Source organism: Erigeron canadensis, chromosome 1, assembly GCF_010389155.1.
Source record: "Erigeron canadensis isolate Cc75 chromosome 1, C_canadensis_v1, whole genome shotgun sequence".
Taxonomy (NCBI): domain Eukaryota; kingdom Viridiplantae; phylum Streptophyta; class Magnoliopsida; order Asterales; family Asteraceae; genus Erigeron; species Erigeron canadensis.
The window spans coordinates 22,025,825-22,097,913 of record NC_057761.1 but is presented as its reverse complement, the minus strand read 5'-3'; the positions used below and the strand labels follow the sequence as shown (position 1 = coordinate 22,097,913).

The following is a 72,089-nucleotide window of genomic DNA, read 5'->3' as shown; positions in this document are numbered from 1 at the left end:
CCTAAGCCTTTTCCATGTATCAACTAGTGATTCTCCTTCATTTTGCTTGCAAGCCTTGATGTTTTGAAGCATTTTCTTAGCTAAACTCAGGGGAAAGAATCGCGAAACAAACTCCTCGCGAAGTTGATTCCATGTAGTGACCTTCATCGAGCTCATCGAACCAAGCACGCGCCTCTCTGGTGAGAGACGACGGGAATAAGCTAAGTTGCACGTTGTCATCGGTGACATCTTCTCCGTATTTGAACATTTTGCACAAACTTGTGAATTTGCTTACAAGCTTTGGGGGGTCGGATTTGGCTCGGCTGTGAAACTGGTTATCCTGAATTAACTTAAGGTGGTGTCCTTTGACTAAAAACAAATCTCCTAAGTTGGGTAAGACTATGGCATTCCTGGCATTGGTGCTATGGCCTTTGTTCTTTCCATGATCGGTCGGTCGAAATCGTTTACTACACCTCTAGGGGAATTGGGTTCAAACATAGTTTCAGTTGATCCTATGGGGTCTTCTAAGTTGAAAAGGTGTTCTAAATTACCTACGGGGGTCGAGTTGGATTTGTTGAGCCTTCTCCTTCGTCTGAGTCTACTTAAGCTTGTCGAAATGCGTCTTAAAACTGTTCCAGATCTCAAACGCATCAACTACCAAAATATCCTGCAAAACTCAAGAAAAAGATCAACGCACCAATATAAAGCTAAAAATGAAAAACTAAATTAAACTACTTAAACTAAAAATGAAAAAGAAAATATTTTTGGATTTTTTAATTTTAAAGAAAATGAAAATACGAACTAATTAAGCTAAACCTAATTTTAACCTAATTTACTACTTAACCTAATTAACCAACTAAGTACTGAAAAGTAACTACTTTGTGCCGAAACACAAAGTAGGGTCGAACTACACTACTAAACTAAGAATGCGTCGCGTCCCCGGCAACGGCACCAAAAGACTTGATGTGCGTTTTATTTCTTGTCCTTAAATTTATATGTTGTACAAGTAACTATCTAACCTAAACACACGTAACGAGCAGAGAACCAAGTCAGTATAATATAGCCTAATGGTAAGTTACAGGATGGTTCGCAGGGACGTGTTGCTTTACATAATCTATTAGTATGTGTAATTCTAGTTTTTTGGGGGTTTGTCACTAACTCCTAATAAACTAATACTTTTAACAGTAAATTAAAATTCTAGCCGCAACCGCTTATTTAGTGAGAGGCTAATTTGAAAATATTGAAGCAAAGCTAATAACAGTAATTAAATTAAAATACTTGTTTGGCATCTCCTATCTTATGGTATGACCAAATACTATCCTACTGGTTTATTAGTCTGTTGGAAACTTCATCATGACTCAGGTTCTCGTTAGATTCACTTTGCCTAATTATTAGTGCTCTCGCTAGACTCACAGTACCCTATAAACAAATTCTCGCTAGATTCATTGTTTAAGCATTAATGACCTAAATTTTGTGTTACTAGTTCATCTTTTAGTTACCCGACTCTTAAGCCATGACGAGATATAATTCCCTCCATTGACCACAGTGCTCGGTTACAAGTAAAAGAATTGCGTCTGACATTGTTAATCTTCATGTTCAATCCATCCTTGTTAATATGGTTCTGGATCCCTCGGTTACAAGTGAATCACTTTTTATTTCTAGTTATATAGACCGACTAGTTGTTTTCTGTCCTAGCATATTAGTCCTAGTGTATCATCATAGACAAACATCAGAATTAAACTAATATGTTTAGATATAAAACCAATAGCAACATGAATTACTAATAAACATGGATCTACGATAAATTGTAAAATACATTCCAACAGAATCTAAACAAACACAGTAAAACAATAAACGTCTACATGATCATATCGATCCAAACAAGTATTCATCCTACTGGCCTAGCATTATTAAAAGAATAACAAAGTCTAAAAAGATGAAAGACATTGTTTGATAATAAAAGTAAATAAAAGATGAAGGATCTAGACCAAGAATGAAGATCGGAAGGTGCTAGAAGCTCCAAAACCTCCTTGGAATCTGCAAAGTTGAACTAGGGTTGTTGCTGGGTGGCTAGGGCTAATGAATCGGCTCTCTCTTAGGGTTTTGAGGGTTAGTTCGACTAAAATGGATGCAAAAGTCGGTTTCTGATCTAAGCCGACCAGCGGTGTTGGTCCTCGGCTCTTCTGGTGTAACATCCGAAATTATTTTCTTATAAGAAATAATTATCAGCTAAAATAAAACTAATTGTCATGTTTATAATGATATATGTTGTGAGGTTAATCATTTACAAGAAAATATAGTATGGTCAAGAATACACATAAAATTAATTAGTTTTAATATGATATCATATTTTAATGTCAAAGGGCTAACTATTGTAAAAGAACGAAGTTGAGGTATGTGTATTGTACGTAGACTCAAATTTAAGATTTATGAGCCTACATTTATATTACCAGATTGTAGAATATATATATAAACCATAAACTGTATTAAAACTTGTTAGGGTTAATTAAATAATCATATAAGATCTCCTGATGGTGCTGTATACTTCTCATCATAAAATCTAGAGGGATAACGTAACCCCAAACACATAGTTACGATTATTCTTATGCAAAGATAAACGATAGCTTGAGGAAACACTAATATAAATCCCAAAATCGAGTAGGTTGTCGATGATCCGTGACTGACGCTCTCGAAAATAAATACGTTTATGTGTGTGATTAGAGTTAGCCTGATTGTCTGAGTTTGGTTGAGAAACGTGCTTTAATTCGAGTTAAAGTTACGATCGCTTTTAAGGTAATTCTCTCATATGTATGTAAATGTAGTATCTTGTACGACATCTATTTGATATGATGCGAGTATAGTAACAGTGGTTAGATGTTGGTTACGTTTCGAATATGATTAACGAGTTTCATGTGTCAACTTTGATTTGGATTAGGTTCAATATAGCTTAACATCATAACCAAGAGTTATACTAAGTAGATCCCTTAATGACATTAACAGTCAAAATTATCTTTAAAAGTAAGCTAGTCACATGAGGCCATGCACTCAAAACGGTTGAAAGTGCAAGTTAAAATTCAAATTCATGGTGGTTACCTGAAGTCCAATTTAAACACTATAAGGTGACACACTAATAATTAGATAATGAGGTTATTATTTGTTTAACCAATTAATAATAGAAAGGTTAATTTTGAGGTAATGGGGCGGTGGGAAATTATTTGCAAGAGTTCATGACAATGATTAAATTATAAAGAGTGTTCTTTTTATTTTTAATTACAGTAAGAGTTTATATCATGTCTAGCATGTAAATAGTTATACATAAACTTTGATATAAACCTATAAATTTATGTATTCGATCAGTAGGCGTAATAGTCATGACCCGTAATATGATCTTGCTAGTGTATTTATGTAATGGACACCATAGTAATGTGGTGATCTAGCTTAACGTGCTATAACGAATATATGATAATAACAATATGAAATGTTTTTGTTAATATATAATGAATTGACAATGTTTTCATAAGAACTTTGCTACCCCGTTTGAGATTTGATAGATACAATTAGATCGAGAGTTTGTTGTTGATATTTTGGTGTTCACATCGAAATTCTGAATAAAGGTATACTATCTAATCGTCCAATAGTTAACCATGCAACAAGAAAATCAAGAAAAAGGGTTTCAAAAATTTCGAATTATGATTCCAAATTTTCTTCGATTTTGATGTTTTCTGGGTAAAACTAAGGGTTGCGGTATTTTTATCGTTCGAATACGAATGTATAGATAGAATTTTTACAAGTTTTGGTTGGGTAAATCGTGTTTTCGAGTTGGGGAAGATGAACAGTGCGACGACCTCGTATTTAGGGGTTTGCTAGCCCGGAAATACGACCTCGCATTTGTCAATTGATTTTGACTTATGTTGACTCCAGAATACGATGCCGATTTACGACCTGGACCAAATACGTGGCCAAATTGGAAAATACGACCTCCTATTTTAGAGTTTGGTTGACCATATTTTGACCATTAAATACGACCTCGTACAAGAGATACGACCTAGTATTTTGACTTAACAGAATTTCAAAAGTTTTATTTTTATAAATATTTGAAAATTGGTTAATTATTATTTTAACTTAATTACAGGGGTAATTTAAATTAAATTAACATATTTTCAAAAGTTTATATTAATAAAGATTTGAAAATGAGTTAATTTGTTTTAATCATAAATTACCGAGATAATTTATGATTGTTTAACTTAATTACAGAGATAATTAAAGTTAATGATGTTAACTGGTTAATGATGTTAATTAAATTACAGAGATAATTTATGTTAATTGTATTTAATATAAATTACAGGGATAATTTATATGTTGTTGACTAGATTACAGAGTTAATGCTAGTTGTGTATATTATGCGTGTGAATTTTTATGTCGATTTAGATGATTAGTTGTTTGTTGTTGATTACAGAAATGGCAAGAAATTCCATTGCAGCGCGTAATTATGTGATGAACTTCGATGATAATCAGGAAGGGACCGAATATTATCACGATATATTCGCTTTATTCAGAAAATCTCGAGTTCACCATGCGCTTACTCAGTCGTCCGTTATCTATCTCGATTATTTAAGAGATTTTTGGGCGAATGCTAATGTTGTTCGTGCTGGAGACGAACTTATTTTTCATACCATTGTTGTCAGACAGCAGATACAGTTCACCGCTGCTAATCTCATTGATATATTACGTCTGGGTACAGTTGAACAAGAAGGTGGTGCGACAGGTCTCACCAAATTCAGACACGAAGTTATTCAAGGTGCTTTCAGACAGATGGGGTTTGCAGGAGACCTGGCCAGTAGAACTTATTTAAGAAAGGTTTTTATGGCAGGTGGAGGTATTTGGCTCATGTGCTTAATGATGGGTTGAGCAAAAAGGCTGGTTTCGATACATGAACCAGGAAGCACATGCACAGATGGTTGGATTGGTGTTTAACAAGCCGTATAGTTTCTCGAAGTTCTTCTTCGACGAGATGAGACAACAGATCACAACCGCGAGCAAGAGGAGGTTTTTGTTGTTTCCTCAACTTGTGATGATGATTATCAATGCTCGACTTCCAAATTTACCTACTGGGAGGGAAGTGAAGCAAGTGAGTACGATCATCTGCAGTGGCTATGATGAGTTTTTGTCTCGATATCCGAATGATCCAAATGCACAAGATGTTGCATTCTTTGGTGCTATTATCAATGCCAACTACATTGCACCTGCTGATGAGGTCATATCAACGTATGACGGGCTTCAGCGAGAGGATGTTGAAGCGGCAGGGAATGTTGTGCTTCCTGAACAGCTTCATGATGTTGTAGTTCAGGTAAATGCACCAGAAGAGCCTGAAATTATTGTACAGGTTGCAGATGATGTGATAAACCAACCTGGTGCCAATCCTGAAATTGTTGATGATATTTTGGAGGAGATGGCTGATCCAAAGGGTGATATTGCACAATTACAGGGATACAATCCCAATGATGATGATCTAGTGGATGTAGACCTGAACCGAGATATAGATGATTATGTAGCTGGAGCTGCAGTTGGTTCTGAAGCAGCTAGAGCTAGTGGGTCAGGTGTTGGTGAAGCTAGTGGGTCAGGCATTGGTTAGGCTAGTGGGTCAGGTGGTGAACTGGAGATAGGGAAAGGCTGATGTTGATGTTGAAGCAGATAGAGAGCCTTCAGTGCATTCATATGATGATTCCAGTAGTGACAGAGATGATGATCCTTACAGATCAGATGTGTTCGTCAGAGTTGGTTCCAAGATGGTTCCTAAATCTCCAGTAATCGCCCAGGAAAGAAGAAGAAGAAGAAGAGAAGATGATGAAGATTGGGAACTAGAGCAGCCAATGCTGAAGAAAAGAACAAGACTTGTCAGGGAACAAAAAACTTCTGCTGCTGTTGGTGTCTCACAAAGTTTACCTGTTGTTGTACAAGAGACAAGACAACCACAAACAATGGAAGAAGCTACTCAAGATATTGCTGGTTTGCAGAGACAGCTGTCTGAGCAGAAAGAGCAACATGACAGAGACATGTCTGAGATGAGAAGCTTGATTAGTTTGTCTGAAAATTTAAAGAATGAAGCTGCTAAGAATGTAGAGCTTATTGACAAGCTGAACAAGGCAGAGGTTATTGTGTCTAATATGTACAAAAGGTATTTGGCTCTAGATGAGAAGGCTGTTAGGATGGTAGATGCATTGAAGAAAGGAGTCAAGATCTCCGAAGAAAAACTGCATGAGCTTATCAACAACTATCTCAAGAGTAGAGCTGAGAGAGACAATTTAGGTTGCGGAGGTGATGAGCTGGCTAAGGCAAGGCATGATGATGATCATAATGAAGATCCATATGCTTCTAGAGCTACTCAAGAGCTAGGAGGGAGTTCTGTATTCAGAACAGAGACTCAAGGTGAGTCTAGCCAGGTTGGTGTTGCTGGCAAGGCAACCTCAGAAGCTCCACAGACTCAAGAACTGGTTATCATAGAGGTGAATATGTTAGTTGAGTCTGAGGCACCTCAAACCAAATCCTTTACAGAAGATGTTGATGTTGATCGATTAGGTAAGGGTTTGGTAGGGCAATCTGAAGTTGTTGCTCTTGATACTGAAGATACTAGTGCTCAGGATAGTGAGTCAACCAAGACCGATTCTACTACCAATACTTCTATAGAGTCGGATTTGCATCCATTGATCGTGCATAGACTAGAGAAGAGATCAGGTTATCATCCACAGGCTTATATGAGAGCTAGGACAGAGATCGCTGATTATCATTATGATCCAGGATCTTTGAGGGATCAAATGAAGGAAAGGTTAGGGTTAACTCATACTCCTTCAGATTTAAAGTCAGATTTGGATTTTGAGAATGAGACTAAGACTGAGGGGGAGCAGAGCAAGAGCAAGAAGAAGAAGCAGAAGAAGTAGATTGATGACAAAGACAAGACGAATACATTTATTTTAACGTCTAGAAGCTATTGTCAACGGGGAGTCTGTAAGTGCACATCTATGTCAATATTAGTCTAGATTGTTTGGGCTTATTTGTAATATGTCTTTGTAAAGTGATTGTCATTAATCAACTTTGGATTATGCATAAAATACTAGATTAAGTTTAAGTATTGAACGTGTAATAATAATCTGCTAAGGAAATACGACCTCGTAATTGCAGGGTCAATTACGAGGCAATCATATGGGAATATGACCCCGTATTTCCAGAGACAAATACGAGGCTAGAGTGCAATTACGACCTCGTAATTGAGTCGAGTTGGGCTCTGAAATACGAGGTCAATGTGCTGAAGCCTTTTGGGTGTTTCCTATAAATACCAAAACCCTAACAGAGATTAGGGTTGAACATTTGTTGAATTATCAAGTTAATATAGCAGGTTAATAGGTGAAAGGATTGTTCTGCTAGCCCGAAGAAGATCTGCGAGGCAACAGATAATCTAGGGGCTTCGTTGTGAATCACCAAGTTATAGAGAGGTGTTGGTGCATATTAGGCATGATGAAGTGAATAAAGACGTCTCTCACGTTTTAATGATGATTAACAATACACGAAACGATTGTTAAAGGATATAAATATTGAGTTATGCATGTATACGCTATTTCCAAGCTAAAAACCGCAAACTTCATGTTTGAGCAAATGTGTAGCACTATAGCTGAGTACTGTTGCAAGCGCGGCCTGCCGTGCTTGTGGCCGCAGTAGGTCTGTCCAAATTTGTTCAAATGTGTAAGGCCCGTTTGATTTTTTCGTGACTTGTAACCTTCAGAATATGCTTATTCTAACATATCTAGGAGTTCCAATTTGTTAGAATTTGCATATGTTCACTTTATGTTTTTCACACATTTTGGCCTAAAAATTTCACTAAGTGTTGGAGGGTCAATGAAAGTCAAATGGGTTGGGTCTAATATATTAACACTTATAAAGTGTTTTATCTCAGATTTTTGGAAATAAAATTACCCATTTGAAAAAGCAAAATCTTATCCCTTCTTCCTCAAACAAAACAAAGTGACTTTACTCATTTTCAAAACCCTCATGTGATCTTCCCCTCTTCAAGATATCTCCATTAGAAGTAAGCATCTAATGTTCTTTCTAAATAGTATTTATATGCTCTTATGGCAATGGAAAGATGCTTGGGTTTGATTTTGACATTGCTTGAACGGATTGAAACTTTTGCCAAGAACCAAGTGATAAAGTGAATCTGCAGGAAGCATGGCCACTGAGCACGGCTGCTCATGCGTCTGTCTGTTCTAACAGGCTGAATTTTTCTCTTCCTATATATTCCAATATTGGCTTCAAGTATTCTCACCTCTTGCATACACAAAACCTCCTGAGATTCGAAGTGATCATTTTCAGATACATATCTGCTTTCAATTTGACAAATTAGCAAGAGTGAAAAATTGTAGTAAGTGAAAATTTGTATAATTGTCAATTCACTACAAGTTGTAATATCACACTAGTGAGTGTGAGTAGTGATAGAAGAGCTTGGTGAATAGGTCTTCTTGAGTGTTTATCAACTCTAGTGGTTAGAGTGGTGATAATTCTTGAAGTGTCGAGAATTGATATTTCCTAGTGGTTAGGAATTAGTAAGTCTTGAAGTGTCAAGATTGTACCCGCGGACTCTTCACCGGTTTTGGAGGATTTACTGCTACTAACTCTTGATTTGTGAATCAAGGAGTGGATTACGGTGAATTCGTTAACATTCACCCAAACCACTATACATCGTGGTGTTCATATGTGTGGTGATATATTTCTTACTCTATCTCTTTACTTATTTTAAGTTTATTACAAACATACGTATATATATTGTTTGATAGAGTGAAGCTAAGCACAAACAAGTTTCAAATAAATTTTTCAAACATAAGTAATCAAAAAGAAGTAAAAGTTGGTGTCATCTATTCACCCCCCCTCTAGATTACACTTACAAGAGGGATTCCGCACCTCTGGATAACTGGAGCAAACTATTAACGATCCGATTCAAGGGGACTTACACGACACATATTTCGGTTTTTTTAGCTTATGCAGCGCATATCTGAAACGCATGAAATCCCCTAACTTTGAAAAACCTGAAATATGTGGCGTTAATTCATCCATGCGGTGCATATTTTGGTTTGTTTGAAATTTACGAATTGATTAGCTTTAGTTCCAGTACGTACGAGGGGAAGCTTCCTTGGATTATACGAAGGTGTGAAGAACTGGTACGAGAATCTTTCTAGTAGTTCTATTTCCCATTGCTTTCGCTAGTGTGACATAATTTTGATGTCGATATCCTATGTTCTAACTAATTTTATGAATGATCGACCCTATAGATAAAGAGGTTTCCCTTAAGAAGAGTTAAGAGGTAAAACGATCAAGTCATTTTCTAGTTAAAAAATATGAGGAGAAATGATAAGCTATACTTTGAATAGGTTCGTGTCTAGCTGTAAATTAACAAGAATTTAGCTTTGTAGGTCAATCTAACAGACAACAGAAACAACAAAAATAAAAAAGAAAAGGAAAAACAATTGAGAAAATTGGATTTGTATATGTGGTTTCATAAATCTATTTGAAGCAGTAAATGTAATACACACACTTAAAGTATACGTAGAGCTAGGTAATTACTGACTTAGTGATAGCTTCAAGATTGTGATGAGCCGTACGTTAACTCTGAACTAAGGTAAACTAGGTACTCCTCAATTTGATAGTTATATTACTAGTCTTACTCATTTTAACGGTGGGTGCAATATATTTATGTTAAGTAAAACATTTATGTATCATGAGTTTAGCTGGAGTATGCAGTGGGGTTGTAAGTATGTTTATTGAAATTTTATGGAAGTAATGTTATTAGATTTAGTATATAATTCTCATTATTGGCAATTGCTAGACCAATAGGGCTATTAAAGATATTAAAGTCTTCATTGACTGATAGCTTTAATTACAATTTACTAGTACGTTGTCAATTAGATACTAATAATAGGTGTGAACATGCATGCAATATATGTGGGGAATAAGCATGTAGATTCATATAATGAGATGTTAAAGAAAACATGATAGAAAAAAGGATTATGGTGCAGTGGAGTTTGTCGTTGTAGACCCCTGATTGGCTAAATATATAGAAGCAAAGGAATTAACAAAGTTGAAAGCGATTTTGCTATGAATTTAAGAAATAAAAAAAGGGCAGTGATGGTTAATAATCGAAACATCATGGTAGTAAAGTAGTAATTAGTCCTACTCGATGGAAAGGAAGCATAGTTACTTATGCTTATTTATTGTTGAGTAGAAGAATTTATGCTAGTCCGATGCAATATAATTTCAAATAAGTTATTTAGCTATCATCGGCTCATAGAATAGTACATATATATGCACGTGACTTGTGAATAATATATTCTATTTTATTTGTTACATAGATACTTACATCAATATGGTTTTATTAGGTAGTTGGCAAGTGTCATTAGTTTGATTAAATATGTTTACATGAATATGTGAGAAGGCTAATAATAAAATGCTTATAATTTAATTAAATAATCGTATAAGATCTCCTGGTGGTGCCGTATGCAAGTGGGAGACTTCTCATCATAAAATCTTGAGGGATAACGTAACCCCAAACACATAGTTACGATTATTCTTATGCATAGATAAACAATAGCTTGAGGAAACAGTAATATAAATCCCATAATCGAGTAGGTTGTCGATGATCCGCGACTGACGCTCTCGAAAATAAATACATTTATGTGTGTGATTAGAGTTAGCCTAATTGTCTGAGTTTGGTGGAGGAACGTGCTTTAATTCGAGTTAAAGTTACGTTCGCTAGCTTTTAAGGTAATTCTCTCATATGTATGTAAATGTAGTATCTTGTACGACATCTATGTGATGCGAGTATAGTAACAGTGGTTAGATGTTGGTTACGTTTTGAATATGATTAACGAGTTTCACGTGTCAACGTTGATTTGGATTAGGTTCAATATAGCTTAACATCATAACCAAGAGTTATACTAAGTAATGATGTAGCATATTACGGCTATAACTAGGATGCAGAAAAAGAATATATTGAAGCAGCGTAAGAGTCGGTTTTATGGGTTGGGGTTTCGCTTGTTGATCCCTTAATGACATTAACAGTCAAAATCATCTTTAAAAGTAAGCTAGTCACATGAGGCCATGCACCCAAAACGGTTGAACCGGCAAGTTAAAATTCAAATTCATGGTGGTTACCTGAAGTCCAATTTATACACTATAAGGTGACACACTAATAATTAGATAATGAGGTTATTATTTTTTTAACCAATTAATAATAAAAGGTTAATTTTGAGGTAATGGGGCGGTGGGAAATTATTTGCAAGAGTTCATGACAATGATTAAATTATAAAGAGTGTTCTTTTTTATTTTTAATTACAACAAGAGTTTATATCATGTCTAGCATGTAAATAGTTATACATAAACTTTGATATAAACCTATAAATTTATGTATTCGATCGGTAGGTGTAATAGTCACGACCTGTAAGGATTTCAGGTGGATTCTAGACCATAATTATTAATCAATTATTTATTAGTTGTGTAAGTCCCCTGGAATCGGATCGTTAATAGTTTGCTCCAGTTATCCAGAGGTGCTGAATTTCACTCTATAACTTGGTGATTCACAACAAAGCCCCTAGATCGCCTGCTGCTTCGCAGATCTTCTTCTGGCTAGCAGAACAATCCTTTGACCTATTAACCTGCAATATATGCTTGATAATTTGACAAATGTTCAACCCTAATCTCTGTTAGGGTTCGGAATTTATTGGAAAACTCCCGAATGGTTTTCAGCGAGTCGGCCTCGCAAATCCAAGCCCAGCCCGTCACTAATACGAGGTCGTATTCCTTTAGCTTGCCTTGTAATTGACCTTGTAATTACGAGGTTGTATTTCTTACTTAGCAGAATAATTAGCATTCAACACCTAAATTTAATCTAGTATTCTATGCGTAATCCAAAGTTCATTAATGACAATCACATGACAAAGACATATTATAATTAAGCTCAAACAATCTAGACTGCTATTGACATAGATGTGCACTTACAGACTCCCCCTTGGCTAAGTATTTGCATATTTGTGACATCATTTTAAAGCGCTTATGGAAACCCGTGACTTTCTATGAGACCCGTGTAGCGAGCTTTCTGACAACCTATCTCAAGTTGGAAGCTTTAGGTAGGCTAGGTATATAAAGACACCCCAAGGACTTACTTGTCCGAATCTCAAAGGCCACATTAGCTCCATAATTTTCAAAAGATTGATTAGAAATTTACATATCTTGTCACAAGTATACATCCGAAAAAGCAATAAATCATACGCATGTATGTACTCGAGACCTTCTATATAACGACCAAATGTACATAATTACAATGCAAGATCTTTCGTAAGATTTAAGGACCATACTCTAAAGACAGAGCTGGCATTCTCAACCATAAATCTTAATATGTTTCCCAAAAGAACATTGTATAAAATCCTAAACCCTCTAAAAAACACACTTTTTCTCTGGTTTGTAAGGGCGATTTTCACCCTCCTTGGTGCCGTCGCCGTTTTTGGCCAATTCCGGCCAATTTTGGCCGGATTTTCAAGCAATTGTTCCACCCATTTGATTCCTTTTTCAATTATCTACAAATCCATGTAAAATACAATGTCCAATTCACGAAAAAAGAAAGGAAAAAGAGATAAGGGAAGTGAAGAAGAAATCTTGGAAGAACTAAAAAAGAATGATCAATCATATATTCAAGATTTTGAAACCAATAAAAGTTATGTACAATCGTTATACAACCTTAGATCATCATCAAAATCACTTAATTCATTAGGTTCCGTTTCAATTTCCGATTTGAATGCTTCATCCACCTTGCCGCCGCCGTCCACCTCTCAACCGTCGTCGACCACCGCCTTGCCGCCTCCTATTCCAACCATTACTGGACAATTGAAGGCCGGTGGGGTCGAATTCGGGGCTGGGGCTGCTTCTTCTTCAATTTCTGCTGCTCAGTCGATCGATCCATAAGAGGGGGCGGCCGAAACCCTAAATCATTCAACAACTGCCGCCGCCCAACCATCCTCAACCACCATTGATCCTCCATCCGCCGCCGATATCCAAAAAATTGATGCATTGATGATTAATGAGGGCTTGAAATCGTTGGATGATGGTGAGAAATTAATCTCAAAAGACAAGGTAGTCGAAATGAATAGGCTTTTGGTTGAACAATTAATCAAAAACCCTAATTTCGACTCACCCACCGCAAAACCACCATCGCCGGCCACTATTCTGGCCACCTCAAACCATGAGGGCCCACATGAAGTACATGAGGGCTTGGTTTCTTGCACACAACCGCGGGCTACACTCTTGGAAGATGTGGATAGTCATTTCGTTAATACACTTGTAAACGACAAACCATGTGATAATATTGAAACAACTTCAGTCGCGGCCACCATTGAAAAAGTGGCTGACTCATGGGATAAAAATGTCGCTACAAGTGTTGATGAGGGTAGGGACTTGAATGATTTGACTGGGGATGGTCTACACTCGACTGCCGAACCAACATTGCATGGTTTGCATGCAAATGTTGATGATTCTACTGTGCCCCTATGCCAGACCCGCCACAGCTCCCTCCTGATGCTGCTTACTTTCAGTCGGCTGCATGTCATGCAAATGATATCCATCCTGCTACAGATGAGGCCCATCTTGGTGGACACCCTGACAACCCTAAGGTTCAGCAGCCGCGTACTTATGCTTCTATCTTTCAGGAAATGGCTAACATCAGCAAGAAAGGTAAATTGAGATTCATCCCTCCGGTTGTTACTGATGCAGGTATATCTAGAGCTGTTATTCCACGTGATCTTTTAATGCAACAAAGTGAATGTTGGAATAATACTCTAGTTGGTCATTTCATTGGTAAACGTCCTGCATTCCCTTTTGTGCAATTTCATGCAAATTGTTTATGGAAAAAGTTTGGTTTGGAGGATGTGATATTGAATGACCAGGATTTCTTTTTGTTTAAGTTCAAATCTGATCAGGGTCAGTTGCATGTGTTTGAGAATGGGCCGTGGTTATTTAATGACATTCCTATAATGCTAAGGAAATGGGAACCTGAAATTTGGTTTGATAAACCAGTTCTCAATAAGGTTTCCCTCTGGGTTAACATTTATGATTTTCCAGCTATTATGTGGAATTATGATATTCTCAGCCATTTGGTTAGTTCTATTGGTGTCCCTATTGCTGTTGACAGATATACTGCTGAAATGTGTGAAAATAAGAAAGACAGGGCAGTATTTGCTAGAGTTTTGGTTAAGTTTGACTCATTGAGAGATATTCCTATGTTTGTTGAGGCTGAGATTCTAAATTCTGTGAGACGGTGCAGACTTGAGTATCATTGGCTACCTCCCAGGTGCTCACATTGTAAGATTTTCGGGCATAAATTTGATGATTGCAGAGTGAGACTAAGGACACAGAAAGAGATGGAAGCCCGGATGGCTTCTGCAGCTCCAACATCACAGGTAGGTCCATCAGGGATCAAGGTAGGCCCAACAGGCCACTCCAGCAGAGGCCCAGGATCAGGATGGGTTTCAAAAGCCCAAAAGACTAAAGAGGAGGCCCAAGAAAGCCCCATCTTTCTCTATGCCTAAGCCCAAGCTCATTTATGTCCCTAAAAAGACAAATGACCCTAAGGGTAAGGCCCAGTTGCAACTACTACCACTCCTGCCACTACAGATTCTTCAGCTCCAGTCATGTTTCCTGCTGCTCCAGTTCCACAGAGACCACTCAGGATTCATAAAGATACAATTCTAGACACTCATTCAGGTACACAGGCTCAGACAGATCATGATTCTATACTTACTCCACCTGGTCGTGCTGTTGAGACTAGGAACCAATATGATGTACTATGCCAGATTAACACTGATGATGTTAGTATTCCCTCAGTTGAGCCTTATTTTCATGCTACACATGCTGCTGGGGATGATGATGATTTGTATGCTGAACAAGATGTTGAGTCAGATGATGGATTTGGTCGTTTCATGAAGATGGACGACTAGCACTGATAGTTATACTAGCACTGTTTTATACTCTTATTGTTTAGATTGCTAGTTTGATTATTTATTGGGTTCCTGGGCCTGTCCAATTACTCAGTTGGTTCATTTCCTGTACCACGGGTCCCCTTTATCTTATTCTGGGGGCCCGTGGGGGCATTACTTTGTAAATGTTTATTGCATTTATAATACGTTTACCTTTATCCAAAAAAAGAACATTGTATTCATTTAAGTTCAGATTATAACGAAACTTTGGTACTTTGTGCCTATCGATACATCATATAATGGAGTCACTGAACAATACAATTTTAAAGTACAATTAAGTAGGCTTAAAAGCTAAAGTATCGTCACATCTAATCGTCTTGACACAATGACCTTACTCTATTTATTATTTTCTTTTTCTTTTCTGGTTTTTCTCATTTTTATTTTGTTTTTATGACTCTTTATGACTCGCACACATTACGACACAAACATAAACACATTTTACAAAGTTCCTGTTGAGAGACACTGTCACTATAGATTTCTCATTCCAATCAATTGGACTAGCAACTCGAAACGAGTTCGGTCGAAAGCGTTAGTGAACAGATCAGCTAAATTAAAGTCAGGTGACGAGTGACTTTTAATTACTTTTCAACACACTCACATATAAACAGAAACCTAATGTCTATGTGCTTAACAGGATTAGATATGGTGGATATAAAGTCCTTTTTTATGAGAGTATAAAGAAATTTCTAACCGTAATCTTCTGAGTCTGTGAACAAGATTTCACTTGCTATAATGTACTCCAAGATCTCTCCTAAGATCGACATCCACTTATGTCTCTTTCCTCAGGAACACCAATTTCTCCATCCCTTTGATTAAACTAGTTCACTTTTGGAACAGACATAAAACATATCCAATAATACAACACAAAAACATAACAGAGATCAGAACACATGCTATAGATCATCGTCTAGTCATTATCTTCTATAGTAATCTGTCTATCATAAAATTTTGAAAACATAACAAATAATAAAAATAATTAGAGCATGTTTTCTTGGAGTAATGATCATCAGTTTCACGGAGTTTCTTTTTCCTTCCATTTAACCGATCTTCAAAGTCCTTTACAGTCTGTTCATGAGATCCGCATATCTCTTCTTGTTCAGGAGTCAACACAAGGGGCACAACCCCTGGATGAACACGAGTGCGATCCTCCTGGCTAACTTCAACACTCCACACTTTGCCAATCAAAATCCAAGGAAAACAATCTTTTGAAAATTCTCTCTCGGTAAAAACTCGATCACTATCCTTCAATGTATAATGTGTAAGATAGACTTTTTCTTTTTCTAAGTCCTTCTTAGACATATGTACACCTGGTAAATAGTCTTGATACTGTTTTTCAACAAAATTAACACGGTCAATTAAAATACTTCCATTTACAACTCTTCCAATACTGGAAATTTTTCCGCCTTTGGAATCTACAAAACAGACATACGATCCTTTGACAGGAGTAAACTCTGTCACTGGACCCTTGTCTTCCATAATATGCCTGGAGCTTCCACTATTGACAATCCATAAACCTGCGGTCTTCTTTAGCAGCTCCTGCACATTCACAAACATATCAGTAGGGAACCATGCCTTCACGATCTTAGGCTTATCATTTTCTTCCAAAACAAGATCAGTCCAATAGCCTTTCCTATAACTAAATTGTTGACATGATGAATCATAATTAAATAAGGGTATCCTTTCAAGTTTCTTAAAAGCTTCTTTTCTACTATATATTCGCTTAAAAGATATGGCATATCTCTACTTATCAGGAAGTTGTTCATCTACAAACCAAATCTTATCGATCCTGGACTTAGGCAAGAAACCTGTTCTAGCTACATCAAGTTCTGAAAAGATTGTGTCACTACGAAAAAAGGTAAAATAAATAACTTGAGTAGGATCTGGTTGAGATTGAGCCTTAAAGTCCAACTTCCTTTTAAGTGTAGTATTTTCACTGGACAGACTTGTATTGTGCTTACAAATGGAAATAAAAGAATACAAAGATAGACTTACCTGTTGTTCTGCAACTTCCAGATCCGCTACGAAATTCACAAGCTCTTTTGTACTCAGATTATCAGGTATCTCAATCTTTTCATCTTTATCTCCTTTTTCCATCTTCCTTTAGTGGATAATCTTTATTTGATATATCTACGAAACTAACATTGTCTACTTTGATCTTCTAATTGATGACTTTCCCAATTCCAGAAATGTTTCCACCCTTGGGACCAGCAAAACTGACATAGGAACCTTTAACAGGATTGAATTCTGTTAACTGTCTCTTATCGCCTGTCACATGTCGTGAAAATCCACTATTGACAAACCACATCCCAGTAGTTTTCCTTAGTGGTTCCTTTTGTTCAATAACTTCTAGATGTGCCATGAAGCTTGTCTCGACTTCACTGTAATTTGCTCTTACTGCTTATGATGGTTCAGGTTCATCTTCTGCCTTCTGATGAAAACTATCATTATCATCTGTGGTGGCATACAATGTATAGTCGAATGAATTATCAACAAGACCGCTCATCCCTCCATCAAAGTCTTGAATTTCTACCATGAATGCATGATTCTGATCATCGGCACTAGTAGAACCCCAATTATACGTACCGTCAGTTTGAACAACCAATGCTCTTGAGTTGTCAACTTCTCCTGAGCTACGGTTCCCAGTATTAGCATATTGACGCCCTGAATTCTGAACAGCAATAGGACCACCTTGATTGAAGTTCTAACAACCTGTAGCTGAATTGTTAGCCCGTCTTGGCCTCTAACACTCATGTGTAAAATGTCCAAAGCCATCACAGTTGAAACACTTCACCTTGGTTTTATCAAACCCTACTTTGCCATCTATGACCTTCCTTCCAGTTCTATCAGTGAACCGCTGAACTCTCAATGTTAACATAGCCAATTTCCAGTTCAGCTCCATTTCGTCCAGATCATCTGGATGAACTTGCTTGTAATCCTCCCTAACCAGTTCTGGATCAGTCAGTTTTCCTCCAATTAGCTTTTCATGAGCCGACACAAAAGAAGCGAGCATGCCCAGATCTCCCTCTGCAGATCTTATGCTCATCGGCATACCTGTTAAAACTGATCTTGGAGAACTACTATTTTGATTACCATTATGAACAATAATCGCTGATTCCGGAGAGCTTACATACAACAAGTTGTTGTCAGAATCCATCGTCCTTTTCATTTTCTCATCATCTCCACTGTAGAAGGCTGTGATCCCTCCACTTAAAGATCTTGAGGAAGGAATGCTTGTCTTACTAAGATAGAGTTCAAGACGTTGAACAAAACGTTTCTACTCTTCTTGAGATCATCGTCACCTTCACAATGCTCTTTGAGTGCATCCCATAAGCCTTTCACTGTATCATACTTTTCAAATAGATGCAGAACTTCCCCTTGGAGAGCCATTCGAAGAGATCCTAGTACCTTGCTTTCAGCTTCATAATCTTTCTTTTTATCGACGTCCATCTACTCATACGAAGCTAGCCTAGCACTGCTCGAACCTGGAGTTTCACCTGGTACTGTAGGAGGAGTATAACCATTTGTAATGCATATCCACATCCTCACATCCATCAATCTATAGTACGACTCAAATTTGCCCTTCCAATTGAAATATCTGTCTAGGCTTATCAACTTTGGTGGTGAATTGGCCTTTCCGGTGTCATGATCCATCAGAATCATTTGATTCACCAAAGCCTGATAGTTTGGGGGTAACTGAGACGTCATTTTCTCTGAGCTAGCAAAGTTTACAAACAACTTAAAATAAATGAGGTCATAAAGTTCACGAGGTCCAAGAATACGAGGTTGCAATTAGTACTAGAGGTCATAATTGAACTGTGAGGTCGTAATTGAGCTCACGAGGTCGTATACGAAATACGAGGTCGCAAATGAACTGGCGAGGTCGTAATTAGCTACCCAAGTCGAAATACGAGTTGGATGAGCTAATACGAGCCCACGAGGTCGCAAACGATGCTGGGTCGACAATTTCTTGAATTCGAAACCCTAAAAGCCAAAAACACACTTTTGACGGCTGCAAATACCAAGATACACCACGAACAAGATTTCCGGTCGTAAACTCATGAAAGAATCACGTTTAAACGACTCTAAATCACATGTTGTCTATCATCACAAACTATAACCTTCCGGTATGAAGCCAAGAAGCTCTGATACCACTTGTAAGTCCCTTTGAATCAGATCATTAATAGTTTGCTCCAGTTATCCAGAGGTGTGGAATCCCTCTCTATAACTTGGCGATTCACAACGAAGCCCCTAGATCACCTGCTGCCTCGCAGATCTTCTTCGGGCTAGTGGAACAATCCTTTGACCTATTAACTTGCAATATATGCTTAATAGTACAACAAATGTTCAACCCTAATCTCTGTTAGGGTTCGGTATTTATAGGAAAACTTCCGAATGGATTTCAGCGAGTCGGCCTCGCAAATCCAAGCCCATCCCGTCACTAATACGAGGTCGTATTCTATGATTGGCATCGTATTTGTCCCTGCAAATACGAGGTCGTATTCCTATAACTTGCTTCGTAATTGACCCAACAATTACGAGGTCGTATTTCTTACTTAGCAGAATAATTAGCATTTAATACTCAAACTTAATCTAGTATGCTATGCATAATCCAAAGTTCATTAATAACAATCACATGACAAAGAAATATTACAATTAAGCTAAAACAATCTAGACTGCTATTGACATAGATGTGTGTTTTGGTCAAAAGTTACCTAAGATAATCTACGTCGAAGACTTAGATAAATTATGTAACCAAAATTTCGTTAGTGAGGTTAAGCGCTTGTAAAATATGTTTAGATTCAAAAAAGCGTTTAAAACTAGTATGATAAATCAAGATTATTTCAACTTAAGCAAAAGAAGGTAGTCAAAAGTATTCACAAACTGTATTATGCTGAAATACGATGTAAATAATGATAAAAGAAACAAGATAAAGAATGATAATCGTAAATAAATGCAGTAAATAAAAGAGAAAGGATCAAAGAACACCAAGATTTGTTATCGAGAAAAAGCCCTTAATCCTTTAAGGATTTCCGGCATAAAAACCCCGGGAGGAAACAATCGTATCTGTCTTTGTTCTCTTATTAATTGTGTTTAAATTGATTACAATGATGAAGCAGGTTGATCGATCTTTCTAAGTGAGTAAAATGTAAAGTAATGAGGTGTGTGTGTGTGTGTGTTTACAAGTGTGAGCAGAAATAATATGGAGCAGAATGTATGTGTCCTATGATCGATCAGACCCCTTGTTTATATAGAGTTAAGAAATAACAAACTATCCGAAATTAAAGGGATCCTCCTGGTCTTTGTCATGTGAACGTTCCAGTGTATCTTGACTTGATATGATAGCCGTTGGAAGATATTCTCTCGTGTGGAAATTATCATGAACTCTGATTATACTGGTAGACTTGGTCTTCCTTGCGTGTTGATCAAATAAGACATGTGTTGAATCTCTTTGTACCGTTATAGATATTTTCCTTAAGGTTTATATTGAATATTCTAGAACCTGCATATTAATCTAACGTGGAAACAATACTTGAACATATCGTTAGCAATATAGTAACAAGTCATCAGAATATTCAAATATGTTAAGATCCCAGGACATCAAGATCTTGGACCTTCAAGATAATGAATCCTGAAATTTCACCCATAACAATTGTCCCCAAAGTTATTTAAATAAAAACCATTTTGTTAAAATAACTTTGAATCTTTCGGAATATGCTTTGACCAAAGTCAATAAGTAAATCTTGAAACTAGCCCGAGGATTAGACGCGTAGAAGCAAGATAACCAAGAATCTTGATTTGATAGGTAACTACTTGCCGGTTTATTTCCATCTTTTGACCCCTCTATATAAGCAAGTATTTTCAGACTTTCAAAATCACCAAATTTTTTCTCTTCCTTTAGAATACAAATTTCCAATATGTCTCTCAAATCACTAGGGGAATTCCTTCAAAAGGTACGTTTAAATATTTTCTTCAAGTTATTTGCTTATTATTTCTAACTTATTTATTTCACGTTTCAGTCTCTCGCTGATCTCGAAGAACAACAAATTGAAAAAGACAAGATCAACGACGACATTATTCAGACGATGGAGGGTCTACTCAAACCTATAAAGAATCTGTTGAGACGGGGAAAGAAATGGGTTTAGAGGTAAAGAAAAGTTTGGAAGCAAAAAACAAGATTCTGAATATAATGCCTTGAGAGACATCTGTTGCGAACTTGGTGCAACGCAGGAAGAACTTAGGGGTGCACGAGAGGAGTTGGAAAGGGTTAGATCTATCTTGAATAGATTGAAAGAGATTAACCCCGAGCTTTATTGGGATGTGATGGGTGTATGTTTTTTATTTATTTCCTAGTCTTTAAAATTTATGTTGTACAAGTAACTATCTAAATTAACACACACTTTAACGAGCAGCGAACCCGGTCAGTTGAGTATAGCCTAGTGGTAAATTACAGGATCATTCGCAGGGACGCGTTGCGTTACCTAATCTAGTAGTATGTGTAATTCTAGTTTGTTTGGGGGTTTGTCACTAACTCCTAATAAACTAATTTTTAGCAATTAAATAAGAAAATATAACCAAATGCTTTGCAGCAAAAGGCTACTCTGAAAATAGTTGTGAAAGGACGAATATCAGTAATTAAATTAAAATACTTGTTTGGCATCTCCGATCTCATGGTGCGACCAAATACTATCCTACTGGTTTGTTAGCCTGTTGGAAACTTAATCACGGTTCAGATTCTCGTTAGATTCACTTTACCTAAGTAGTAGTGCTGTCGCTAGACTCACACTACCCTTTAAAACAAATTCTCTCTAGATTTATTGTTTTAAGTATTATGACCTAAAGTTTGTGTTACTAATTCATCTTTTAATTACCCGGCTCTTAAGCCATGACCATATATAATTCCCTCCGAGACCACAGTGCTCGTTTCCAAGTCAAAGGATCGTGTCTGGTATTGTTAAGCTTCATGTTCAATTCACCCTAGTTACTATGGTTCTGGATCCCTCGGTTACAAGTGAATCACTTTTTACTTCTAGTTATAGACCGACTAGTTGTTTTCTGTCCTAGCATATTAGTCCTAGTACATGATCATAGACAATCATCAGAATTAAACTAATATGTTCAGATATAAAACCAATAGCAACATGAATTACTAATAAACATGGATCTACGATAAACAGTAAAGCACACTCCAACATAATCTAAACAAACGCAGTAAAACAATAAGCGTCTACATGATCACATTGATCCAAACAAGTATTCAACCTACTAGCCTAGCATTATTAAAGGAATAACAAAGTCTGAGAATATAAAAGACATAGTTCAAAGACAAAGAGTAAATAAAGATGATAGATGCTCCAAAACCTCCTTGGAATCTGCAATTTCGATTTAGGGTTATTCCTGGACGGCTAGGGCTGCTGAATCGGCTCTCTCTTAGGGTTTTGAGGGTTAGTTCGACTTAAATAGGTGTTTAAGTAGGATACTGATCTGGGCCGACCAGCGGCGCTGGCTAATGGGCTAGCGGCGCTGGTGGTCTGGAGAGCGTTCGCTGGTTAGCACCAGCGGCGCTGGGTATGTGTCCAGCGGCGCTGGTGGCTGCTGTCTTGCACTTGAGTCTTCGTTTGGCTCCCGAACCACTTCCTTGTGTCTTGTAACTTCATAGGTTTCCTTCTTGAGTCAGTTGATGTCATTTACCCTCTCTCGCATCTTCCGGGAACCTGCACAAACATATCATTCATTAAGTATCGATAGTTCCGGAATATTAACTCAATTAAGCATAGAAATGAAGCCTTTCTTTAGGGGTTTTTATCACAAAATGGACGCTCATCATATACCCCCACACTTAAGCTTTTGCTTGTCCTCAAGCAAAATTGTCCGAGAAAAATAAATCAATTGATGAGTGGACATTTTAAGTGTAAAAGTGATCTACTATATCGAATTCATTCAAAGGATAGTCATGCAAAATGATTTGAGAAAGCTTTAGACGAAATCAGTAAGCTATAGCTAGAGGCTAGATAACTAGTCAATCAAAACTAAAAGGTAACTTTTTATTTGTGTTAATACCTCTAAAACAGTTCTATACTTCCACATGTCTCACAGCTCAATCTTACTACCTTTTGCAGACTAGTTAAGCACTTAATTCAAGTTTGTTTAGCAATCAGAATAACTAGCTACTAGCAAGGCGTTTATATTTCAAAAGTGTGTGTACTCGTGAGTCACTACTTAGATATACTCCTACACTACAGTCATGTTTGCTAGCTAGATACAAAAGCAGTCATACAATATTATCATCTTTAATAGTTGAGACAGCAGTGACAAGTCGGTGATTCCTCACTCGCAAAGCGACATAACTCAACTAAAAGTTCTACATCAAGACAGCGGTGACAGGTCGGTGGTTTCCCACGCGCAGAGCGACATAACTTGATGCATTTTTATTGATTTTACTGGTTAATAGTTCTTTGAACTTTTATTTAATCTACTGATTGCCTTTTCTTTTGGATTTACTACATTATTCATGCAATAGACATTATCAGAGATCCCAGATGACTCATAATCCTACTCCGCATGCAACTAGTTCACATTAAATAGTGTAAGATTTAAGGTAAACCATACATCTAAATGAGTTCCTACACAAGCACGTAAATTAAGTCCAATTTATACACCTATGCTAATGACTAGAAAGCTCTAAATAGCTAGGTATATTAAAGTCCAGTTAAATGTGCTATGGCAAACATAATCGCATACAGTTTCAGTCTAAGCTCTAATTCAGTTGGAAGCATGAACAGCCACAAATCTGTAGTTATGCTAACAATTCTGACTAACCGTTCATCTTACCAAGCTAATGTTGCTTAATTATTGTCATCTTTTGTCTACTTGCAAAGCTTATAATCTCAAAATAGTTTTCAGACACTTAAAACTTGAAATTTGCATGAAATAAGTAGTAGAAAACTCGTTTAAAATCAAACAATTTGACCAAGGGTTTTTCCTATTCCATCCCCCCACACTTAAATTGTACAACGCCCTCGTTGTACTAGTCATAGAATACAAAGGGTAATAGGAAAAACACGTAAAATTTAAAGTAAAAGGATTAACGAAACTTCCCGGGTCTAAAATTGCATGATAATTTGTTGAAGATGGCATTTGTATGGAGAGAGTTGAACATGATGAGCTTCTTGATAACTTCAGTCGTCTCCATTTGATGACGATCCATGGTTGCTTCTCCATCTTCTTTTCTTTTTGGTATTTTCTGATTTTTTAATTTTTTTTTTGATTTTTGGTTTTTTTTGATTTTTTTGTATTTTTGGTGATCTGGAGCGCAAAACGGAGTTGTAAACGACGCTGATTGGCGGAAAATGGTTCTGGTGGTGGTGCCAGCGGCGCTGGTGAGATACGCAGTGGCGCTGGTGGGTGATTTGAGCTAGTAGCGGCGCTCGTGGAGTGGGTAGCGGCGCTGGATCTGCACAGGTGCAGGTCCAGTGGCGCTGGTGGTGTGGCTAGTGGCGCTCGTGGCTCCTGTACTTGTTCCGCAATTTGATTTCTTCAGCGATTTGATGCACGAACTCCCCCACACTTAGCTTTTGGCCAAGTGCATGGTTTCCTTCAGACTAAAAAGCAAAATACTTCTGCACACTTCGATCAATTTATCAAAAATGGAAAATACGAGCTAAAACAAAAATGAAAAATAAAAACATAAAACACGATTGCAATAAGTTACTTGTTCCTTCGATCCTTGAAAGCTTGCATCTATGATACTTTCAACATTTTCATATCATATCACAAACGATGAAGTTTAACACAATCACTTAGTTGCAATTAGTCACAATTCCTAAAAATAAAAAATAAAAATGAAAATGAAAAATTACTACTTGGGTTGCCTCTCAAGAAGCGCTAAGTTTACTAGTCTTTAGCCGGACTCGGTTTTGGAACTAGGTTGACGAGTACGGGTTAGGCCTAGGGCCGGCACCCGTTGGTGTGTATCTCATGAAAATGTCCGATTGGTCTTCCATGAATGATTCTATGTTCATCCTTTCCTTGGCAAAGCTTAAAATTGCATTCAAATCCATAGGGATTATCATCACTTATATCTTTTTTCGTGAACTTTAATATGTTAATCCCGGATTGCAACATTAATTCTCCTAATTTGACGTTTATATCAGCACATGCGGTTTTAAAAATGGTTGACCCAAAATTACATTGTCTTTAGTTACTGCGTTTTCTTTAACTAGAAAAAGTTTTGTCGAAAATCTTACCCCACCTATGCTTATCACTACCTTTTTCACCAATCCCCTAATTCTAATCCTTGTATTCCTAAATATGTATATCATTGTATCTTTCCATTCTACTTCTCCTAATTCTCTTTCGGCATATCTACTATGATAGTCTAAGGAAGTATATTTAGGTTTGCTCTAGCATCGACAAAAGCCCTACAACCTAAATTTCTCCTTATTCCCATTTTAATCTTAAAAACTGTCGGGTCTCCTAAAGCATTAATTGAAAGATAGGGGTTGTATTTTTCCAAATATTTTTCCTTAATGTCATCCCATCCGATGTTGTTTAGAACTCTATTCACATCTAGTACTATCTTATCTCCTTCTTCTATGTTTCTTTCCAGCTTTTCCAGGATTTTTTCGAGATTACTACTATTAACTTCTCTATACAAGCTACTTAATCCTTTCTCATATCTGTTTTTCATATCTAGACCTCCACCGAACACAAAACTCTTTAAGCTTTTAAGGCACTGATGTGCATTTGACGACTTACCTACACAATCTACCTCAACATTACAGCACATTTCACTCAACTCACTCTTTTTAGTACCTGACATTGGTACTGTTACCCTAACGTCCCCGTTAGACAAAGTCATTTCCCGTAGCACGAAAAAATCGGTCCAGAATTCTAAGTCCTTAACCTTGACATGGACTTGTTCGACAATCCCCTTGGGTTGTCGATAAGTCTGATCGGCTAACCGAATACTCATGTTGGCGGGTTTTAGCGAACCTAGGGTAAGTTTTTCAAAAACAGCAGTAGGCATTACATTAATACTTGACCCTAAATCAGCTAATGCACTCGAAAAATATTCATCATTAATAGTGCAAGGGATAAGAAAACTTCCCAGATCCTCGTTTGCTTGCGGTGTCCGCTTTTCATCATTCTACGTGTCGGGATTCCAAAATTTTTCACTTCTGCCCAAATTGTCTCCATCCTCCATTTTGCATTTGGATGCGAGCTGGGTATCTAAGTCTCCGTCTGAAATCGAAATTTGGCCTAAATCCGAACTGTAGGGTTCACCATCGACGCTGGTGACAGACGAGCGGCGCTGGTGGTCTGCCTGGGGGCTTCCAGCGGCGCTGGTTGTTACCTGAAGGGCTACCAGCGGTGCTGGTGGGTGATTCCAGCGGCGCTGGGTGGTTCTGGACAGATTCCAGAATTGCCTTTTTGTCCGTTTCGCTTCCATTTTGCCTCCGTATGCCCTGTACCTGATTGGAACTTTCACAAGAATCATTAGAAATCACAGTGGAGTCATTACCTTCGGTGAACACGGCGTTCACATTCTCATTTCGTCCGATCGGGGGTTGGTACTTTTGACTCGAATTAGGGTTTGAGAGAGGATTCGTCCTTAGATTACTTGAGAGAACACCATTTTCCTTCCTTGCATTTAATGCCATCATCTTTTCCAGTTTCTTCTCCAATCCAAGAATCGCGGATTGTTGGTCTCTTGTCACCGTATCTACCTTGTGGTCGAGATTACTAATCTTCTCATCCAAAAACCTTGTATACTTGTCAAGTGAATCATGCCTCTTGTCATTCATGTCTATGTACTTTTCCATCATGTTTGTGAGCTTGACAATAGGGTCCTCCTTGACTTCATTTTCCGCTTTTGGTTGCTCCGGTTGACCGTTACTCCTATGCCACCTATTTTGAAAAAAACCAAAATTATTTCTAGAATAATTTGCATTATAATTAGAATTACCGGGATTTCTTTGAAATAGTCCTCTTTGAAAGCCTCCTCGGTATTGATTTTGGACAAAATTGACTTGCTCGGTGGTTTCTTCTTCACAATCTTTGGTATAATGCATCTCCCCGCATTTGTTGCACCCGTGTGCAATCACCTTGAGGTCCTTATCCATAATGTTCAACCTGTCTTCAAAAGTAGAAAAACGGTTAGATAAAGCTTTAAGTTCACGGATTACCTCATCATCGGGGCTGCTCTCGATGCTAGCCACGGTCCTTCTCGACTTTTTATCTCGATCCTTATCATCTACATCTCGAGCTAAGCTTGCTTGCACCATATCTTCCATCATCTTGTACGCGGCATTAGTAGTCTTGTACAAAAAGTTACTGTTGATGCACGTTGATGTGACAACAGCAACTTAGATTTGATCTGTCTTTTAGATTAAGACATTATGTTACTTTATGTCGTATCTATATATATGTAATTGATAGATTATGGACTTTATGTTTTGGTAATGATCGATTACATGTTTTGGTGTTATATATATGTTATGTATGATGTTTGTTGTGTGTTATACAAGTACAAACATAATATGTGTTAGGATTCCTTGTTGATGAAACATTTAGGAATATAACCAAGTCTTACATCTAACGAAGATAAGGAATATCTTCGTTAGAGGCAAACGAAGATAAACTTCGTTTGGTACAAACGAAGATTAACTTCGTTACATAGGCTGGGCTGCTAAGTTCGTAATAACAAAGCCCAGCAAGCCTAGTTTCGATCTGAAACATATATATACGAATGAATACCCTAAATTGAGGTATCACATTCAACATACACATACACCAGGCGACTAAGTTCGTTCTATAGCTTATAGAAACGAATATAGCATCATACGGCTGATTATTTACTTGATAATTAGCGATATACAAGATAACTAATCAAACTAGTTATCTCGTGAGGATTCCGCACTCACGACATAACAATAGACGATCTCGAGAGTCATCTGTAGCTATCGAGGGACTCACAAGTGGTGTTAGAGCCAATTGATATCTTATCGAAGGTTCGAGATCGTTTGTTTGATTATTTTCTCTCAAAAACCTCCCGACACCCTAACAGTCGCTAAGTTCTTTTTCTCAAACGAATTAGCAAACGAACTTAACCTCATCTTCGTTTACAATCTCTTCAAACGTATTTAGCTTTATTTTCGTTAAGTTCCTTCTAACGAATTTAAAGTTATCTTCGTTCACCTTCACCTCACGAATTTAGCCTTATCTTCGTTCAATTCCTTCAAACGAAGTTAGACCTATCTTCGTTCCATACCTTCAAACGAATTTAAATCTATTTTCGTTAAGTTTCAACTAACGAATTTAGCAACTATCTTCGTTTCAACTCCTCTTACGAATTTAAAACTATTTTCGTTTCTCACATCCTTTTTCGTTAAACAATGGCTTCCTCTTCAACCAACACTGCTGTTGCACAATACCTGAATTCTCTTGTCTATCATGATCATCTCGTTGGACGTACTAATTCTCCACCGAAGTTAGTTTCATTAGCTGACTTCTGGGCGTGGAGAGGCCGATTTGAAGATTATATTCAACGAGAAGATTTGAACATGTGGATAATGATCACCGAAGGATATGAATGGCCAACTCTTACTGTAAACGGTGTTACAACTAATTACAAGGTAGGAGAGTTAAAAGGAGAAGAAAAATCCTTGTATGCTATTGAAGTTAAGGCTCTTTCTACTCTTCGGATGTGCATTCCTCAAGAATTAGTGCACCTGTTTCCTAAACAGGAGTATAAGACTTCAAAAAAATTGTTCGATGCTATTGAAGCTCACTGTGAAGGTGATCCATTGTTGAAGCAAAATAGAATTAAGATGCTTAAGAAACAATTTGATTGCTTTAATGCTACCAAGAACGAACAAGTTGAGGATCTTATATTGAGATTTCAACATCTTCTTGTTGAGTTAGCTTATTTCGATCTTAAGTACACTCCTACTGAGATAGTGGATAAATTCTTGGATGGTTTGCCGAAAGCTTATAAAGAGTTTCGTCATGGATTGCAAGAAAGAGCAGATTATGCAACTCTTCATATAAATGGTGCTATATCCACTTTAAGAAACAGAGAAATGAAGGATAAGGCAAAGGATCTCCAAGACAACTTCACACAAGATCCATCTCTTTATCATGCCACTATGAAAAATCCAACAGCTGACGTTAATGCATTCTTTTCTGGGGTTGGTACTTTTGGCACGAAAGAGAGTTCTGATTGTGTTATGGATGGAGATGATTCTGCTGGTTTCATGGCTTCTGATGCTGGTTACAAGGCTAGAAAGGCTAATGAAAGTGCAAAGCCTGGAAATATGACGTTTGGTAACATTTCATCTACTTCTGCTGGTTACAAGTCTATGCCCATGGATATGAAATCAGCTGAGGGAATGATGAATGTATTTGCCACAATGTGTGCTGCACATGAAGCTTTTGTTGCAGGAAGGATTACAGATCCAGCACTCATTGATGAAGATTATGACCAAATAGATCCAGATGATGTTGAAGAAATGGATCTGAAATGGAATTTGGCGATGATCACCAGGAGAGTGCAAAGGTTTATGCAAAGAACAGGTAGAAAGCTTATTGGAGGTACTCAGGGCTTCGACAAGTCAAAGGTTAAGTGTTATAACTGCGATGGCTTTGGATATTTTGCCAAAGAATGTCAACGACCAAAGAGAGATGTCAATATTACCCCTACACGTCAAGATAGAGGTGGTAATCGTCCATTTAATTAGAATGCAAGTAGAGCTCTCTTGTTGACTGATGATACTACTGGAAATGGCAATGACAAGGGTATCATAGCTGCTCAACCTGATGGTTCTTATGTTTGGAATCTTCCACAGATGAGACCAATAATGCTTATTTGGCTGAAATAGTTGATGATATGGCTCAGATAGTGGATTCTGTTGATGATTTCTTGGACACCACAGTTTACCACAATGATGAGCATTTATATGAAAATGTTCAAAGCTCGAACATGGAATCTTCTGCTGAGGTATATGATACTGATTCCGAGTTTGATGAAGAGGTTGAGGTTGATGATATGAAAGATTCTGGAGAGGTGAAAGCTGCTGAGATCAAAGACGATTCTGCTACAGAAAAGGTTAAAAAGACAATTGAAGAGCAGATGAAGGAGTATGAAATTCCAACAGGCATGAGTGTGGATGACTTTGTTGCTTACATGGCAGACTGCAAAGAAGCAGATCAACAGGTATCTTACTCTCTACATACTATTGTTCATGTTTGCAAAATTGTTAATCGAATGTTTGATGAAATTGAACAAAATAATGAACAAATTAAGCAATTAGAATCTGTTGTCAATGCTGCTCATGAGGAAAGAGATAAGTTTATTAAAAAGGATCTAACTGTCACTGATAGAGAAAAATTCTTAAAGGATAGGATTAGATCTTTAGAGTCTGACATTAGTGCTATGAAAGACAAATTTAAACATGTTATGGCTGTAGAAAGAGTAGGTGGTGAAGCTTATGCATTGTTAGCTAAAAAGTGTGGTACAATTGAGAAAGAACTTGCTGATGCTAGGATAGAAATAGTGGAATTAACAGCTAAGGTTGATTCTGCTAGACATCCTGAGCTTTTAATGCATTTGACAATTTTTGAGGATTCTCCATCTAAGAGTTCTGACACTGCTAAGGTTTCTTATAATAGCATGCCTCCTCCTTTCAACAATAACTATACTCCTGTAGAACCCAATATTCCTGAAGTCCTACTTCAACCTAGTGTTGATGATGGTAAATCGAAAGACTCAACTCCTAAGCCAAATTTGACTGAGGAAACAACAGAGTCTAAAGGAGTTTCTTCTAAACCTACCAAGGAAGAGAAATTGAAAGGTGTTGTCCTAGACAGTATTACTCACTTTACACTTCGAAAGAGTAGTAGGGTTTATACTGAGTTAGAATTTCCATTAGCATCTATTGACCCTAAGAGGATTGATAAAGTCTGAGATGTTGATATTAAGGATATGAAGAAATTAAGTCAGTTGCGTCAAACTCCTTTACCTAAGCAGTCTAGGAATAGCAAATCTGAAGATGAATTAGTTGTTAATGTAGAAGCAACTAAGGTTTTGAAGCATATACTAATGCCTGCACGTAAGAAGTCCCCAAGTAAGTCTAGGATATCACCGACCAAACGAGACCATGAGGATTCTAGAAAAACAAGTAAGTCAGTGGACACTAGTGAATTTGTAAGTACCAATAATAAGGTAGATACAAAGAAAAAGGTTAAGGTCCTCTCTTGTTTTGCTTGTCATGAAAAAGGTCATGTTTATAGTGTATGTCCAAATCGACCTCGGAGATCGGGTTCTCCTTCAAAGGTTTCCACCTCGGAAGGAAAAAGGGTTGGGTAATGATAAACAGGTTCATGAGACTAAAGTTCAATCTTCTACAAAACCGTTTACTATACCTCACCGACGTGAATCTCCACCAAAAGGTTCATCCCCTAAGAAACCAAGATTCACAACCCCCAGTGGGAGTTCGAGTCGGTCACAACACCTCCAAGTCATAATTCATTTTATGACAAAATTCACTCAAGTGTTAGACCTTCTTTTGGCCCTCATTCCCCAAGAACTTCTCCGACGAGAGGTCAGAAGTCTTCTCCAGTGAGAAGACAAGTCGAGAATCAAGTCACACCCATGGCTTCTAGCAATGGATATTGGACTGAACTGATTCTCAAGGATGAGAAGGGACGACCCAAACCTGTGAAGGTTTGGGTCCCCAATGAAACTAATTTTTCTCATTTTATGTGCAGGGAGTTCCTAGGAAACCAATTCATCCGTGGTACCTTGACAATTGATGCTCCAGGCACATGACAGGAGACACGAAGCTCTTGTCCAATTATACTGGTATAAATGGGTCGTATGTTAGTTTTGCTGGATCCAAGGGCGGCAACATCACCGGTCAAGGAGATGTCGTCAATGGACAACTTACTCTAGAAAGAGTTAACTATGTGGAACAACTTACTCACAATCTAATGAGTGTCTCACAGATCTGTGATAAGGGCAACAATGTTCATTTCACAGAAAAGGAGGCATATATCTTGAAGCCAGGTTTCGTTATTCCAGAAGAATGGATAATGCTCAAAGCTCTTAGGAAGAGAGACATCTATGGCTTACTTTTAGGTGTTAATAATCCAAAGGAGCCCCTTTGTTTGTTGAGCAAGGCAAATGAGTCTGAATCTTTCCTATGGCATCGTAGAATGGGACATATCAACTTTCGAAAGATGAATGAACTTATTAGTCTTGGGTTAGTTGACGGTGTGCCAGTTAAGAAGTTTGGGATGGAAGATAAGTGTGTACCGTGTTTGAAAGGAAAGCAACATAAGAATCCGCATAAATCAAAAGTACTCAACACTGTTCAGAATTCCCCTTTTGACAATTAAATAAATTGATTTGCAAAATGATTGCATAAAATTAAAAGACAAGTTCAGACAATATAGTTAAAAGTCATCCACCTTGACTTCCATTGACTTCAAATGTGATTGCATTTGATGAGTAACAAATTCTCTAGAGTTTGAAAGATAGTCGTGACAAGATTATACTACTCACGTGGTACCACCAACCGTGAACAAATTATCGAATCACCTAACTACTAGTTGAATTACCCAAGCCGGTACCACCAAGACCAAGACAATTCTCCTAACAATCAGTTTTTATTGACTATCAAATTATCAATTAAACCTATGTGACAATAACGTGGTACCACCAACCGATATCAATCACGTTGACAAAATTAATCTTTTCTTAAAATGATATTCACTATCATACCATGAACTAGTGATAATTACTTATAGACAAGTAACCGTTTTAAAATCACATACACATTCAACTGGTACCACCAACGAAGAATCATATGCAACCAATATCGAATTTAATTAAATGAAAAGAATTAAAATCATCAAGATCACGGAACAACGATAATTAAATAAACCCTTTTGAATTAAAAATATAGCAATCACATTATCCGTCTTGTTTCATCAAGGTGGATGATTAAACAGTTAGCCACTCATGATCAATTCACAATAATCAATGAAATAGAAAAGAAACATGATGTACCAATTGTTTGAAGAAAATAAATTGCAAGACAATAATGTAGATACGATCTAGATGGGTGCCCGTAATATCTTCGATGAATCCGCCTAAGTGAAACACTTGATTGGAGAAGGAAGAATCCTGATAGAGCAGCTCCTAGAAAGAATATTTGATGCCCAATTTTCGAGTTAGGGTTTCCTATTTATACCCCTTCAAAATCTGATGCAGAAACAAGTCAGGATCTGTTTTCCCGTGCACCCACTGCGGCGCAGTGGGTCATAACTTCTCCTCACTGCGGCGCAGTGAGGTGTTGGTCAACTTTGACTTCGGCTGACTACGGCGCAGTGGTTCGTATGATCACCACTGCGGCGCAGTATGATTCCACAGCTTCTTTTCTCCTTCAATAGACTGCGGCGCAGTCCCGCAGTGGGGGTTTTTCCTTTTAATTCCGTGGATCAGGACTGCGGCGCAGTCCAGAGCTTGTACTGGACCAACTTGTTTCGGTCTCGATTACTCGCTAAGCTCTGTCGTCTCATCCATTCAAATCGACTTTCATTACCATAACGTATTTCCTGGCCAATAATCAACCGAAAATGTACCAAATGAATGCGTAACCTGTTCAGAACCTGAAAACACCACAAACGCGCCAAATGCATACAAAAACGACTTAAAACATCTACTAAAATGGCCAATAATGATGTGGGTAATGGGTATAAATTAGTCATATCAAATCCCCCCACACTTGAGCATTGCTTGTCCTTAAGCAAATCCAGAGTTTTAAGAAAAAGTAATCCTTGACAACCAAATTATCAAACACATGACAAGTATCAAAAAGAAACAACACCCAGCATGTCAAATGACAGAAAATGGGTGAAGCAGTTTTAATCTTAAATGAAAACTCGAAATGTTTGACAATACCTGAACAATCCACAAGCCACGATAATCAACTAAGCATAAATGAAAACAAACGATCCTATCAATATCATTCTACTCCAACAAACTTACTTTCGGGGTCGAATATATGAAGAATCACTCATAGCTCAGTTGTGATGTATAGCACATTGTCAAAATAGGCATTAAGGGAGGGTGTATAGTTAAGCTAAGGCTATTTATATGAATATGTGCAAATGGAATTTATGGATGAATGTTGATGATAATTGTGGAAAAATGAAAAAGTATATAATGTATATGTTAAGTGTTCAAAATAGTCTAATATAACCCATACCATTGATTGCCATCAAACCACCAACCCAAAGCTGCCATCCGCGAACACCACCCCAAATTAGCCAAGCAAAACCCGACACCATTGTGGTGTATCAACTTCAAACAACTTACAAACAACCAAATCTTCCAAAATAATACAACACACTTTCTAGACATTTGGAAATGAGAAATATCTACTAGTAGCCCGAGTTCCTCTTTTTTTTTATATATATTTTTCTATTTTTCCATTCTCTTTATTCTTTTTGAACCATTTTTACTCTACTAGCAAACATCCTCTTACAATGATAAACATGTCTAAAACACTTCACTTTCTTTGTTTGAACAATCCAAGATAATCTTCAATAACTTAACCCGTTTACGTATTCTCATAGACAAGAATATTCCACAAATCAACCCTTGAAACTCTCCCAAACCATCCAAACAAACCATGACAATCAACGGCCCCCCAGATTATAGGTATAGTAAGGTTTAGTTTACAAGTATGAATGGGAATTTGCAGTGGAGTTGTTAAGTTACAAGGATGTGTAAATGTACAAGGAAAAGTGAAAAATTGTATGTATAATTGTATAAGGTTGTATAAGGGTGTGGATATACAAAAGAAAATTGAAAAGAAAGAAAGAAAAATGTGTGGTCAAACCTAAATGCCAATTCGTCATCCAATGTACTCGTCACGATCACCAGGCCAAGTTCTAGAATCAACACATCACCTGCACACTCTCATCAATAAAAGAACTCGGAAATGGCTTAGAATTACCTCAAACACGCACATCCTAGTGCAAGGCATCAAAAATGAATACCCTTACTCCCGAATAAATCCAAGAGCCTAAGAGAGGGACGTATTTACGAGGCAAACAAACCAAAACCGTCACCTGAACAACTATATATGAAATGATGAAATCTCACAGTTGGGTGTTTTAGATATATATGAGTATGCAAGTAATGTTATCAATCCCGAAGGATTAGCCAAATAACCGTTCAGGACACACTTCGCCAATTAAAAATTTTTGTCAAGGAAAACAGTTTGTAGTAAAATTGCTTAATAAGTAATCAATTAAGTGTCAAAAGCAATTTACCACAAGGACAAGTTCAACTCAAGTTTAAAAATCGATATCAACTTCTATTATCCTGCCAAATTGATAATACCAGTTTCAAACATGTACATCACAGTTAAGAGTTCAAAAGAGAAACTAAAACCTCCAGATGAAATCCAAAGGCCTACGAGAGGGACATATCAACAAAACTGATAGAAATCTTAATGACAAAACAACAAAAGTGATATACCCGGTTGCTTAAACCTATTTGCCACCCCCCCACACTTAAGATGGACAATGCCCTCAATGTCCATATTCGGTCAAACAAAGGTAAATAGGGGTAAGCGACATAGAAAAATAAAAGCACATACCGGAATGAGGACACATTTCGTTTTGAAACAAGTTATCGACCCCTTGTTACAAATGGCACTTCCGAAATAGGAAGGACACTTTGGTTGGCGGGATAAACAACTTGTGCCAAAACGGAAGGTGCGAGAGTAGTGTGTGCATCAAACATAGCAATACAAATAATGCGCTGAACTTACTGCCAGCATATGCACACCATAACAATCAACAATATCGCCATAGAAAATAGATGGGAAGGGGATTCAAAGGGCTCCCCCCCCCCACTTGAATTGCACTACAGCTATCAACTACCTGCTCACTTTGCATCAGAAAACTCATCAAAATATCAAGCATACAATTATTATACCGTTATTCAAATCAACCAAAAGAAAAAGAAAAACAACCATACATAATGTTCCATCGCCCCGTAGGGCGGGTACAATCCAATCAAACAAAAATTAAAAAGTACGGAATAGTAAATTGTTCAAACAAATAATACAACCGAACCAAATGGTGGAATCACTGTGGTGGAGGATGTGGTGGATAATGTTGATAACCAGGTAGGTTACCGTAATCAAAGAAGGAACCAACCACCTGCTCAGCAAACGTCGGCCCAGAGGCGTCGGTCTGACTCACGTCCATACCTGCATAAGTACCTGTATAAGAACCAAAATGAACCGGCATATCCGGTCCCAAGGCACTTGGATCATGAATGGGAGGCTCCTCAACCACATGCTCGGGAGGAAAGTAGAAACCTCCACCAACTCGCTGATGTGGGATAAACATGGCGGGAGGACGATAATCTGGAAGGTCCATGGGTGGGCTAAAATCCTGCCCTCTCAACTGTGCCTCCCACATGGGCCGGTAACGGCGCGAATCATAAACGACTCTCCCAAATCCAGAACCCACCATAGTCATATCCCCGCCAACCTGCTCCCTAAAGCTATCCATACGACCGTCGAAAGCCTGCTGATCAGCGTACATCCTCTCTACCACAGTCTGAAGAGACGTAAAATCAATACCTGCTGGAGCCCGCCTCCTAGGCTGCGCCTGTAGGGCATCTCCCATCTCAACATCCTTAGCTCCCCCCATAACCGGAGGTGGTGCAACAACCCCAGTGTCATCCAGCAGCCTAGAGTTCTCCGTCTGCGTCATCTTCTTCACAATTTTGGCCCTCACCAGCTCGGCCTCGGTCAAAGTCTCCTGAAAGATAGGGGGTGAAAGATCGGTCTGGCACTCATCAGTGTCAAAAATGCCCATGCGCCGATAGATCCTAGTAACAAAGTGCCCCAAAACCAACTCTGCGTCGGAGTGGTACCACATCCTATCTAACACAACAATGGGGGACAAAGCAAATCTCCTAGGCGCCCCCTCAGCGAACAACTTCATCAGCCAGAGATCAGTTTGGTACGCCTTGTCCCAGTGAGTGGACCGCTGTACCAGAAACGTGACAATCATGCGATGAAACATCCTCAATCGCACACTTCTGATCTTAGAAACACTGCCTAACCCCCAGACAGCCAAGCTTCTCCACCAGTAATCCGAGTCCAGTATTGGGGAATGGACTCACCATCAAAGGCCTGCTTAACATATAGGCCCTGTCTCAACAACCCCCGAAACTCACTGTCCCTTAACTGGTCCAGGGTGTACATCCCAATATAATAGCCAAACTGGGCTATAGATATCCTTCTCGCAACACCCCCACACTGAAAAGTCACATAGCGCTCCTCAAATATATCCTTTACCTTAAGGGGTGCATCCTACAAGCACAAATCAGAAGACAAATAAACATGTTAAACTTGGAATACAAACCAGGAACCGTAATAAAGACGAATATAATCTGGGCAGCAAGGTGCCCCACTACGGCGCAGTGGGCAATAACACCCCCTCACTACGGCGCAGTGAGGCCAAGTCAGAACTGGTCGAGGAATACCACTGCGGCGCAGTGGTATGAAGTACCCCTCACTGCGGCGCAATATGGTTCTGAACACGTGCGGATCACAAGCTACCCACTGCGGCGCGGTGGACTAAACCCTGCACCACTGCGGCGCAGTGGGATGATGATTCTGGGCAACTTCTTGGTGTTCATCACAAATTTCCAGATTAAGGGGTGCAATAATCCACTAAACAGCAATCTTTGAACAATTTAGCATTACAAATACTTCCCTTAACCTCCCCCACACTTGTTTATCAAAAAGCCCCAATTTTTTTCAAAACCCTAGGTTGGATTTAGACTTAAATCCAGATGAGAAAGTGTTAAATTCGTGAAATTGAGCACTACATTATCATCTATACCCCTTAATCAACAAAACCCACCAATCAATTCAACAATTACAAACGAAAAATCTAGGAATCAAATTTAAGAGATTAAAAGGAAAATACACAAGAAAAACTTACATTCTTCCCCATTGTAGTGAATGATAGTTGATAAACTAAGAAGAGAAAGAAAAAGAATGCAAGAATTTGGTGGATAAAGGAAAAAATTTCGGACTCAAGGGTGTTCTTGGGGAGGGGAGTCGTCTTTTGCCTTTTTTGAGAAAGGGATAGGAAGTTTGAGAATTGGATATGTGGTGAAAACAACCCCTACTTTCCTTTTTTAGTTAAAGACCTGATTCCCCCTGACCAGTCAATACGCCCACTACGGCGCAATGGGCTTAGGTCTCCCCCCACTGCGGCGCAGTGGTGTTTAATTCAGTGAGGGCCGAGCTTATGGACTGTGGCGCATTCATCCCCTCACACCCCCACTGCGCCGCAGTGGGGTGATTGTCAAATCTGGCCGTGGAAATGGACTGTGGCGCAATCCAGTTTACCACCCCCACTACGGCGCAGTGGGGTTCTTTTCCAGAAAAATTGTTTTTGGTTTTTTTAAAAACACGAACTTACCTCGATCTGCTTTACAACACGCTTGAACCTGCACATTCTTGACAAAACAAATTAAAACTATCTAACGAAATTAAAAGCAATTTGACAAAACAAAATCAAACACGGGTTGCCTCCTGAGAAGCGCGAGCTAGACTCGATGATCTTTTCAAACTTGTGAATCAAAAATGGGGATTTCTTCAACTATCCCCTCCTCCTGTTCTTCCTCCAAATACAATTTGAGCCTATGACCATTGACAATGAAAGACCCATTCCCATCCCTTTTAAACAATTCGACATAACCGGACGGATACACATATTTAATCACAAAAGGACCTATCCACCTAGAAGTTAATTTCGGTTGTTTGATTTTAAACTTTGATAAGAATAATAACACTTTTGCACCAACCTTAAATTCCTTCCTACGGATCCTTTTATCATGGTAAATCTTGGTCTTTTCTTTGTAAAGCCGGGAATTCTCATAAGCCCCCAATCTAAGCTCATCGAGCTCATGGAGCTGCAACAACCTAAGTTCACCGGCCTCCATCATGTCTAGGTTCAAATTTCTCAAAGCCCAATACGCCTTATGCTCTAATTTAATCGGCAAATGACAATTCTTACTGTAGAGTAACTTATCTGGCGTCGTGCCAATAGGCGTCTTAAAAGCGGTCCTAAATGCCCACAAGGCGTCATCTAACTTTTTTGACCAAACCTTGGGGTTATCCCCGACCGTTTTTTCCAAAATTCTTTTCAATGCCCTATTGGTGTTCTCTACTTGACCACTAGTCTGTGGATGATAAGAAGTTGAAAAGTGATGATGAACACCATACTTCTTAAGAACCTTATCTAATTGATGATTAGCAAAATGTGTTCCACGATCACTAATTAAGGCTCTAGGGCAACCAAACCTACTGAACAACTGTCTTAAGAACTCAATGACTACCCTCGCGTCGTTTGTAGGCAAAGCCTTGGCTTCAGCCCACTTAGACACGTAGTCAACAGCAACTAGGATGTACTGGGACTTGTTAAACGATGGGAATGGTCCCATGAAGTATATGCCCCAAATATCGAAAACCTCACATACCTGAATCCCTTGCTATGGCATTTCATCCTGTTTTGTGATGCTTCCTTGGCATTGGCAAATGTCACAGGTTTCAACCAACGTTTGGGCCACTTTGAAGATAGTCGGCCAGTAGAAACCTGCATCAAAAACCTTACTACCTGTAACTGATGGACCATAGTGACCTCCGGTTGGCCCGTAATGGCAAGCATCTAAAATCTCTCTAGTCTCAGCTCCTGCAACATATCTCCTGACCATACCATCTGCACAAATTCTAAACAGATATGGGTTATCCCAGTAATAATGCTTAACGTTCGATATGAGCTTCTTCTTCTGTTGACCCGAGAAATCATTTGGTATTTCACCTGCAACCAAATAATTAGCAATATCAGCAAACCAAGGGCCTTCATCAGAACTAGAAATGACATTCAAATATTCATCGGGGAAGTGATCCTTAATCTCCCCATCCTGAAGCTCCTCCCGGTTCGGGTCCTCCAACCGGCTCAAATGATCAGCTGCTAAGTTCTCGGCACCTTTCTTATCCTTGATTTCGATATCAAATTCTTGCAACAATAGAATCCATCGAATCAGTCTAGGCTTTGCATCTTGCTTAGAAAACAAATACTTCAAAGCAGAGTGGTCAGTGAAAACAACAGTTTTACTTAGTACAAGATATGACCGAAACTTATCAAATGCAAAGACTACCGCAAGTAACTCCTTCTCTGTAGTGGTGTAGTTTTGTTGGGCGGGATTCAAGGTTTTACTAGCATAGTAAATCGGCTTGAAATGCTTATCATCCCTTTGCCCAAGCACAGCTCCAACCGCATAGTCACTCGCGTCACACATCAGCTCAAATGGTAAATTCCAATCTGGTCCAACCATAATGGGAGAATTGGTCAACTTATCCTTCAACACCTGAAAAGCACTTAAACAAGATTCATCAAAAACAAAAGGGACGTCCTTCTCCAACAAGTGGGTCATCGGACGAGTAATCTTAGAGAAATCTTTAATGAATCTCCGGTAGAAACTGGCATGGCCAAGGAAACTACGTACCCCTTTCACATTTGAAGGCGGGGGTAACTTGGCTATCACATCAATCTTAGCCCTATCCACTTCTATTCCGGCCCTAGACACCTTATGACCTAGAACAATTCCCTCGGTTACCATGAAGTGACACTTCTCCCAATTCAAAACTAGACGAGCCTTTTTACACCTAGTCAACATCTTATCTAGGTTATGCAAACAAGACCTAAAGGAATCCCCGAAAACTGAGAAATCATCCATGAAAACCTTCATTGAGGTTTCAAGCATGTCCTGGAAAATAGCTATCATGCACCTTTGGAAGGTGCCCAGGGCATTACACAAACCAAACGGCATTCGCCGGTAAGCAAAGGTACCAAATGGGCATGTAAAAGTGATATTTTCTTGATCTTTCGGGTCGATGGGTATTTGAAAATACCCGGAGAACCCATCCAAGAAACAAAAGTATGCATTTCCAGCAAGTCTTTCCAACATTTGATCAATAAATGGGAGGGGAAAATGATCCTTACGGGTGGCATCATTCAACTTACGGTAATCTATGCAAACCCGCCAACCCGTGACAGTCCTAGTGGCCAAAAGTTCATTATTTTCATTTTCAATAACCGTCATGCCCCCTTTATTGGGAACACAGTGGACGGGATTTACCCAAGAACTATCAGCTATCGGGAAAATGATACCCGCATCTAAAAGCTTAATCACTTCCTTCTTAACCACCTCCTTCATATTCGGGTTAAGCCTCCTTTGTCTCTGGACAACGGGCTTAGCATCATCAACAAAATCTATCTTATGCATGAAAAAATCAGGACTAATACCTGGAATCTTGGTGGTTTTCCAAGAAAAAGCCCGCTTATGAGCTCTAAGCACGGCTAAAAGAAGATTCTTCTCGTCACTCGAAAGTGCGGACGAGATGACAATGGGTAAAGAGGATTTACCTGCCAAGTAAACATACTCCAAGTGAGCAGGCAATGGCTTGAGCTCCAGATCAGTAGGGGGTACATCAACCGAGTTTGGCACCCTTGAGCTCCCATCAGCAACAACCTTTTCAAAGCTCTCATTTTCTGGAGGTGTCTCATCCATATCAAGCGCCATCACCTCTGCAAACAAGTCATCATCACCAATGTCTCCAGCTCCCAAGCAAACGAGTTCCTCATCAACTTCTGTCTTCATGAATTCCTGAAACTCTTGATCCAAAGCATCATCAATGACGTCAATCCTGAAACAAGATTCATTAGTTGAGTAAGAATGCTTAATAGATCGTTGAACATTAAACACTATTCTATCCGTACCCACACCCAATGAAATTTCCTTATCTTTCACCCGGATGATAGCATCCGCGGTGTTAAGGAATGGTCTACCTAAAATCAAGGGTACTTTAGTGTCTTCTTCCATTTCCAGGATCACAAAATCAACAAGAAAGACTATATAACCTACTTGGACAGTCATGTTCTCAGCAATCCCAATGGGATACTAAAAAGAGTGGTCAGCTAGTCTTATACTCATACGAGTGGGTCTCAAGATACCAGAAGCCAACTTACTCCAAACCGAGTAAGGCATCAAATTAATACTTCCACCTAAATCTGCTAATGCCTTACAAGTCAAAGTACAAATGGAACAAGTTATAAGAAAACTCCCTGGATCCTCAAGCTTAGGCGGAATCTGTTGATTCTGCAAGATAGCAGAACACTCAGCATTGAGATATGTCGCCTTCACCTCATCCATCTCCCCTTTGTCTATAATGAGTTCCTTGATAAACTTCGCATAGTTGGGCATTCCCTGTATCAAATCAACTAAAGGCACATTAATATGAACATTTTTAATCATGTTAACAAATTTATCATATTGTTCCTTTAATTTGGCCTTCCTGAACTACTGTGGAAATGGAACCTTAGGCTTATATGGCTTAGCCTCAGGTGTCACCGCCAGTTCCGGTGGTGTAACCAGAGTCTTCACAGTCGGTTGATCTTCCATCACAATCTCCTCATCCACATCTTCAGCTTCTTTATTTCCTGTATCCTGCACATCTGAAACAACAACATTAGGATTAGGAGGAGGGGCATAGGATCTACCTGTACGAGTAGTAATGGCCTTCGCTTGCTCCTGACGAACAGGCGGTGGAGTGTACTTCTGACTACTGTTGGATCCTTGATTCTACTTTGGATTATGCTGAGTGTTACTAGGCAAAGCACCCTGGGGCCTAGTTAGAACAGCCATCCTACTTTCAAGATCCTTAAAGTTAATATCTGGATTCTTGGCATTCATTTCCACCTTGCCATTAATCCTGTCTAGCTTCTCACTCAACTCCCGAGTATCCTCCCTTATGTTCTGGATACTTGTGTTTGTCTCAATCTGATTACTCATCATCTACTTCATCATCTCTCTCAGCTCGGCATTAGGATCGGTAATAGAAGAGGAAGAACCCGATCCTTGGCTTTGCTTAGTCTCCTGCTGCTGTGGCTGACTTTGATAGTTGCTCTTTTGCCACCTGTTACCAGAAAAACGAGAAGTATTAGCAGGAAAAGAAGAGTTATAGGAATTGTTACCTGATGACCGATTCTGAAAACCGGTGTTCCTCTGAAAACCTCCTTGCTGATTCTGAACAAAGTTGACATCTTCAGGTCCCCGGTTGGGACACTCTTCGGAATAGTGTATGTCTCCACAATGGTCACATCCATCAGCTAGCACCTTCACATCTCGCTCTAGATATTCAAACCTTGCTTCTTGGTTAGCAAAACCTTTATCCATCCTTGCCGATAAAGCTTGAATCTCATCGATTACACTAGAACTATTGCTTCCATCGGCCCTTGCAACCTTGTTTTGCTTGAATCGGCTCTCATTCTTCATGAACCTATTATCATCCATGGCCGCATTATCCTTCACCATTCTCTCCAAAATGTCAAAACCTTCATTTGGAGTGATCTTGCTAAAACTCCCACCAAAAGCATATCCCATCTCTCTTTTTGAGGCCTTGGTCAATCCATGAAAGAACAACTCAACATATTTCTCCTTGGTCAAATCATGACCCGGACAATTCCTCAACATCTCTTTAAAGCGGATCCATGCATCTACCACATCTTCCCCATCTTCTTGCATGAAAGACTTAATCAAGTTCTCGAATTGCCTTTGAGTTCTAACCGAGTAAAACTCTCCGATAAAAGCTTCCTTGAGTTGATCCCAAGTTGTAATTGAATTCTCGGGGAGATCATTAAACCAATCATCAGCTTCCCCGGTAAGAGTGATAGGAAAAGTTTCAAGTTTCACGGCATTCATTTGGTTTTGACCATATTGGTATAGCCTTGCCAACTTCTCAAACCTCTCCAAGTGCTTGTATGGATCCCACTTCTTCTTTCCATCAAACTTTTGCTCTTCGATGCTCTTTAAATGATTCGGTTTCAAATTAAAGTTTTGATCGACCGCCGGTGTTCTAATGGCAGAACCACAAGCCGAAGGGATATTGCGGGCTCAGTCTCCATACTTGATATCATTCGGATCTCTCGGTGGATTTTCACCCATCTCCTCTTTTACAAGTGCAAGGTCAAAGAATTCCTCAAGAAAGAAGCCTTCTTCGTCCCAATCTGGTGGTGCCGTGTAGATGATCCTACGTATAGGTGGAGTTTTTAGTGGACTAAAAAGAGGTCTCCCCGAAGAACGCAAAATCATCAACTATTACAGTTTCCTGCAAAACACAACTAACACCGAACGTCAAATGCACCTGTGATAGTTCAATAAAACAAGTCTAAATTAATAAAGCAATTAACTTCCTCACGCATGAGGAAGGATCAAACCACTAAATAAGTAACTAATTAGGCACACAATCTCCGGCAGCGGCGCCAAAAACTTGATGTGCAAAATCGAGCTTTAAATTTATAAACTAAAACTACCAAAGAACTCACTACTACGCACTCACGGGCAGTGGACCCGATCGTTTGTAATATATTCAAGAGGTAAGTCTGAGTTTGTTCTCAGGGACTGTGAAATGATTAGTTGCTTGTTGAATGGTTTGGAAAACAGGTGTTGCTTCAAAATTCCCCTTTTGACAATTAAATAAATTGATTTGCAAAATGATTACATAAAATTAAAAGACAAGTTCAGACGATATACTTAAAAGTCATCCACCTTGACTTCCCTTGACTTCAAATGTGATTGCATTTGATGAGTAACAAATTCTCTAGAGTTTGAAAGATAGTCATGACAAGATTATACTACTCACGTGGTACCACCAACCGTGAACAAATTATCGAATCACCTAACTACTAGTTGAATTACCCAAGCCGGTACCACCAAGACCAAGACAATTCTCCTAACAATCAGTTTTTCTTGACTATCAAATTATCAATTAAACCTATGTGACAATAACGTGGTACCACCAACCGATATCAATCACGTTGACAAAATTAATCTTTTCTAAACATGATATTCACTATCATACCATGAACTAGTGATAATTACTTATACACAAGTAGTTTTAAAATCACATACACATTCAACTAGTACCACCAACGAAGAATCATATGCAACCAATATCGAATTTAATTAAATAAAAAGAATTAAAATCATCAAGATCACGGAACAACGATAATTAAATAAACCCTTTTGAATTAAAAATATAGCAATCAAATTATCCATCTTGTTAGCCACTCATGATCAATTCACAATAATCAATGAAATAGAAAAGAAACATGATGTACCAATTGTTTGAAGAAAATAAATTGCAAGACAATAATGTAGATACGATCTAGATGGGTGCCCGTAATATCTTCAATGAATCCGCCTAAGTGAAAGACTTGATTGGAGAAGGAAGAATCCTCATAGAGCAGCTCCTAGAAAGAGTATTTGATGCCCTTTTTTCGAGTTAGGGTTTCCTATTTATACCCCTTCAAAATCTGATGCAGAAACAAGTCAGGATCTGTTTTCCCGTGCACCCACTGCGGCGCAGTGGGTCTTAACTTCTCCTCACTGCGGCGCAGTGAGGTGTTGGCCGACTTTGACTTCGGCTGACTGCGGCGCAGTGGTTCATGTGATCACCACTGCGGCGCAGTATGATTCCACGGCTTCTTTTCTCCTTCAATAGACTGCGGCGCAGTCCCGCAGTGGGGGTTTTTCCTTTTAATTCCGTGGATCAGGACTGCGGCACAGTGGGCTTGTGCATCCCCACTGCGGCGCAGTCCAGAACTTGTACTGGACCAACTTGTTTCGGTCTCGATTACTCGCTAAGCTCTGTCGTCTCGTCCATTCAAATCGACTTTCATTACCATAACGTATTTCCTGGCCAATAATCAACCAAAAATGTACCAAATGAACGCGTAACCTGTTCAGAATCTGAAAACACTAACAAACACCATAAACACGCCAAATGCATACAAAAACGACTTAAAACATCTACTAAAATGGCCAATAATGATGTGGGTAATGGGTATAAATTAGTCACATCAAACATTTTTGGCCTTCTTTCTTCCAAGTAATTCTGTTAAATATCCCTTAGCTAGTAAGGTGGATATTTCTCTTCTCAGCATTTTGCAATCTTCAGTGAGGTGTCCAAAGTCTTCATGATAAGTACACCATTGGCTAGGATCTTTCTTCTTGTAATATGCGTCGTTTTTCTTTTGGGACCATCTCACTTTGTCTCCAAGATCTCGAAGCGCCATTATAATGCCAGGTGTTCCTACTGAAAAGCAATATGATGCCAGAGTAGGATATTCGACCCCATCATCTTCCTTGACAGCATTGACCTGATTATCCACATGCCTTGTGTAGGGTTTGTGTCTTGGTTTGAACACTAGGGTCTCCGCTTTTTGCTTTGGACGATCATAAGATAAGGCATCCAATTTTGAAGTGGTAAGCTCATTTTCTTCGAGCCTTATGAATCTTGCAGCCCTTGCTTTTGCCTCATCTAAATTCCTGCATGGTGTCATTATAAGATCTTCCTGGAATTTAGATCCCTTATGAAGACCTCTCTGCCAAACTTGAATAGCAGTTAGCATATCTAGTTTAGGAATATTAAGAGACTCTTTCGTAAGCCTAGTTATAAAATCCCTAAGTGATTCGCGTGGTTTTTGAATTATTTTATAAAGATCATCAGTCATTTTTTCAAAGGTCCAACTGCATTAAAATTGACTATAAAATAAATTCGTTAAATCAGCAAAAGAGTAGATGGATCAAGGAGGCAAACTCTGCAGCCATTTCAAGGTTGATCCTGAAAATGTGGATCCTAAGCTTCTGCATAAGCAAGCTTCTTTCAAATTGGATGGAATTGGCACCGTTTCCATCTTTTCCAAGTAAAGTGAAATATGCTCCCGTGGATCGGTAGTTCCATCATATGGCTTCATATTTGGAACTTGAAATTTCTTCGGAATTTCCACATTTGCGATCTTGTCACCATATCTATTAATGATAAGATGCAGGGTTAACTTCAGGAATTGTATTGCAAAATCCAAGAACACTTGATATCATGTCTTCAAGCCTTTGGAATTCTCTTGTAATGTAATCGTTCGTTTCTTGTCCCTGCGATGGGTTAGTAAAAGCAAATGACCCAGAAAAATTATTAGAATTGTGTAAACCTGCACCCATGGTGGCTGATGGTCCAGCAGCATGAGAGTTTTGCTGAATATTACTCCCAAAATTAGGAGTTGCAGTTGGGAGTAACGTATTAATAGGTGCAGATTCAGGAGCAGTTGGCGTCGTCGCAAATAAATTTCTAGGAGTCACCGGTGGTCTATTTTCAAAAATCCTTGATTCAAGGATTCTTAATTGTGCCTGGTTATACTCTTGATTAGTCTTGATCGTCTTATCAAGATTATGCAAAATAGTAAACAAGTCAGGCAGTTCTTCAGAATTAACATTCCTAGATCCAGTATTATAGGGATCCGGATTGCCATGATCGTCGTAAAAGCTCCTTCTTTGCGTCTGGCCCAATCTTGTATTTTCCTGGGATGAATTCCCTGCTACAGTTTCTTCAGGTAATTCTAGGATCTGGAATGGATCCACTGGCTCCTTTCCTTTATCTTGACTCGAAATTCGAGTTGTGTTGTTCCTGTTTCTTCGATACAAAGCTCGTCCTGGAGGATGAGGCATAGAAGAAGAAACAACAGGAGTAGTTTGCGAAGAATTAGTTGGCTGAGTCGATATTTTCGGTATTAGTTTTGAAAAATTATGTTTTACGAAAATCAAAATGATTGTTATTGGATCGAAAGCACCTTTTGCCCCACGGTGGGCGCCAAATTATTTTGGTCAAAAATTACCTAAGATAATCTACGTTGAAGACTTAGATCAATTATGTAACCAAACTTTCGTTCGTGAGGTTAAGGGATTGTAAAATATGTTTAGATTCAAAGAAGCGTTTAAAACTAGTATGATAAATCAAGATTATGTCGACTTAAACAAAAGAAGGTAGTCAAAATTATTCGCAAACTATATTATGATGAAATACGATGTAAATAATGATAAAAGAAACAAGATAAAGAATGATAATCGTAAATAAATGCAGTAAATAAAAGAGAAAGGATCAAAGAACGCCAAGATTTGTTATCGAGGAAAAACCCTTAATCCTTTAAGGATTGCCGACATAAAAACCCTGGGAGGAAGCAATCGTCCCTGCCTTTGTTCACTTATTAATTGTGTTTAAATTGATTACAATGATGAAGCAGGTTGATCGATCTTTCTAAGTGAGTAAAATGTAAAGTAACGACAGGTGTGTGTATGTTTACAATTGTAAGCAGAAATAATATGGAGCAGAATGTATGTGTCCTATGATCGATTAGACCCCTTGTTTATATAAAGCTAGGAAATAACAAACTATCTGAAATTAAAGGGATCCTCCTGGTCTTCGTCAAGTGAACGTTGCAGTGTATCTTGACTTGATATGATAGCCGTTGGAAGATATTCTCTCGTGTGTAAATTATCATGAACTCCGATTATACTGGTAGACTTGGTCTTCCTTCCGTGTTGATCAAATAAGACATGTGTTGAATCTCTTTGTATCGTTATAGATATTTTCCTTAAGCTTTATATTCAATATTCCAGAACCTGCATATTAATCTCACGTGGAAACAATACTTGAAACATATCTTTAGTAATATAGTAACAAGTCATCATAATATTCAAATATGTCAAGATCCTGAGACATCAACATCTTGGACCTCTAAGATAATGAAACCTGAAATTTCACCCATAACATTGTGCACTTACAAGTTGTTGATATTATTATTACGTACTTGTATTTTATCATTTAGGTACTCGGAGTTTAAAAGAGGAACGAGTGAAGTTGCATTTTTATTTGTTTCAGGTAAGATAGCTTCCTTTCTCACATGAGGGACAATAAAACATAGTTTTCATAAGTTAACTTCCCCCAAATGAATGTTTGTATGTTTATATGTATTCGGGAATGATTGGGAGGTTACTATATGTAAGATTGATTATGCTTACCATTGATGATGAATGGTAATCTTATGCATGCTATGATGATATGAAATTATGATAATGAAATGATATGACAATACCATGTCCAGATTTAATGATGCTAATGTGACATAATGATATGATGTTATTATGATATAACAATATGATGCCATGATTGATATGTTGATACGGATTTACTATGATATGATGATGTGATGTTAATATGTGATGACGATATGTTGATGTATATATGTCATATGATTGTGGCGTGGCTTGAACACCTAGTCACTAGACTTCTATAGGTTTGCCATGACACGTGCACGATTAAGGGCCCTAAAGTAAAGAAAATATGTATATATTTGATTAGTTTAGGTGAAAGTGTAGCCTAAGCTAATATATATAAAGTAAAGAAAAGATGTAAGTAATTAGTTTAGGTGAAAGTGTAGCCAAAGATAATATTTATAAAGTAAAGTAAAGATGATTATAAGTGATTAGTTTAGGTGAAAGTGTAGTCTAATTAAGCTAATATAATTAAAAAGTCTCGAGCATAAGTAAAGTTGTGTTAAGCTTAACCCATGCTAGTTCTTCAGAGCTAACATGTACGTGGTCACGTGGTGTGGGAATCTAGATACCTCCCCGTGGCATAGTTATGTTTGAGTGTATCCGGGTGGAGTAACTAAACACTACACGCGCAAAGGTTAAACGGTATACTCAGTTGTATCGACTTTGTCTTTCCTTAACGACGACGATGGACCACCGTAAGGTCTACCCATCAAGTCGGGTGTGAGGATCCCATGTAAGGTCTTAAGGCCGCCAACACACAACCCCACATTCCTAAGTATGTGTGGCTTATGTCACATAACCTACGTCTAGGCAAAAGAAAAGGAAGTAACGAAAGAAAAAAAAAAAAAAGAAAGGAAAGTAAAGAAATGTAAGAAAAGAAAGATGAAACATAAAGATCTATGATGTTAGGCACAACTAGGACTACGATAAATTCCTAATGTGTTAACTTATGTATGTTGCTTTAATGTTGATGATATGATCTTGCTAGTATATGATGTGATGGACACCATAGTAATGTGGTGATCTTAACGTGCTATGACGAATATGTGATAATAACAATATGAAATGTTTTGTTAATATATAATGAATTGACAATGTTTTTATAAACTCATGTTATGTTACTTAACTTTTAAAGCTAACACTTGCTCTTTTGAAAAACGTTGTTCCCTCAGGTTAAGTAGGTTGAGCTAGTGAAATACTTAGTTTGGTGAGGCGGGTAGTTGCTATGAAGAAGAAGTTTAGTTTTCCCGCTTAGTCATTTATGTTAACATTATGATGATTGACTACTTTTATTATGACTTATGTATTGTTTATGTTGACATTTATGTTGATGCCAAATCTGGATTATCTTATACTATTTCAATGATATTAATGTTGTAATACCACTTCTATAAATGAACTATCCATTAGGGGTTAGTTATGTTTTAAGGATTCTGTTTTCCGCATTTCTAAACGTCGTTAAGCAAAAGTTTTGAAAATCCAGATTTTAAAATGACGGGTGTTACATCTGGGCTAGCGGTGCTGGTGATAAGGGAGCGGCGCTGGTGGCTACTATTCTTCTTCGTGCGTCTATGTTTGGCTCCCGAACCACTTCCATGTGTCTTGTAACTTCATAGGCTTCCTTCTTGAGTTAGTTGATGTCATTTACCCTCTCTCGCATCTTCCGTAAACCTGCATAAACACATCATTCATTAAGTACCAATACTTCCGCAATAATAACTCATTTAAGCATAGAAATGAAACTTTTTACTAGAAGTTTTAATCACTAAATGGACGTTCATCATATGCATCAATCAACATATTTTTGTTTTAAAATAGTTTGTATTATGTTTATCTCTTATTAATTTTTTTTCGGTTAAATATTATTTTTTGTTATCAAATGAATGAAATACGTAATCCTTACATTTTTATAAAACAACTTATCCTTTTCGTTCTTTTGAACTTTATATCTTTAAACATTTCAAAATACTCTTAACTTTCAATACTTTATCAACCTACACACTATGTCTATCTAAAATATCCCTGAAATATTTTTCATCTTTATCCATTCAAACTATTACTACTGATGAAATTATTTAGAACATATATCTCTTAACCCTTAAAATAACTACACTACCACTTTTACATTAATTACTTTAACATTAATAATCTCATCCTTATCGTCACCACTATCACTACTACTGCTCGTCGCCAACATCGCCGCTACACGGCGCGGGTATCTTTACTCGTAAGAGAGGAAAGAAAAACTTAAAAGAATGTTAAATGATCATTTATACCCATAACTAGGTAATCAACCCGGGTTTAACCCGGACATTTTAAATAATATTTTAAACGAAAATAAAATGTAAAGAAAAATATATGTAATTTTTGTTATTTAATACATTATAACTTGGTTTGAAAATGTTAAACTGAATAATATAATATTTATATATAAATACTTATTGCATTAATAAAACATAATAAGACATTTCCAATAAAAAATAGAAGTTTAAATTTTTTATATATATAAATACTTATGGCATTAATAAAACATAACAAAACATTTCCAATCAAAACTAGAAATTTAAAATAAGTATTTAATGGGTTATTTATCTTTAAAAATGTTTAATACTATATATGACATCATAAATGAAATAAAAACCTTTTAAAAAGAAATATAGACATGACACATAATACTTTTTTTAAAAATAACTGTAGAAGACAATTCTCTTTTATTATATATAGAGATAGAGATAGAAATAGAGATTATAAATTTTACTTAATTTAAAAAATGTACCACTTAATAATCTTAATTAATACTTTAGCTCAAGATCTAGCTCGCGGTTTGATTTATTTATTTTACGTTAAGATTTTTGTTACAATAGCTAACCCCTATTTATATACTAGCATGGTACCCGTGCCATGCAGTGGTATTCGTGGCGGCGACGGTGTTAGTGGATGACGACTGTTCGTAGTAGAGGCGGCGTTGAGTGGTATACATAATTGTTGAGTGGTATACATAATTAATGTAAAGAGTTAATTAAGATATTTTAAAAGATTAAGGACTAATAGTGTAATATATAATTAAAGATTATTTAGACATTTCTTCCTATATAACTTTTAACATGAGACTCTTGATTTATAATATAGTATAGATTGGGGTTAGAATCTCCTAAATGATTTAGAAACATTTAGGGACTTTTTTTTTAATCACAACTTTTAAAATATTAATCAATGGACTAAAACAAACATGGCATTTTGGTAAATAATAAAAGATTAAATTCACTTTAATACGAGTAATAAAAAAGGATAGTTTAGTCTTTGGATTTATGTTAAATTAATAAAAATGTTGAATAACTACTTTTACAGAGTTTAGGTTAAACTAAAAATATAACCCACGCGTTGCGCGGAGTCAAGATATGTATGTTTACTTTGACGTCTTATAGTTAGGAATGGTACATTCTCAGGTAGATGACGATGGTATCATATGCTTAACAACCACAACCATGATATGACAGCAATTTCCAATTCAAATTTGTTTCAACCTTGACCTACACTTGATAATCTGCTTAACATTCACTTCAGTGTTCCTCCTTTTGCTCAATTGAAGTTCCTCTATTCAAGAGTCAATTTGACATCCAACTTCGCTGGCTTTTTCATAGCATCAGTTATGCACAATCAACCACAAAATTAGATGCTTGATGAAAGTAATCAATTAAAGCTTCAATCAAGTTCTTTATTTTATAATTATATAAAATCCACTATATTGCACTGTAGCTCCTAAAATAGGTTCGATTAGAGTTCATGCAATATTCATAACAAAATTAATATATTAGTAGATTCCATGTATTGCCAAAAGACTTTTTAAATACTCAACATTAATATAAGCTTGCCTGATTGACAGATAAATGATCGAAGTCCATGTCGTTCAGTCATTTTCATTTACGCATTTCATGGAGCACTTTCTGTGCAAAATTTAAACACAAATGATCAATATAATCGCAGTATACAAATAATTATTTTCGTTAATGTTACGAAACACACACGCATAATGTTTATGTTTATAATTTTTAAAAAAACCTAACTTTGATCTATTATGTAAGAAAACATTTAACGGTTGTTGACCGAATTTGAGTGAAAATTAAAAAGACCCCTGCCGTCAAGGAAAAATATTGTGAATCGAAATGAAAGGTGGTTCAATATTGGTGAAAATTTCAGCAGTTACGTCAAAGAAAGTAAGTTTAGCAATCTTAAAGCTTTATAAGAAAAAAAAGAAGAGGAAAGACATGTAAAACTACATATTGTGAAAGGCAATAAAAATCACTTGGTCTAGACACAACACCGACATTTATGTTTAATATTGCAATAATCCAAATAATTTCCAAAGCAAGACCTTGACATTTATGTATTATAATATTTTTCACCGCGTTGATTGATTCATAGGAATGGGTATTTAATACGATGGAGTAAAACCTTAAGGAATCTCATAAACAAATGTTGTGTCAATAATTAGTAGAAAGGAATAAGTTTTTCATGCATATATATGGCATATCTTTCTCTGTTCTTGCATGTAACAGCAATAATGCTGTTATGGTTTCCAACCGTTTCACTCGCCACAAACAACCATACCGATCATCTTGCACTTCTGGCTATCAAGTCCAGCATCATTCATGACCCTCAACATGTTCTTGACTCGTGGAACACCTCTTTCCATTTCTGTCAATGGCAAGGTGTTACATGCGGTCATCGGCATCCTAGAGTCACCAGATTAGACCTTGGATCGCGAGGCCTTGTTGGTTCCATGTCCCCTCAGATCGGAAACTTAAGTTTTCTCATAGTGTTAAATCTACAAAATAACACCTTCAAAGGTGTAATCCCACCTGAGTTAGGAAACTTGTTCAGGTTGCAAAAACTAAATCTTGACAACAATTCTTTTAATGGAGAAGTTCCAGCCAGTTTATCAAACTGTACAAGGCTAAACATTCTTCAGTTTGGTCGGAATAATCTAGTTGGCAAACTTCCACAACAGCTTAGTGCCTTGGTGAACCTGGTGGAGTTAGTCATTCAAGATAACAGTTTTACAGGAGGGATACCGTCTTTCTTTGGAAACTTCACTTCTCTTAAAACCTTACAGGCCACCAACAATTATATGGGCGGAAGCATTCCATACACTTTAGGTCAACTGTACAACTTGCAAGAAATTGATTTCGGTTTTAACCAGCTCTATGGTACGATCCCTCGGTCCTTTTACAATTTAACATCCTTAAAAGTTCTTAGTATACCAAATAATGAAATCAGTGGAAATTTACCGAAAGATATAGGCTTGCAGCTACCCAATCTTGAGCTTTTTCAAATATGGATTAACAATTTTACTGGAAGCATACCCTTCTCATTTTCTAATTGTTCAAACTTGATTCTCCTCTGGATGGGAGACAATGGTTTTAGCGGGAAGGTTAACATAGATTTTAGTCGTATTCCAAATTTTTGGGGTGTTGTGTTATATACTAACTATCTAGGGAGTTCGGAACCTGATGAAATGAACTTCATTGATTCCATGGTCAATTGTAGCAAACTAGAAAGGATATATCTTGATTGCAACCAATTTACTGGAGTTCTTCCTAGTGTCATAGGCAATCTATCTTCTAAACTAACAGCTCTAACAATTGGAAAGAACTTCATGTATGGGACCTTGCCTTCTGGGATTGGGAATCTTGTGAATTTAGAGCGGTTAGCTATATACTCTAATCAGTTCACAGGGATAGTCCCAACCGAACTTGGTAAGCTACATAACCTTAAATATGTAGACATGTATGACAACTTCTTCACCGGAAACTTTCCAAATTTTTTAGGAAACTCGTCATTGCTAAAATTGCATTTGAATGAAAACAGATTACAAGGACATATACCTCCCAGTCTTGGCAATTGCAGGGGTTTGTTGGAGTTGGACCTTTCCGTAAACAATCTTACCGGCCCTATACCCGCTGAACTTTTTCTGTTATCATCCTTGTCGATGACCCTAAATCTTTCTCACAACTATTTAGTTGGACCCCTTCCCAAAGATATAGAAAAACTCAAAAGTTTAACGGCACTTGATCTATCACACAATGACCTGGTTGGAGCAATACCAAATTCCATCGAAACCTGCAAAAGCCTCGAGTACCTAAATCTTGGTGCCAATTCCTTTCAAGGTCCGATACCTCCCTCAATGGGTGCTTTAAGAGGTATCATCAACCTTAATCTTTCCCGTAACAACTTCTCCGGAAAAATTCCAAAATTCTTAGAGCAACTAAACTTGTCTTCATTGGATTTGTCGTACAACAATTTTGATGGTGAGGTACCGTTGAAAGGTATTTTCAAGAATGCGAGTTTGATCTCGATTAAGGGGAACAATAGGCTGTGTGGAGGCCTTCTTGAACTTCGCCTGCCTAAATGTCCCACAATATCAAGGTCAAAGACAGGTTTCAGAACGTCACGTGTTATTCTAATTGTCATTCCAATTTGTTTGCTTTTAGTTGTAGCAATGGTTTTGTCTTATCTATTTTATTGGAAAAGAAGAAAGACACAAGCACAACCAGAAGCTTCATGCGTGCAACCGTTTTCAAGAGTTTCTTTTGGAAGTATACTCAAAGCTACCAATGAGTTCTCTCAACAAAATTTGATTGGGACAGGGGCTTTTAGTGCTGTTTATAAGGGTATTCTTGAACCAATTGATGGAATGGTTGCCATTAAAGTTCTAAAGCTTGGAAACCAAGGAGCTTTGAAAAGTTTTGTGATAGAGTGTGAGGCTTTGAAAAACATAAGGCATCGTAATCTTGTGAAAGTCATTACTTCCTGTTCATCAATTGATTTTCAAGGTAATGATTTCAAAGCTCTTATTTACGAGTTCATGCCAAATGGGAATCTTGAAAGGTGGCTACATCCAAGTTCAGAACAAGAGGTTGATATTGAAGAAGCTCCTCCACAAAGATTGACCCTTCGCCAAAGAGTAATGATTGCAACAGATGTAGCTCATGCCATGCACTACCTCCACGAAGAGTGTGAGTCACCCATAGTTCACTGTGATTTAAAGCCAAGCAATATCTTACTTGACAGTGACATGGTTGCTCACATTGGTGATTTCGGGCTGGCAAAGTTTTTGCCATTAAAACCACACAAAAGTAGTTCAATTGGATTAAGAGGGACTATTGGTTATGCACCTCCAGGTAATCAGTTAAAAAGAATTTTTAATGAAGTTTTTGAATATATTTTGTAATATTTTGTACAATTGCTAACTAAATGTCGTGTTGGTTTTAGAGTATGGACTTGGAGGTGAGATGACAAAAGAAGGGGATATCTACAGCTTTGGGATATTGTTATTAGAGATGATAACTGGAAAAAGACCAACAGACCTCATTTTCCAAGAAGGATTCAACCTCCATGGCTATGTGACGATGGCTTTGCCTGATCATCTAATGGAGATAATTGAACCGACACTATTGTCTATCATTGAGGATATAAACGTAGGTGCAAATGTCAACCATGGGAATGATGCTAGAAAGTGGGAGATGTTGGAGAAAAGCATGATTTTGTTGGCAAGAACTGGGTTGGCATGCTCCTTGGAATCTCCCAAAGAGAGGATGAACTCAAGCAAAATAGTCCAAGAGTTGCATCACATCAATGGCCTTTTCTGAAGTTCTATAAACTATGATAGTTGTTTCTGTCAAAAATTACCTAAGATAGTTTTAGAAAGGATTTTAGACAACTAATGAACCGAAGATTTGTAAGTGGGGTTTGGTGTTCAAGGATCTTCAAATAAAAAGGAAAGTTTTCTTATCAAAAATAAATAAACTAAGAGTTTGTTCTAAAAACGAGTTTGTAAAGATCTTTGAGATCGAAATAGTTTGAGTAAATAAGAAAACGGTTGAAGATAATGTAAAATAATGCAAAATAAAGTATAAATCATAACTAAATACGAATAAAAGTAAAGATCTTAATGAAATGCAAATAAAAGTAAAGACACCAGAATTTTGTTGACGAGGAAAAACTCTTGATCCAGTTAAGTGATCTTAGGTAAAAAACCCCGGGAGGATGCAATCGACCCTCCATTTATTCTTTTATTATGATAGCAAGTCGATGAATAAGTGTTTACAATGATATGAATGAATGAATAAATAAAGATGCTAGTAAACTAAAGTGTTGTTATTCTTGATGATTGCTGAATGAATGTTGTTGAAGTGAGAGTGTTGATGTGTGTGTTCGTCCTTAATGCAGATCGATCTTTCCTTCTATTTATAGAATAGACGTTGAACTATAATTCCGAAACTTCTTCGCTGAATTGACTTTACATGACCGTTGTGAATCATTCCTCTTCAAGTAATTCCGTTATCTATCCCGATTCTTGTGGATGAAGTGGTAGACTAGCCGTTGTAGCACGTTTTTAACATAAAACACGTCTTTGACTTGATTCCTGCAAATAAAACTTAATACACTAGACGTATATTTGTTAGTTCGATCTTAGATCTTGAAGATATCAAGATCCTTATACAACAAGACAATACGAGTTTAACAACTATATTTATCAATATAGGATCAAGGATCCTTTAATTTCATGCAGGACCACGGAGTAACCATAAAAAGACTTAATCAGAAAAATGTATTCAAGATCCTAGTAGTAAAAATTCTACCCAAACAATTGTCCCCAAAACTTATGTTTCATTGTAACTAAAGATAAGTTTTTTATTTTACAGTTAAGTTTTGACAGTTCATAAAAAGATGATGGGTAAAACGTGTATTGATGGGACATCTACAACTACCCTCTTTTATCTCCCACTTACACATGTTTTGACGATTTACTTCTCTCATTCTATCTTAGGCCATTATCTTCAAACCCTAAAGATTATCTTCTCTTTTTCTATTAACATTTACAACTATAGCATGGAAAGTGAATCATCATTTAGACGCAAAACTCCTAAGAGACTTAGGGATCAATCTATTTTAGTAAGTATTTTTCTTAATCACATATTCTGATCTTCTTTCATTTTCCTAAAAACTTTTATCTTTCTTTCGCAGCTTATCGAAAAGTTATCAAACGATTAATAATGCAAATCGACTCCTAAACTCAGTTATGGACACCAGAAACAAGACCTTAAAAGAAATAGCAAGTTTGAGGAAAGAGATCGACGATACTAAGACGGAGGTTAAAAATTTAAAAAGCTTTTTGGGGTGGCTTAAAATCAAATATCCTCAAATTTTTGGTGAAAGTGAAGCAACTGAAGAAATCAAACTGGGAACTGACGTTAAAGCACCTTCTCATAATCACCATAATAGGAGGCCTTTTTCTTAATTCCTACTGTAGTTATTTTAATATTAATAAATATCTTGGATTCCATACCTTTCTTTGTCGATTGACACTTACATGGATCTTCATTCGTGTGACTTCTTCCTGTTTTCCTGTGAGAAAGAATTGACCATAATACACAAGAATCAAGCAATTTAATTGTTAATCCTTTGTTCATTAATTGTTAATCCTTAGTTCATTAATCGTTAATCCTTTGTTCATTAATCATTTTTTCCTTTAATAGAGATATTATCTCTATTCTTTTTTGTATGGTCGTAAAGATCATGAACCCTTCTTTCCATTGATTGAAAAAATCAACAACCATTTATTTTAGTTCCAATTGTGAGGGTCTACCCACAATCAAAACTTTTTTTTCTAACTTGCGTCCCGGGCAAAAAGAGGTGTACTGTTAAACCTCGGTCGTTTTGAGAAGCTGTTTCCTTTCAACCCTTTATTCGTTTTACGGAATTCAAACTTTTGTAAGAAACCATTTCAACTTTATACCTTGTGTAACAACTCATGATCTTCATTTGTCAAGATCCTGGATATTGATATTCCTGCATTTTCGTTCCCAAACAAAAATACACACTAATGATTCATGTTAGCCTCAATGGCTAATCACGACTCATAGTCTCACATTAGTAATAAGAAATAACTACTTAGAAATTAATCTTGGTTTAACCTCTAAATTTTATTAGGAAGTATCTCGTCTAACAAACTTTTATGTATTAATCTCCATAATTCATAATTATATGCTATACATTTTTCAGCTTCATGACCAAAAATTCCATGAAAAACACACCATTTATTCCTTTCAACATGTAAATTTCTAGGTATTGCTTTTGGCCAATTAACTTTGTCCTCCAGACCTTTCATTATAGTTATAAGGCCAGATAAATTGATCGTAAAATGATAATCAGAAATATGCAAATATTTTCTTACATTCTTACCTTCATTGTTTATACCTGAATCTTTCTGGATTTTGCTAAGTGGCTTAATCTTCAGGATACTCTTCTTGACCTTCAGTATTGATTCCTTTTTGATTTTGGGCTTCACTGCATAATTCATCACCGATTCATGTGATTCTTGAATTTGCTTATTGATTCTTATTCCAGACATTTCTTCATCAATTCGATCAAAATATCTCTTCCATATCAGGGCTAAATAAGGATCTACCGATGGTATGCCTTCAGTATTCCCTTTCAAAGTTTGTTCAGCTAGAAACCTTGATTTCTCGAGAGGATTTCTTAAACTTTCTTTTACGTAAGGATAATCATACATTGAATCAAAAGAAAAAGAATTTTGAGATTGATCAGACATGATTTTGGAGAATAATTTTCAAAGAAGATGCAAAAAATAATTTTTCAAAGATGATGTAAAAAGAGATTTTCAAAAGCAAAGTGTTTGATAAATCCAAATCGTTTTCAACAAAAACACCTTTTTGCCCCACGGTGGGCGCCAAATTTTTTGGTCTAAAATTACCTAAGATAATTTAAGAAAGGAATTTAGACAACTAATGAACCGAAAATTTGTAAGTGGGGTTTGGTGTTCAAAGATCTTCAAATAAAAAGGAAAGTTTTCTTATGAAAAATAAATAAACAAAGAGTTTGTTCTAAAAACGAGTTTGTAAAGATCTTTGAGATCGAAATAGTTTGAGTAAATAAGAAAACGGTTGAAGATAATGTAAAATAATGCAAAATAAAGTATAAATCTTAACTAAATACGAATAAAAGTAAAGATCTTAATGAAATGCAAACAAAAGTAAAGACACCAGAATTTTGTTGACGAGGAAAAACCCTTGATCCAGTTAAGTGATCTTAGGTAAAAGAAACCCCGGGAGGATGCAATCGACCCTCCAGTTATTTTTTTATTATGATAGAAATTCGATAAATAAGTGTTTACAATGGTATGAATGAATGAATAAATAAAGATGCTAGTAAACTAAAGTGTTGTTGTTCTTGATGATTGCTGAATGAATGTTGTTGAAGTGAGAGTGTTGATGTGTGTGTTCGTCCTCAGTGCAGATCGATCTTTCTTTCTATTTATAGAGCTAGACGTTGAACTATAATTCCGAAATATCCGGGATCTTCCTTGAATCACTCTTTTTCGCTGAATTGACTTTACATGACTGTTATGAATCATTCCTCTTCAAGTAATTCCGTTATCAATCCCGATTCTTGTGGATGAAGTGGTAGACTAGCCGTTGTAACACGTTTTTAACATAAAACACGTCTTTGACTTGATTCCTGCAAATAAGACTTAATACACTAGACGTATATTCGTTAGTTCGATCTTAGATCTTGAAGATATCAAGATCCTTATACAACAAGACAATACGAGTTTAACAGCTATATTTATCAATATAGGATCAAGGATCCTTTAATTTCATACAGGACCACGGAGTAACCATAAAAGGACTTAATCTGAAAAATGTATTCAAGATCCTAGTAGTAAAAACTTTACCCCAAACAATAGTAATATTGAAAATATAAGAGTAGTGGTGCAGTTGGCTAGTGCGAGTTAGAGTTTGAGAGTTCGGGTGTCTATCATGTAATATTTTAATTATAGTACAACCAATATTGGTTCTTTATTTTTGTATGTTCCAATCCTTATCATAACTTATATCATTATATACTAACAGCAAGGTACACACCAAAGTATCAATGATGTCGTCGGTGTTTTGGGTGAAAATTTGGGTACCAATATCTTGAGAGTCTAAGATCTTGACATATCAAGATATTGATATTGATAAATATTCTAATGACTTATTGATATATTATTAAGGTAACGAATTACTTGTTATTATTATTTACACATAAGTTATATGTGCAGATTTCAGAATATTCGATATAAGGCTATGAAAAATATAAGTCCCAACTCAAGAGATGGTACTAACTGAAGACACCTCTATGTCAATGCTGAGATTTCTTTGCAATATAAACACTGAACTGGAGACGACCAGTTACAGTGAATGTATACCAAGTCCTTGGTTAGATTACTTAAATGGTGACAATAAGTAAATGACAATGCAATAAGTAAATACGATAAAGTAAATATGGTGAGAACAAGTTGTAATTTTCAAATGTATTTTATTTATTGATGTTAAATAAAATACAAGGTTGTTGCGGAACCAAGATAATACATAAATCTAAATATCCTAACAACCTATGAAATACAATTGATCTAAACTTGGAAATTCTCTGTCACAATCGAAACACTTAAAGTTGTGAAGTGTTCCTTTTTATGACTGAGAGAATATTGCACAAGTAAACCAAGAATATTCCAAAAGTCTGAATATGCAAACTTATATTCTTGTTGTGCAAAGACCTCTATTTATAGACAAAGTTGGCATTGGGATTCCAATTTCGTTGTATAGATATGGTTGACAGCATTTAAGGAAGCTAGATGAGTTCCTTTGAAATGCTTGATAAGGTAAGTCAAAATGTTACTTTATCCAACCTGCTTTATGCACTTTTGTACTTTAATCATAGACAAATGATATTGTCTGTATAAAGCTGCATAAAGCAAAAAGGTCTTCCTCGTAAACAGTGTAAAACATTGTAAAGGATTTAAACTGATTCTCTCCAGTTTCTATCTAAGTAGAATGCCAACTGGGCTTCGCTGCCATTGTCATTCTCTATCTTCCACTTGTTGTTTTCAAATTCAATTGGAATGTCTTCAGTTCTGATCAGATCTCAGCTAGAGGAAGTGTTCAATTGCATTAACTATACGCTGCAACTGGATTTCAAAATATTTCTGGACAAATCTTCTTGTTTTCAGATGTAACTGGAGACTGGCCATTTTAAACCAAAATTGGTCCTAACAAATTCCCCCTATTTGTCCTGAGATGTTGCCAAGTCTTTTCAAATTCTTGTATCTATACAAGTATGAACTTAAAGGACTTGTTTGACCAAATCTAATCTAGTATTCCAAGGCATTTTTATAGATCATCAAATGCCTTGGGTTTCCTTTTAAGCTTGTTAAATTTAATCTATTATCTATCTTGTGGTTACAAGGTGGCAACTTGTAAATACAATAACTTTACAACAGTTACAGGAAAGTAGATAAAATTACAAGCAGATAGACAGAAGGAAAACTTAAACAGATGGCCCTTCACAAGTTTTCCTCCTCTTAGAAACTGAAGAAATAGGTTGTTTATCTTCATGATCAAAGTTCAATCTTTTTTCAACACTTTCCTTGAACTTGACCAGACTTTGAAGCACATAAACCCAACCTTTTTCAACCTTATTCTTTTGTTGTCGTGCTTCCAACAGATTCAGCATTTCCACCTGCTTAGCATGTTCATACTGATGAACATCGGGATTCTCAGTTGTGAGTTGTGGTCCATTGAAGTATTGAATGGTTACCGCAAATTCCCTTCCTCCAGGTTTGATTGATACCTGAACTTCTGTGTTTTTTCCTAGATGATATCTTTGCTGAAGAACTTTAGTTAAGTATGAACGTGCATCAAATTTATTGACCAGTTTGATCTGGGCAGTGCTCAGTTTTGGCACAACAGCTCGGATATCTTCAGTGGATGGCTCATTGGGTTCCAACCAAGTCCTCAAATTTGCATCCCTTGGCAAGGGTTTGGGCTTTGATTTACTCTTGGACTCGGGTGGGTTCAACACTTGTTTAACAACCTTCTTAACATGCTCAGTCCTCTTCAGAATCCCTTCAATTCTAACTTCCTTGGCCTTCTCCACTGATATGTTCAAATTTCTGGCATCATGTTCAGCTTCATCATCAGGAAAGTCTTTGTCAAGATTGATTTCAATCATTTCATTTATCAATCCCACTATCCTTGGGTCACTCTTGACCTTCCTGTATTGCTCCAGTGTAATGCCCAACAGATTGGCATCATTTACATCCAATATGCCCAATCCTTGCAATTGAACCCTTGAGACCAGTAGATTGGCTTTCTTTTGTTTCTTCCTTTCTTTTATAGCATTATCAATTCTAGCCAGTCTCTTGCTATCAGATTCAGTCACTAGAGGAAGCTGATCAGGATTTCCAGTTTCCAGCAAAGGTACATTAGTAGCCGGCTGGGCAGATTCATCAGTTGCAATAGCCTTGCCCTTTTCAATGTTCCCCATATCACCAACATTCTCAAACTCTTCAGTTATTTGCACACCAGCATCAGTATTGGTGGCAACAACAACCTGGCTAGCATCAGCACTAGCCCCAGCAACTACCAACTCTTTTCTTGTACCTGAACCTAGAGTTTCAATAATAGTGCGGGGTGCATGAACAGATCTTTCCCCCTTGGCAGCATCTAGTCCTCTTCTTATGGCTTCAAAATCAGTGTGACTAGATGGTAAGCTATCTAGAGGCTGCCACGACCCCATGTTCTTGCATTCCTTGAAGACTTCACAAATCATGTGAACTGTCCTCCACAAATGATTGATTTCTTGGGACTGAACCAAAACATTACCACTGGTGGTATCTTGACTCATTTGAATAGCCTTAAGTATGTTCAACTCATCTAGAGAGAGCCCAATTGCAACCACTTCCTTAACAACCTCCTTCACAACTTCCTTTTCCTTTTCCTTGCCAGCTTCAGTTGTCAGTTTATCAATAGCTGTTGTATAAGCAGATACCTTGGTGGCTAATGTATCAAGACTGCCCCTCAACTTTTGATCTCAGATGTAATTGGAGTAAGATCAACCCGGGGCGCGACAATATTGGTGACCTTAGACATCACTTTTTCGATAATTGTTGTTCCCTAGCAGCCAAGGTATCTTCAATTTTCTGACCAACTGAAGTGGCCAACTCGTGCCCAAGCTCGGTTACATTAAGACCAGGTTTTTCAACAAGTTCCTTAACCTGTCTTTCCAATTCTTTCAACTCAACCTCTGACAATCTGACAGACTTGCTCAGCAGGTTGGTAATGGATGTATGGACTTTTGTTTGAGTCAAGTCAATAGCCTCCTTCAAGGATGTTGCTATGGAGTTGGAGCTGATGACCAACTCATTGAGCTTGTTAAATACCAAGTCCTCATGTACAGAGAACTTATTGATCTCCAAATCAACCACTTTGACATTTTTCATGTGTTCCTTGTAGTATTTAGAGAGGGACTTGGCATTCTTGTCCAGTGTCTTTTGAATATCCTCCACCCTGGCAAGAAGGTTTTGGATATCGGCTTGAAAAGACACAAACTGGTTATCTAGTGACGGGGGAGAAGGTGTCACTGGACCAGTTCTGAATGCAATTGGAGAAACTGGAGGAGGTAAAGCAATGTTGGCTTCTCCAATTGTCAATGCACCAGGTGGAGGAAGAGAAGGGTTGTAGAAGAAAGTTCAGGAAAATCAAATTGGATGTCATGCTGAGAATGCTCAGGTGTGACATCCGGCGATGGTAGGACGTGCCTATTTCTAGGCACGAATAAAGAGTTTAAGAGTGATCTGGAGGGTAGTGGTGGTATTTCAGTGAACGTTGAAAAATATGGTGAAACTGAAACTTGTGGTTCTAGGGGTTGACCAGAGAAAGAAGGGAGTTGATCGTATACAGACGCATCAACCATTTCTTGGTCAGATTGTGTTCCTTCTGAATCCGAAGACTCCAGTTGGAACTCATCCTCATTTATGCCTAGATCCATAAATGATAGGGATGGCTAAACATCAGATTCAGACTCCTGATGACCAGTTCCAGTTGCCTGGATAGTTTCATCAGTTTGTGGTTTAGTTGAAAAACAATTTCACCTTGGATTGAGGTCACTAAGGTTGCCTCAGTAGTGGTTGCTCTATCTACAACCAAGACATCATTGGTCGAAGAGATTTGAACCTCAGTCTCCAGTAGTGACTGGCTAGAGATGTCGTCAATTTCCACAATAGAAATGTCAGAAATTTGGCTCTACAAGGGAAGTGCTAACACAGACTCTAATCTGGGTTGGGTTGACCCAGTAATCTCTTCACCAGCCCCTCCTACAGAAATTTCGTGGGTGGTTGCTTGCTATGTTCCCATTTGACTATCTCCAGTTTCCTGTTGGGAGGAAACTGGAGGGTTGGCAGGGTATCTACTGTCAGTGGCAAGTGCTGACCTTTTCCTTAGACGTTGTGTACGTTTTGCCTTTTTGGCTACCTGGAGACCTGTTGGGAGGTCTCTAGTGACAATGGAAGGAACTGACAAACTGGAGCTGGTTGGGATAGACTGTTGCCCAGGTTCGGCAACTGTCACAGTACCAGCAGACGAACTGGTGGGTCCCTCATTGTTTTGAGGCCCGCCCAGTTGTCTTTAGGACTCACCTGGTATTGGTGCATCAGTTTTAACGAATGCCAGCCGCATTCTTTCAGGAATCTCGACATCACCAGCTTCAGATTGAAGAAATATTCGGTTTTTTCCTCTTCCTCTATGCCATAGGTACAGTGTTTGAATCAATCAAGAACCTTTTCTTCTGTATGAATCGATATTAGTCAAGATTCCTCAACAGATCTTGGACAGTGAAGGAAGAAGTAGTATCCTTGTATTGGTCACTGCCCAAGATAAGTTTGAAGCAAAGAGAGAGATACCTGGAGAAGGGGATGTGTAGTCCCCTGGTGCCCTTCAGTTTCTGCACCAGACTTCTGAACAAAATGTCAGCGAAGTCTACTCTCAATCCGTTCCATAAGAAGTAGGCCATTTCTGCTTGTGAGGAGTTTATCTAGTCTAGTCCACCAGAACTCCCACCCATACTTTCTACCAAATGAATAAAGAAGTACCTCCAGGATGGTGTGAGGCCCTTCATTGTCATGGCACATTTGGTTTTCAGGATACCATTTTCCAAACACTCCTTGTAACCCATTTCAAGAAGGGTTTGTTTGAAATTGACACTTTGAGGGACAACTACTGGTGATTCTCCATATTTCAAGTAGTTCAAATTAAGTGCGTCCCTCAATGTTTCTGCAAATATGGTACACTCAATTGTTCCATTTTTAAGCGTGAAAGTGATAGCAGTACAGTCTTCATTGAGTTTGGCCGTGTACCAAAGTTCACACAAGTAATCATGAAACATCTTGTGTAGATTAGCAGAGAAGGATGGGCTAATAGAAGAATCTTTTAAGAATTTTCTGATTCTCCCAATCAGTGTATTGGCCCCTTGGGTTCCCACCAAACTAGCCAAAGGATTATTTGGATTTAGTTTGATTGAATTAAGGTTTGATTGGGCACCAGATGCTTGTTTAACATCTGGTGATGGAGCATATGGATCAGAAAGCAGATTTATATCTCTGTTGTGGGATGATTTAGGAGCCATTTTACTATACGATAAAATTGAAACTGAATTGACTTTAGGAATTAGGGTTTTTGATTTATTGAAAAGAGAGAGAAATGAAGCAATTGTTGATGATTGGAATTGAATGAAGGAATGTGAAAAGAAGTAAATGAGTTTTGGAGTATATAAGGGGTATATATACGCTGTAATCACAATCCCAATGAAGTATCAAAATATTTTATTACCAAAAATCAATCTTTAAGATACTTTGTTAAAAATGAGTTTGAATTTTGTCAGCATTAAATGCTACGACGGCTTGTATACCCACTCGCCCACTATCTTTTCACAATCCCAATAAAAGGTGCATCTTTTTATAACATGGTGATGACACGTCATGTGACAGTTGTGATTGGGTTAAAACACTCGAGTACCATCACGTGTCACAAAAATTGACCAAGTATTCTTACCATTATGAAAATCTGGTTGACCTCCAGTTTTAAGAGAAGACCAAATGTGTACACTGGAGGATTAGTCCAGTTCCAGTTTCAACTGGAGAGCTCTCTAGTTGCAATTTTTCAAACAAAAAACAATTTTAGTCAGAAAAATATTTTGACTCTTTTCCCCCTAGAATGATGACCCATATGTCAATTAGTGTCAGGATAGTATCACAAAGGCGTTCGATAGCCTGGCGAGCAAAGATCATCTGGACCTCCTCAACTAGAAAGCTTTATCAGTGTCACTAGTACGTTCATAACAAGTTCTCCAGTTTTAAGGATTTAGCATTCCCAATTCGCTGATAAGATGTTTGAAAGTTTTCTCATCGAGAGTGTAAGTGTAATCTAGAGGGGGGCTGGTGAATAGATTATACCAATTATTTAACTTCTTTTTGAAATGTTAAGATTAAAAACAATGTTTTGAGACTTAATTTGTGCAAGACAAGTAATTTGTAACTAATACCATACACAAACATATAAATGTAAAAGTATAAGGAAAGAAACACTTCACTACACAAGAACACAACGATGTATAATGGTTGGGGCGAATGTTAACGAATTCGCCTTAATCCACTCCTCGATTCACTAATCAAGATTTGTAGCACTATGAACTCCAAATCCGGTGGAGAGTCCGATTATACACCTTGACGTACACTTCAAGATATCAACAACTCCTAGTCACTAAGATGAAACCCAATTCTTGACATTTCAAGAATCACCCAACTCTAACCACTAGAGTTTGTTTACACCCAATAATTATACTCACTAGTATGATTGCACAATTACAAATTGTAGGCTCTCACTATTTCACTAAATAGTTTCCTTACTAGAAATTTGCTCTCTTCCTAAGAATAGATTTGCACAATGAATAATAATATGATAAGTATGTGTATTCAGTAGTTGTGATGCAAGAGGTGAGTTCCCAAAACAACCCAAGTGTTGTTTATAAAGCAAACCTTGAAATTATAGTCGTTTGAAAGCGGGTGCGCTGCAGAACTCGCGCTTTGATACATAACACGCGTTCCATCTCGAATATCACAAAAGCAAGGAATATTTCCATAGTTTTCTCCACTATCTAATGGGAAAATACCCTCTCCATGTTTACTTGAAAGTGTATAGGAGAAAGAAGGTTTGAAGCTTGCCAAAAGAGAAGAGATTTGGGAGAAAGAGAAGTCACATGAAAGTTTATGGGTATGAGAAGATAAGGTTTCATTTTCAAAAATAGATCTGCATTTTTAAGTTATATCCACAAATTGTTGACCAATTTTCACTTTTGAAAAATGTTGACCAAGTTTGACTTTTTATACTTAGGCAAAATTTTGCCTCAAAACTCAATGGAAAATCAAAGTGTTAGGAAATGAGAACTTTTGATTTGGATCATCGTTTTATGATGATATAAGACTTCTGTGAAAGATACACGACGAAATGATATGTTTTGTTATGGAGTGCATCACTGGGTTGTGAGATATAGCTATTGCACTGGTGTTGTCACAAAAGATTGGGGTCCTTATGTATTTTTGACCATAATCTAGTAACTGGTTCTTGATCCATAGAATCTGGGCGCAACAACTAGCCGCAGAAATGTACTCTGCTTCAGCAGTGGACATAGAAACTGAGGTTTGCTTCTTGCTGGTCCAACTCACCAGTTTTCCTCTAAGGAAATGACGACCACCAGTTGTTGATTTTCTATCAATCATACAACCTGCATGATCTGAATCTGAATAACCCATTAGATCTAACCCTTAGCCTTTGGGATACCAAAGACCAAGACTAGGACACCCTTTCAAGTATATATCTGAAGATGCGCTTAACAGCGTGCAAATGTGATTCTTTTGGGTTAGCCTGAAATCTGGCACATAAACATGTTGCAAACATTATATCTGCTCGACTGGTAGTTAAGTACATCAGTGAACCAACCATTCCACGATATTCTTATTGGTCCACTGATTTGCCATTTGGGTTAGAGTCCAAATTCAATGGTGCTGCAATTGGTGTAGTTTTTGACGAGATTGAATCATATTTGTATTTTCTTAACAAATCTCTAACATATTTTTCTTGGTTAATAAAAATACCATCTTTGATTTGTTTAATTTGAAGACCTAAGAAAAATGTTAATTCACCCATTAAACTCATTTCATACTCAGTAGACATGATTTTTGAAAGCTTTTTACACATTGCATTATCAGTTGACCCAAATATAATGTCATCAACATAAATTTGTACCAACAAGATATTACCTTTTTCTTTCAAGATAAACAAGGTATTATCTATCGCACCTCTTTGAAAACCACGTTTAAAAAGATGTTTGGTCAGAGTGTCATACCAGGCTCTTGGGGCTTGTCTAAGATCATACAATGCTTTATTCAGTCTATATACCCAGTGAGGATGCTTTTCATCAATGAAGACGGGAGTCTACTGAACATACACTTCTTCTTCCAATGTTCCATTCAGGAATGCACTTTTGACATCCATTTCGTAGACTTTGAACTGCAGGTGGACTGCAGAAGCCAAGAAAATTCTTATGGCTTCAAGTCTAGCAACTGGAGCAAAAGTCTCATCAAAATCAACACCTTCTGCTTAACAATAACTCTTGGCAACCAATCTGGCTTTCTTTCTTACAACATTGCCATCTTCATCCATCTTGTTTTGGCAGACCTATCTTGTACCAATAGGTTCTTTCTTCAACCCTGGTGGACAAGGAACAAGTTCCCAAACATTGTTCCTTTCAAACTGGATAAGCTCTTCTTGCATTGCTTCTACCTAGCTTGGGTCTGCCATAGCCTCGTCAATCTTCTTCGGTTCAATCAGTAATAAGAAGGTGGCGTTCAAGCATTCTTCACTTGTGGCTCTTCTAGTCTGAACCCCACTACTTAGATCTCCAATTATTTGCTCAATTGGATGTGCGTGTGTCCATTTAGTGTATTGACTAGGTTGATGTACAACAATATCAGTGCAAGTAACCTGAGGAACCTCCCTAGTTGTAGCAACTGGAGGAGGATCAGTCCAAATTTCTTCAATATCCTCATCAGAGTCAGTGAGGTCATGCTTTGCATCATGGAATTATTCAGTTGAAGGCATTTCTTGAACAACTGGAGAACTTGGGGTTTGAACTGGTTCTGATACTGGAGTGGCACAAACATCAGATCCAATCACCAGTTTTTGTGGTAAATTAAAACTGATGGAAGCATAAAATGGAGTGTCATTGGTGGTATTCTAAATAGGTTCCAAGTCTTTGTGACTGGAAACATATTTTGGCATAATAACTGGCTGATGAACAGGGTCAGATACACCAAAATCAACTGGAATGACTGGAAGATGATGTTGTTTCTGGAAGATGGGTGGACATCATTTTAAAGAAAGTAAGGGATTATGATGTTGAGTTGGATACATAATTGAAACTGGACATTGCTGAATCATTAAATGATGATTTGTTATTTGTTGAAACAATGAGAACTGATTGTGAAAGATATCTTGAAACTGTTTTAACTGGGCTAAATAATATGAAAAATCAAATTAATGATTTGCAAAGTGTCCAGTTAGCTCTCAAAGAATCTAATTTGAAAAATGAGGCACTGGAAAGAGATAACCAAAAATTGAAATATGATCTTGAAAAAGAACACATGGTTATCAAATCTTGGGTACAAGCATCTGGTAAAAATTATGATGCATTTTCAAAAATCATTGATGCACAAGAAACTGCATGGAAATCTGGTGATCTTCAGATGGCAACTGTTTTACCCTCAATCCACCAGATGCCTGATTCAGTTAGAACTGAGACTCCTTATGACTCTTCTACCCCTGTCATATTAGAATCTGTTGAGACCACCCCTATTGAGGCCAAAAAGGCTAAAGCTCCAGTTAAAAAGAAAGCTGGTGATATTCCTTTGCCTCAAAAGTCCAAAGAGCCCAGGACTCAAAAGACTAAAGTTTCCGCTGAACCTAAGTCCAAGGGTCAGCAACCTGATGAAAACAACTTTTTATTGAAACTGGAGAATCAGTTTCAAAATTTGTCTAGGAAGGTACAAAGTTGTACGGCCAGGATTGAAAATCTGGAAGGAGCTTCGACTTCTTCAATTGCAAAACAAGTTGTTATAACCCCTCCTTCAAAACAAAAACAATCTGCTCAAAAAGGAGCGAAATCTGGAAAGAAAAAGGAGGATGTTGTTGTTCCCCTCAAACCAGTCGCTTTTACTCCTGAAGCTGGAGTTAATCTTCCAGTTTTAGCCTCCAGTTCCGCCCTGAGTCAATCTACTGAGACTTCTCAGGAGAAGTCTGGTGGAGCCATCAAGAAAAGATGGGTTCATAAAAGGAATTAATAATTTACTTGGGTGTGCTGGGAGATCGAAAGAAAAATATCTGGTATCTAGACAGCGTTGCTATACGAACAATAACCGGATGTAAGCCCTGCTGGAAGAGTTCACTATCCAAGATGGACCGGCAGTGACGTTTGGTAATGATGGAAGTGGGAAAACTGAAGGATATGGTGTTATTGACAATGGACAGGCCAAATTCACAAAAGTTGCATTTGTTAATGGTTTGAAATATAACCTGATAAGTGTCAGTCAACTTTGTGATGATGAATATAAGGTTCCGTTTGATATTGCTCAAGGTACCATATTTAACAAGGATTGGAAGGTGGTGATGATTGCACCAAGGAAAGGGAATGTGTACATCATGGACATGGAACCAGCTCCAAAAGAGCATTGTTTTTATGCCAAAGCTCATGAGGACACCAACTTGTTATGGCACAAAAGGTTATCCTACCTTAATTTCAAAAATATTAATAAGTTGTCAAGAAAACAACTGGTGGATGGGATACATATGGATGTGAGATGGGCAAGAAGAAAACAGCCAGTTTCAAGACCAGGCAAAACTTCAGGATCACTGAACCTCTTCACATGTTACATATGGATCTCTTTGGTCAAGTGAATGTTCAAACTAAAGCTGGTAAGAGATACACTTTAGTTGTTGATGAATACAATAGATACTGTTGGGTGGTATTCATCAGAT

General features: G+C 37.5%; 2 protein-coding genes across 2 annotated transcripts; one reads left to right on the top strand and one right to left on the bottom strand.

Annotated features, from left to right (window-relative positions):
- Positions 1 to 46,073: 46,073 nt before the first annotated feature.
- On the bottom strand, positions 46,074 to 46,727 carry LOC122587161. The gene has a single exon (XM_043759252.1). The coding sequence runs from the start codon at positions 46,725 to 46,727 to the stop codon at positions 46,074 to 46,076; it is 654 nt and encodes a 217-aa protein (XP_043615187.1).
- Positions 46,728 to 53,662: 6,935 nt separating this feature from the next.
- LOC122587149 (probable LRR receptor-like serine/threonine-protein kinase At3g47570) lies at positions 53,663 to 56,750 on the top strand. The gene is made up of 2 exons (XM_043759243.1): positions 53,663 to 56,282; positions 56,374 to 56,750. Exons 1-2 carry the CDS (start codon positions 53,663 to 53,665, stop codon positions 56,748 to 56,750), a joined length of 2,997 nt encoding a protein of 998 aa, XP_043615178.1.
- The last annotated feature ends 15,339 nt before the right edge of the window (positions 56,751 to 72,089 follow it).

Excerpts from the sequence above, each read along its gene's own strand:
- LOC122587149 (XM_043759243.1), top strand. The coding sequence starts at position 53,663 with ATGCTGTTATGGTTTCCAACCGTTTCACTCGCCACAAACAACCATACC. Across the intron at positions 56,283-56,373 it reads TATTGGTTATGCACCTCCAG|AGTATGGACTTGGAGGTGAG; the intron begins GTAATCAGTTAA and ends TGTTGGTTTTAG.
- LOC122587161 (XM_043759252.1), bottom strand. The coding sequence starts at position 46,727 with ATGACTGATGATCTTTATAAAATAATTCAAAAACCACGCGAATCACTT.